The sequence below is a fragment of the Cupressus sempervirens genome, chromosome 7, assembly GCF_028749045.1.
Source record: "Cupressus sempervirens isolate cs-2001-9-10 chromosome 7, ASM2874904v1, whole genome shotgun sequence".
NCBI classification, from domain to species: domain Eukaryota; kingdom Viridiplantae; phylum Streptophyta; class Pinopsida; order Cupressales; family Cupressaceae; genus Cupressus; species Cupressus sempervirens.
The window spans coordinates 215,835,846-215,907,934 of record NC_143124.1 but is presented as its reverse complement, the minus strand read 5'-3'; positions in this window follow the sequence as shown (position 1 = coordinate 215,907,934).

The window sequence follows — 72,089 nt, the reverse complement described above, 5'->3', positions numbered from 1 at the left end:
ACATGTTTCCTATTTTGTTGTTGATTTTTTCACTTACATTATTTTTTTAATAGCAATTATGTTTAAAAATAATAAATGTATTCTTAACAAAGTCATTTTACTATTTATAAGAAATTTATATTTATGTTTGATAATATGTTCTAAAATAAATAAAAGTTTTATTATATAAAGGTTCATATAAAGTTTGTAGTTTTAAGATATTAGTGCTTTATAATATGTTTTAAAATAAATCAAAGTTTATAATATATTAAGCTAGTTGCGTTTTAATATAATTTTGAAATTAATTTTTTTTTTAAATAATAATATTTTATCAAATTTTATGATGTCATAAAAAAAAAAAAATAAATAAATAAAAAATAAATAAATAAATAAATAAATAAATAAATAAATAAATAAATAAATATATATATATATATATATAAATATATAAAATATGATTGTGATGAACCACCACCTTCAGTTGGTACTACTCTAACAACCTCAGTGAGATGCTTAATTTTTTTTTTAACGAATATCTTTATTGTATTTGACTTCGGTTATGCGAACTCTCATGACGTGATCTTGTATCCCCATCCCCTTCTTTGTGCATTTGTTGTTAGTATATTAATTTAGTAATAGAAAGGGACTATTGATTAAAAAAAATTATTTGAAAAATATTAAACATGTTTTCCATTATAATTTTTATAAAATATAGTATACTTTTTAAAGATATTAAATAAATTCATATTTAAATTTATATATTCAATTGAAATGTTATTTATATATATATATATTATTTTATTTTTAATTAAAATTTAGGTAAATAATAATGATTATGATTATGTTAAAAATATTTTTTAATATTTGATATGATAAATCTAGAATTAAAATTAACTCATGTAAAATCATTTTAAGATAAATAATAAATATCCATATTTTCTATTTAAAATTTAAAAATAAATTAAATGTTAAAATTGATATTTACAAATCTATAAAAAATATTTTAAAATTTATTATTATATAATACTCAAAAATTATAATATTTAAAAAATAAATAAATTATAATTTATATATTAAATAAAAAATAAATAAAATTAAAAACATTTTTTGATAAAATATACTATAAATATTTCAAAAGTGTTATTTTTATATATTAGAAAACTTTAATATAATTAACATAATATAAAATAAAGCTTTGATTTATTTTGAAATTAGATTAATATCTAACTAATCTAATATATAATAAAACTTTTATTTATTTTAGAACATATTATCAAACATAAATTTCTTATGACTTAATTTTCAAGAATATATTTATTATTTTTAAATCGAAAAGTTAACAAAATTTTATAAGTGAAAAATACAACCAGGTACCATAAGTAAAAATTAATAGATTTATTGTTTTTAAATAATAGACAGCAATGAGATGCCTAGAGTAAAGTAGTGACAAGAAATAAAAACATGATGACATGGTATGTGTATCAGCATGTCATCAGGGAAAACAAGATGCCAACTTGCATTTGCTTATTATTTCTTATTTCTTTTCAAATGTTGTAATTGATTGAAACAAGTGTTGCGTTGAAATTATTGTAAATTGCCCAAGACCATTGTAAATTAATATGGGAGCATCTAAAGAGGAGAAAACTTTGGTCCTTTGTGTTTGGGATGCATCTAGGTGGAATGGTTTGTGGAGGTGGGAAAGGTTTGTCAATAAATGTCTTGTTGAACTCAATGATGATGGTGAGCAAATACAAATGCATGATCATGGAAGAGATTTGGGAAGAGAAATAACAAATCAATAGTTGCCATATCGACTATGGTATTCACATCAGACTATTAAAGTTTTAATCAGATATAGGTGAGATTAATAATTTATTTGATTGTCTTATTAATCAATGACATGACAACAACTTAGTGTATCTATTTATTTGCTTCCTTCAAGGATCCATACTAATTTTGATTTGATGTATTTTCCAGTTTGATTTGATTTATTTATATTTTGTAAATTGACAAGAGAATTCTCATTTGAGGAATAGCATCTACAACAGTTGGATCCAAAATTGGGTTTGAGGAATTTCCTTGATGCTCGCTAGGAGGCTGGAAGGTCGTGGTTTACAAAATTTGTGAGCTCACAGCATTTGCACTTGGAATAAGGGTTTTTCAAGTGGTAGGAAGTTACTACAATGAAATAATTGGTGATATATCAAGGGACTTGTTATGGCTTTGGTGCATTTTTTTTGGGCATAGAACTCCATGAAAAAGGTGATAGTCAATCAGGAGAACTATGGTAGACAGACAATGATGTAAGTATCTCAATTTTAGGCTATTTTAAAGCTTTATTCCCATATTCTTGTAATAATATTGAAAACATCATAAGTAGTACCAATTAGTTGCAAGTCATCTGCTTCTAAAGTCTCATTTCTCTTATATATTATAACATATAAAGAACTGTTCAATTATATTTGTTTGCTTACACAGATTGAAATGAATTTGATATCTACTCTTTCGCATTAGCAGATTTCAATTTAAATTATTTCAATTTGGACAGTTTGCAATTTAACAAATTTTTTGCCTAGTTTCTTATTGGACTCATGAGATTTGTTGCCTAATTTTCTCATTGGACATATGCAGCTCATGATATTAGTGGAGGAGGTTGGTCAGATTGTACTACACTTGCAAACTTTGTGATGACAAATTTCTTTTCATTGTTGGTGTTTCTCTTGGCCTTTTGCGTATAAGGTTATTTTTATTATTTATATAATTTTCAATTACAAGATGAGTTATTAAATTCTATAATTAAATTTTAAATTGGGAGTGAATGAGGCCAATGTCTATGCCGACATCAAAACGACATTTTATTGCTTTAAAAAATTAAATTAAAAATCATTTTAAAACTATTTTATAAATTTAAATTTAATTAAAAAATGTCATTTTGATGCCTTGCATAGACATAGCCGCAAATGAGTATGCTCCATATATATGATTAGAAACATAAGAACTTGTGTTATGTTGTGATGATTTTTCATAGAGGTTGAAAGAGTAAAAATATATAGCTTCAAATGCAAGATTATAGGACACAATTTCTAGAGGGAAATTTTTTATTGTAGATTTATATTAGTTTGATTTAAAGAATTATAGAAAGTGAAATATTAAAATTGGCTTTTCAAATAGTTTTTGTCTTCTTGCTTGTTTTCACTATGGAGTTTTATTTTTTACCATTTTAATCAATAGGTAGGTAAATTATAATACCATTATAAATATTAGTATGTCTACTTTTAGAAAATTTTACCTCACAATTGAAAGTTATAATATATTGTTGAAATTCTTTACAAGAAAATTAAAAATTTACAAATATATTCATTTAATGTATAATTTACTATGGGAAAAATCGCTTTGTCTTCATATATTTATATTCATTCAAATTTAAGATTTAATATTCACTTATGGATAATGTTGATCTTTAAGATCATTATTTTTCATATTTTATCCTATTTTTATCTATGAAATTATTTATTAGACAATCACACTATAAAGAGAGGAGGGGGGGGCGGGGGGAGAATCCTAAATTATTGATTTGAAATGGCTAGAATTTACTATGGGAAAAATCATTTTGTCTTCATATATTTATATTGATTCAAAGTTAAGATTTAATATTCAGATTTTTTTAGGTCATTATTTGTCATATTTAATCCTATTTTTATCCATGAAATTAGTTATCAAAGAATCATGGTGTAAGAATGAGGGGAAGAGAATCTTGAATTATTCATTTGAAATGGCTAGGGAATAATAGTCAGAGGGCTAGATAATTATAATGAGAAATAAGGAGAGAGTGAGGGAGGGGGAGTGAGTAAAATAAATAATATAACCAAAATAGAGTAGAAAGATCATGGAAAGATTGCTAGAGATAAAAATGGATTGGGAAACATAGGGATAAATAGTAGATAGATAGATGGATTAAAATTGAATATCAAATGGCGAGGCATTACTTATTGGAGGAGTTAATCTAATTATTCTAGATTATAAAAAGAAAAATACAATAATAATAATTTGTAATGATAAAAATTTTCAATTTTCAATTTTTAATTATACCTTATTTTGTAAATATTCACTCGACCAAAAGATTAGTGTCAACTTCCCTTTCTAATAAATCAACAAAAATAAAATATCTTTTTTTTTTTACAGAATTTGAGAGATCCCAATTTAACCATCTCAAAATTCCAAAAATAAGCCATGTTTAAATCTTTGAATATTTTTGGTTACAGTGCCCACGAAGAATACCACATCCAAATTTAACATTCATGGCAAAAAAAAATTCTGTTTGTAGAATGGAGTACAACTACAACATAAGAATGACAATTTAAGTTAAATTTTGAGGCCAAGTGAAAAAATATCTATTGAAAAAATTGCATGTGTGGCTCTATTTATATTCTAAATTTGAAGCATATGAATACATTCATTTCTAGATTATCTATTTTTCTATTTTATTTTATTTATGTAAAAATTATTGATAATTTATCTACATTGCGATAGGTTTGATACATTTCAATAGTGCTATGGCCAGTGTTATATTAATAATGTTTTGAGATTTAAAAATATTAACATTCAATTGAGTTAATGTATTAATAGAAAAATAAAATAATAATAAGAGATGACCAAGAGAAAGGAAGCAAGAGGGAAAGGAGCACTAAGACAAGAGACATAAGTGGGAAGATGAAGAGATAGAATACAAATGTATTTGGGGTAATTGATAATATAATGGTTATATAGGTAAATCAATAAGAGTCATGTAGTTATTTAGTGAAAATTAAATGACTATTAATAAAAGTGGTCAAATTCTCTCTCCAAAATTCTTTCAATGGTGGCATCTATCTAAATTTGGCCTCAATAATGGCAAGTTAATTTTATTTATGATTTAAAAAAAAAACATTCTTTTTCACTCAATATTAGTAGGAGATTTTTTCTACGTAACAAACTAAATTGTGATATTTCTATCGTGAATAAGTTTGTTGATTCAAAATTACATACTAATATTTCATGAGGAGTTAGTTGTTCACAAGATCCTTTAATGGAAATAAATAAAACACTTAGTACTCATTCCATGAATGTTATTTTTATAGAGGTCAAGTGTGTAGAATTTTGTTTTATACATTCACTATTAGATTGTTGAAGATTTTACATTATTTTCCATTATTTCTCCTATTTTATCCATGAAAGTATTTATAGAAAAAGATAACAGACAAAAGAACAATGAGATAGAGAGAATTGGATATATGGAAGAGGAAAAATATATAGATAATAGAGATAGAGATGCAAAAAAAAATATGCACATAGGTGTAGGGATGGATAGATAAGATCATAGATAAATAGTGGAAATGGAAAAGCAATAAAGAGAGGTGAAAGGCAAAGTGAAGGATAAGATAAGATAGAGAGAGGAATAGAGAAATGATTGAATACATGTGTGTGAATAAAAAAGAGTTTACATTGGAATACATGTGACATTATTAATGATTGATTGTTATCTTATTTATGAATAGTAGCCAAAAATCATACTTTCAAAGTTTATTCCCGTAGAAGAAAAAAATCAATTGTTTAATGCCAATTTTTCTAAATAAAATAATAAAAATGGCCCTACTATGTAATCAAACTTAACCTTTTTCTCTTTAAATCATTACTCAAATTTGAAAAATTAGATAGAGAGGGGGAAGGAAGACCATGATAAATGGAAGAATTAAAATTAGGACCTATGTTTTCAAATAAAAATATATGATGAAATTATTTAATATATATAAAACTATCGGCTTAACCCTTGCACCCTTCAAAGGTGCAAGTGCTAATTATTATCTTTGGTTTGTTGTAGTGTGTCTAATGTTGATATGAAAGGGATTTGTAGAAATGGCTAGGAGAAATATCCATATGTACACGTACTATTGGTGATGCTGCCATGCTTGTAAGATCCTTTGTCTTTCCAACTCCTTTTTTTGTTGACTCTTTTAGCAATCAGGAAATTTCCTCCAAACCAAAATTGGTACCGAAACTATTGCTCAATGTTGGCATTGTTATTCTGTATTTTGTTGTCAATTGTATGACTCCATGTATGCAGTTGCAAATATCTTCCATAAATGATGATGTATTTTCAATCAAAGTGGAGGAGGGTAAATGGGTTTGGTTATGTCTCTTCACACAATGTTCCAGGTCTCATGCAAAAAAGGAGTACAAAATTGAGATATTTTTAGGCAAAGTTCAAGTGGAAAAAGGATTTCTTGTCATTAGAGAAGAGCAGAGACTTTTGGAGGCTTTTCGCAGTTTATGGGCGCTTTTAGCAAATTGATATATCGTAGAAGAAAAATGAATTGATTTTATTTATCATTTGCATTCTTCTCTTGTAGTTAATTTTAAATGTTGTATGTCTCTCACTCTCATTAGTGTGACCATTTCCATATAGTCAAGTCGGTCCATAAAAAGTGTTGGACAACATTCTCATTCCTATGATAGTTTTGAGTTTTTGGTTTTGGATTATAAATCTTCTTTGGTGTTTTGTATTGTTGGTATAATAAAAGATATTTCTGTTGGGAACAAGTCAATGTTTATTTGAGGTGGACTGATTCTAAATGGGCTAGATAGTTTAGTGATATCATATTTTAGCAATAAAAAAGGTGACCTAACTAATTTAAAATAAAAATAGTAAACTAGATTTTATAGTCAAGCTAAATCAGCAGCTCCAAACATTCTAAGTAGCTTTAATAAGTTTTTAAATGGGAGATGGATTGCTCTTAAAAGAGTTAAAGGTAAGGGTATTACAAGAATAAATGTAAAATTTAGGGTTGATTTGCATCTTAGTTGATCCATAAAAAACATAATATTAGAGCTAAGCTAAGATTTAAAAGCATTCTATAGAGTGAGGGGATGATAGAAATAAGGTAAACCTAGTGTAGGGATACTAATCTTAAATGAAAATTGTTAGATTTCAAAGGTTCATTGGCAGAGCAATCCAGCGCTAAATGAAAATTCTTAGTTTTTTATTCTCACTGGTATATGAAAAAGTCAAATTTCATAATTGTTTATCTAAACCAGAACAGGTAAAAATTGTTGATGTTGATTCAAATTACTTTTTGAAACAAATAAAATTTGAAAATTAAAATTGACTGATTCTATATCGAAGGAAGTAATCTACACTATAGATCTGATACTACATTTGTTGGAATTTGAAACAAAATCATATTGTCTGAAGCCTCTGTATGATTCTATTGTTGAACAACTCATTTACTTTCCAAAAGCTTGATGGAGCTTGCTGCTGAACTATGTCAGTAGGCCAATATTAATTGATGCTCATAAATCTTATCCCCTATTTCACTATAACTTAGCAACTAAGTTTTTGAAGCAACTTTGTCAATAACTTAGCAGTGAAGTTTCCTGACTTATAAATAAGGGAGAAGGCAACGTTCCAAGGAGAGCAAAGAGGAGTAGAAGAATATAACAGAGAAACCTTCCTTTGTTTCTTATTGATTTTTATAGTAGCAGTTGTAGCTTAATATTTTGTCTATTTGTAGAGCAATGATTTCTCTAGATTATTGTAAAGCTCATAGAAGCTTGATTAAACCAGCCATTGAGTGCTAGAGATTTTGTATTTTGTATCAGCACTAGTTTTTTTTTGTAGAAGTGTATTTCCATATTACTAGTTGTAATCCATTTTGAATGTACATGCAAGAAAGAAATTGCACATCTCCTCTTATGATTTGATTGTCTCTATTTAAATCTTTATTTCATTGTGCATTTGTTTGTTGGAAAAGATAGAGCAACAATCTCTATCCTTGTTCTATGATTTGAGGTTTTATTTTCATAGTTTATGCAGTGGGATAACAAGACTACTTCACAGTGTTAAAATTTCTTAACATTAATTGTTTTAGCTTGTTCTTATACTGAGCAACTTAGTTTCCTTTTATTGCCCAGTAGCTCGACTATGCTTTTTTTTTATAGAAAGATAACCCCTTATCCATTCATATCTTCTTATTAAGAACATTGTGTATATGGTCATGACCCATTTTCTTTCTGACTTTAATTGGAATGATCGCTTGGTAAGGATGTACTTTCAAATTTTATAATAGGAAAAATGACTTATGGCTGGAAATTGCAGACAAAGTGACCATTTATCTTAGAGAGTTCAGATCGAAGTCTTAATACTAGAATTTAGTACGAAGAGGCGATTTGAGGTACAACTAAATAAATTATTTCCTTAGCCATCGAAAACATGTGATACAATTTTCTTATTTTTGGACTTCAAATGATCTTTATACATTAATTAAATTCCCTATACCAAATATATCATTGTCGACATTGCAACTAGCCGTGTAGCCATAGATGAGAAACTGTCATTGATGGCAACACAAAAAAACTTTGAGAAGAAGTATAATATCCACCTCATTTTTCAATGTTGAATTTATTTTCAAAGTGGAGTTTCTAATTCTCTTCACCACCATCTACTGACCATAAAAAAGAGTTCCCTTGTGATGAACTATCAATAACGAAGAGAACATAAAGAAAACAACAAAACAGAGAGAGGCAAGGCAATAAGAACATGATTGAAAAGAGTAGATTAGTACATTGAAAAATATGTATTAACAAATTTTTTATTACATTCAATTTTAAGAGGGCAGCTCTATTTTAATATTTATGAAGCCCTTTAGAAGTTTATGGTGGAAGTGAAAAAAAAATCTGGAGTCATCCTTGCAGCACAGTTAAGAGAATTCCAGAATTACGTATTAAGTGCCCACTTACAGTACTATGTTGATTTGACTTTGAAATAAATATTATTCTATCACTTTCTGTAATGTTTATTTGGAGAGTAAAAACTTCTCTAAGTTGTAATAGATCTCTAAGCTAGGAAAACTTGACAATAGACAATACTTTTGTACATACATCAACAACTTGATCTTCTATTCCACAAAATTGTAGCTCAAAGTCTTCAATTTCAATTAGATATTTAACAAAATGATGATTCACTTCTATATGTTTTGACCTAGCATGATATACGAGATCATTTGCAAGCTTAATATCACTTTGATTGCCAAAAAACATTGTAGTTCGCGAGTTTTTTGGATAGTGTAATTCTTCAAGTAATTGTCTAAGTCACAACACTTTTTGGGATGTTTTTGATGAGCCAATATATTCAGCCCCTATAAATGAAAACAACACTATTGATTTCTTCTTGTTGCTCCAAGAGATTGGTCCTGATCCAAGATGAAAGATGCACTAGGAAGTTTATTTTCTATCATCAATATCAACTACATAATTAGAATATGTATATCCAACTAGAGTAGGCTCTCCTCCATATTTGTATTCAATGTCAAGTGAGCAAGTACTTTTAATATATATCTTAATATTCTTTTTGCTTCTTTCCAATGTTAATGTGCGAATCCACCATGTACCTGGATACAATATCATGTATGCAATATCTAGTCTAGTTATAGTATATACAAAAGATTTTTGAAAAGCTTCCTATACAATTTTCTATCCACCTTCTTTTGAATAAAGTTGGCACTCAACTTTAATCCTACTTCACAAGGTGTATTAGATGGTTTACACTCACTCATATTAAATTTCTTTAGTACATCAAGAGCATATTAATTTTGAGAAAGCAAGATTCTTCCTTCTTGTCATACTTGTATACCCAAAAAATAATGCATTAACCCTAAATTAGTTATTTCAAAAACTTATTTTAGTTGATCCTTAGTTATCTCAATGTTATGTGTGTGATCTCTTGTAATAACCAAGTCATCTACATATAAGACAATGATAACAACTTTGTCATCACTACATTTTATATACCCATCTAGATCAACTTTACTTCTTTTAAACCCCACATCTAGAAAGTACTTGTTTATTTTTTAGTACCATGCCTTTACTGCTTGCTTAAAACCTATAGTGATTTTCTTAATCTATACAACAAATTTTCTTCACCATATTTGATAAATCTTGGTGGTTGTTGCATGTGAAATTATTCTTTTAAGTCGCCACATAAGAATGCAATTTTTACATCCATTTGAAAATTCTTCCAACCAAACTTTGTAGCTAAAGAAACTATTGTATGAATGGAAGTCTTTTTAGCTACTAAAGCAAATGATTCAATATAGTCTATACCTTCTATTTGTAAGAAACCTTTAGCCACTAACCTTTCTTTGTAACTTTCAATAGCTCCATCTATTGTGAACTTGGTTCTATAGGTCTACTTTCAACCAACCACATTTCCCCCTTTTGGAAGCGTTGCTAATTCCCGTACATTCCATTTTTTATTATCAAAGAGTTGTATTCTTCTTGCATATCTGCTTCCCATTCAACTTTTCCTTTTCCTTATTCATACGTGCTTGGAGTGTCAAAATACATCACTTTAGTTATAAGATCATAGTTAGCAAATATGTTTCTAACACCTTCTTGATAGATTTCTTTGAGACTTCTAGTTTTTCATGGATTATCATTGTCACTTTCACTTGATTCTTCAACTTGTTTTTCTTCTCTTGTAGAAGATTGCACACATTGACTTTGACCATTGGTAGAAGTAGATTTTTTTTCTTCAATCAAAATTGGAAAGAAAGATAATGTTGGGAGTTATCATTCTTAATATCTTCATCAAACCATACATTTATTTTGATATAAATTTCACTTATTTTTGTATTGTGTAACCTATATCTTTTCGATTCCTTACTATATCTAGCCATTATGCACTTCTCAGTTTTCCTTTCAAGTTTGCTTCTTCTCTCATCAAGAATGTGAGCATATGCATTACATCCAAAAAATTTAAAATGAGATATTGTAGCCTTTCTTCTACTCCATGCCTCTTCTGGTCTTATGTTCAAAACTACCTTAGTACGTGTTTTGTTCAAGATATATACCAGCATGAACTACTTCTAACCAAAATTTTGTGTCTAGATTTCTAGAGTGAAGCATACATCTAGCCATTTCTATTTTACTTCTATTTTTTGTTTTCAGAAACCCCATTTTGTTGGCATGAATATGAGATAATTTATTATTTCTTTATGCTGGCCACATTCTTTACAAAAGTCTTAAAAGACCTTATTCATGTATTTAGTCCCCCTATTGGCTCTAATTATCTTTAAATATCAATCTACTTTATTTTTTAGTCGAAGCTTTAAACTCTTTAAACTTTTGTAACACTTCATCTTTATTTTGTTAAAAATAAACCCAAATTCTTCTACTATAATCATCTAAAAGGTAAGAGCATACCTTGATCCTCAAATTAAAGGTATTTTAAAAGGACCCATTACATCACTATGAACTAAATGTAAAAGAGTTTTTGCTCTCCATGATTCACCTTGTGGGAAAATTTCCACATGTTATTTTCCCATTGCACTTCTTCACATATCTTTGGATTTGATAATATCTTTGGAAGCCCATGTACCATTTGTCATTTCTCCATAAGCTTAAGGCTCTTAAAATTGACATGCCCCAAACACTCATGTAGTAAGCTTCTTATATCATCATATTGAGGAATAACACACATATATTTATCATCACATTTAGAAGTACATTATTGAAACTTATATAATCCATTCACCATGTTAACAATTATAGCAACTCTATAATTATCATTGTAGAATTTTATTTTATAGCCATGACTTGTAATTTGAGATACTGAAAGTGGATTTTTTTAAAAATTCAAGGACTAATGTCACATTTTTGACAAACCATTATTAACCTTGACATTTACTAGTCCCTTTAACTTCTAAAGAAATGTTATTTCCCAAATATATTTTATCTATATTATTTTCACTTATTGATTCAATTTGTTTCTCATTATGTGACGTGTTGTGAAGCACCAAATCAATAACCTAATCATCTTTGAAAGTATTATTTTCTTTAAGTGAAACACAAAATGTATTTCTTTTAGAATCAACAAATTTTGGAGAACTATTTATCTTCCTCTTTGTATCTCTTTCCTTCTTTAAACATTCATTTTCCTCATGACCCATCTTGCCACAATAATTACATTTCTATTTACTTTAATTATGATCTATGGATGAAGCACTTCTATTTTCATACTTCGAGTTTCTTTCTTTAGATTGATTTTCTTATGACTTTTTATAATATGATTTTTCTTTCCTTACAAATGCTTGAGATTCACCATCAAATGATTCTTTTTCTTTAACTTGTATTTTCTTTTCTTGAATTGGCTTGGCACACAATTCTTTAGATTTAGTACTTTTTAGTTTATCTATCGTATCTAATCCCCTTATTAATGATTTATAAGATCTCAAAAAACATTGTAATATAATTTACACAAAATCTCTATCATCTATATCTTTTCCAAGAGAAGCAAGCTTATTTTCCTTTTCCTTTACTTTTCTTGGATGTTGGACTATGTCTTGTGAGCTTGATAATTTTATATTATATAAATAAATAGTGAGAGATAAAATCCAAACAATACCTAAATTTTGATATAGATCCTTCAAAGTTTCCAATACTTTGAATCCACTTCTCTCATTACAAACTTTTGGAAAAACCTCCTCTGAGAGTGTAAGCTTGATTAGTGTTTCTTCCTTCTTGTCCCTTCTATCCTAATTATCTTGATCCTTTCATAGACTTGCAGGCCTTTGTTCACTACCAATCACAATTTCATAACAATTTTGAAGAGTTAGAGTGATTTCAATATGAGATACCCAACCACAGTATATTTTCCCATTTAATTCAACTATAGGCAAAGTGACACCAAGTAAGTCCATTGTAAATTTCTCTCCTTTTTGGATGAGGATGAAAGAGATCTTAAAAGAAAATTAATACCCAAACCAAGTTTGAAGTTTTCTCCCAAATTGTTAAAAGAAATTATGTTTCTCTTTCTATAATATTGTTCTTTTGTCAAAAGACATGTTGGTGCTTCTCACTCCAAGATTAGAACTTGCAAACATTACTTGATTCATACCAAAAAAAACATGTATGTACAACCCAAAAATCTGAACATGCTTTGATACCATGATGAACTATCAATAAAGAACATAACTCAAACAATAACAACAAAAAAAAAATAGACAGATTGAAAAAAAAAATATTAGTAAACTAAAAAATATATCTTTATTCGCAAAGTACTACAACCTTTTTATTACATTCAACTTTAAGAGGGCAACTCTATTGATAATCTTTCCGGAGCCCACTAGAAAAAATAAATTGGAGTCTTCTTTGTAACACTGCTAAGGGAATTCTAAAATTACATATTACATGCCCACCTACAATACTGTTGATTTGATAAAATAAACATTATTCTATTACCCTATACACCATCCCATAACATGTAAGGTCCAACATGCCTCAAAGGATTTAAAACTTGAAGCATGTACAAATTATTAGATTAATTTATTTAATTATGTTGAGGACATCAGAGAATATGCATGCAAACTATTAACTTCATCATGTGTGTGCCACATGCAAGGGAAGTTCAAGATTGAAATAAACTTAAAGGCATGAAAGAAGTGGAACTAATTTTTTAGGGATATAATTATCCTTCCAACATATTGCATTGGCTTTAGATTTTTATGAAAATTTTAAGATGAATTCTTTATGATTTCAATGGTTTATAGTAGAAAGTAACAAGAAATCTTTTTTTTGAATGTTGTGTTTTTTCATATTTGAGGAAACAACTAAAAAATGATATTTTTTCCTTTTGGTGCATTCTATTGAGAGGATATCCCATGCCATTTAATAGTTGAGATATTTGCATAGCTAAGGTAAGGAGAATTAACCACATGAAACTCCACATTAATTCTTATGCCAAGTTGTTAATAATAAAATAAAGTGCCAATTACCATTTACATTAGTTAATATTGCAATTATGAGTTTAACTTAGCTTACTATATTAGTTTGAATATTATATAGTCCTTACTAATAAAAGGAGATGTAATGTAATTTTAGAAGAACAAGTAGTGAAACAAATTTTGTTTCTTATTCTTCATTGTAGTAGCTCTGTTTTGTATAATTTAATTTTTTGAGTCTTTCGCAATACACTCCAAATAATAAATAGATCAAACATCATATTTTTGAGTCACTTTCAACATAGGAAATAGTACAAGGGCCTATAACTAGACTACTATGAGAATACACGCATGTTTACATAAACTACTTAGTCAAATACATAGAATAGATACATTGAAAAATATAACAACCATCTTGATTGGAATTGTTAACACCTATATCACTCAAGTAGATAGAGGTAAAATAATATCATAGGAGTGAATTTCCACCCTACCACAATGAAGTTACACCTTCCTAGAGTCTTTCCTAATACGAACAATTCCCAACATAACCTCAGGAAGTCTAACAAGGTGAGATAGTCAGGAATAATGGATTTGTGTAATATATTACCTTTGTATGGAAATTATCATAATTAAATATAACTATATTTTTGACACTCATAAAGAATATATCAAATTTATAATGATAGAACAATAATCCTTATTATTTTCTACCATTTCATTGAATATGATTTTTTATCAAATGCATGGATAACACAGTGACGATAAAAGACATCTCAATGCCATCACACCATAATATAATAATACTTTGCTTTGTGAAGTCAAGAATTATTAAGTCACATTATAAGCAATATGAAAATGCCTTTATCCATTAAGGTGTTCTAAGAATGAGAAAATATTTGCATAAGAAAATACCAAATACAATATTAAAAAGAATAATCAATGCGTATATAACACAATTAAATCTTATGGAAAGAGTATACAACACAATGATAACTTGTGAGCCTCTCATGTGGGAGATCTTAGCTTCAAGCCTACTCGAACTTAACATATAATAATAACTAATTACAAAAAATAATAATAATTATTCTAGGATTGCTCTAATTATTGATAAAAATACATAATTAAATCTCAAAAGTTCTAAATTTTCTACATGTAATTTATCAACTTGCATTGTTTACAAACAATTTACTCACTACTCTTGAATACTACCAAGAAGTCAATTATCAAATTACAATAATTAGAATCATAAAAAATAAGTGATATTTAATATTATTAATCATGTATATCCACAAAATTCTAACAATACAATAACTAGGGAAACAAGCAAATACGCTCAAGCTCCTTTTTGAAGTAATAAAAAAATTCTTGATATCAACTTACAATATTGAATTGTAGCACTATTTAATATTTAACAATTTATACATATAGCTATGCATAGATGAGGACTCACACAATCATGTGATCTATAAGGTGTAATATGAAATAGTTGAGCTAACCATAATACTTATTGTCTAACTTTTGTGGGTTAATGACAAGATTCTCATACCCTGATGCGTTGTGACTTGAGTAACATCTAATAATTTGCTTAAATTTGAATAAATAAATACACATATGCTAGGTCATGTAATCCTCGCCTGAAGAAGAAAAATAATAGAAAACTCAATTATTTGATCCTTTCCTAAAATAATAGTAGAAATCCTTTCTTGCTTTACTCATTAAAATTTCCAATCCATATTAAATTACACAATTCCAATAAAGATCACTTATAGGGATGTACTTAATATTATAGTGATAAAATTATTTATTAAGATGCCTTAGTAGTTTGAAACCTCAACAACTGACTAAAAATAACTATTCACAAGTTGGTGAGGTTCCTAAATAACATATCCATTCAAAAAAACCAAAATTGGCATTTGCATATAGCTCACATCATGGTATTTATCAATGGTTTGACAATAGTGTAATTTACAATAAAATACTTCTCATTAGCTCTAGACACTAAGTAATTATAAGTAATGACTGAACATCAATGGTAGTGCTTCAAAAATAATATCTAATGGTCATAAATGTGCTCTAGATAGTCATCAAAGGTGTGCATAAAATAGGGAATATTTTTAGAGCTCATTCATCTAGTGTTAAAAATAAATTACAATTCTATTGGTCATAAATGTGCTCTATAAATGAAGGATTTGAGAAATTACACAAATCAAATCCATGAAGCCCTCGAATACCTGCATGTAGAAAACCTGTCATAGAGAAGAAAAAGACAAGAAGAGGCAAGGGTTTGCTTTGAAAACATGCAAATTGTATTCTTAGATAAAGAAAAGATGTAGATTATTACAAAAGATCAATCATTATAAAAGGAGATTGAAACCCGAAAGGGTAACATAAAAAGTTACAAAGGGTAACCTAAAAGGCAAAAGATATTTAATAATTACTAATTAATTATTAAATAGAGAATGCAAAAAGTTCATAAAGTGAAATCTTAAGAAGGGAGAAAAGTTAATTTAATTAATTAAGTTAAATTAACCTTTTTCTCTAACACCCCCCCCTTAAGATGAGCCATAATGCAGTCGCAAACAGTGTAGAAAGAGAAAGGAACCTACAATGCAATGCTGCAAGAAAACTTGGGTCCTGGGATAAGGTACCCAATCACAATAAAATCTCTATGAAATAGAGAAATAAAAAAAATCCAGTGGGAAAAACTCTACCGCAAAAAGAGATAGCTAAAAACCTAGTGAAGAACTGTAGAAGCCTCCAACAAGAGGAATGTTTCTAGAAAATAGGAATAAAGAGTGATCATGAATAAAAATTAGTGAAGCATGAAGAAGTCAAAAAATTTGTTAAAAAGAAAATGTTGATATGTAGAACTTCCTCTCAAATAGAACCTAGCTAGGTAGAGAAGACTATAATCTGCATCGAATTAGGAGGCAAACAAAGGCAAACAACTAAACTTGAAAATACAGATGGCATGAAACACCAAAGCCTAAAGAGCTGATCAAGTGAACTAAGGAATCATGAGAAACAATAGAAGAACCCCCATTAATGACGACAAGGGTAAGGTGATAGGAAACCAAGAAAGTGGGCCACTTACTCTTGCAAAAAGAAAGAACCAAGAAAATTCAGAGTGAGGAAGAGGTAAAGACACCTATAAAGGAAAACGTATCAACACATCATGGGGCTAATGTCATGAAAGATTTTGGCCTATATTTTTACCCTTTGTGGAAAGTTCTCCCTCACAATAAAAAACCCTAAGGGTTGTACTTAAAAAATTTATGTTATTATTAAAACCCTAGATGAAATTTCCTAAAAACTTCCATAAACCCTTGTTTGTGTGCCTTAGTCCTCAAAAGTAATTAAATATAATTTTCAAATAAAATGTGTAGGACACACTTATCCTAAGTTTTATTTTCATCAAGGCCTTTTTATTTGGTTCCACAATTTACACCTTTTGTTAAGCATTCCCTAACTATAGTTACTTTTTTTTATGCCTTTTGTGTAACATCTTAACTGTGCTATTTTGTTTTAATCAATCGTTTATCTTTCTAAGATCAATAGAAGGTGCATCCCCACAAGATAAATTTGTTTGAACTTCAAGCTAAGTGGGCAAGTGCCTTTGAGACATGTAGCACTTGCTGACGTGGGTTATGACTGCGTCACATAGACCAAAATTTGTCAGAGCTTGTTAGTACCTTTTTAGAACTTTTGCAAAGTTGCCAATGCACATTTTAAATTCTTAGCAATATTATTGGTTAGCCCATGCAGTGAAGTTGTTTTGCTATTATGTCACTAGAGTCGTTGATCTTTGGAAGATTGATGGCGAGTGCATTATCGCAATCTGAAAGTGAAAGGATTTTAACCAAAGTGGGGAAGTCCCTTGGTGACACCTGTCTAGAATGACATCATGGAGGATGTTTCACATAGTGCAAAGGACATAGATTGTACACCATTGGATCTTGGTAAGATCAACGAGTAGCACTTTCTTGAAATTTGAACATGAAATAATTTTAACTAAAGTGGGCAAGCACTTTTGTGACATCTGATATTTGATGATGTCATGGACACTGACTTTCAAAAGGTATTAATAATGTAATCTATACTGGTGGCAATTGTCAAACACACTGGTGCAAAAAGAAAGAATTATTTTGGTTGGTCTGACTAACTGGGTCTCAAAAGGATACAATTTTATAACATTGTTGATCTTTGTAAGATGAACATGAGGCACTTACCTACATTATTAAAAATTTTAAAAATTAAGCAAAGGAAGGAAGTGCCTACATACAATGTGGCAAGGTGGGACCTATTGTAAAAAGGAATGTCAAGTCACAACAAGGTGGAAAAGGTAATTAGGTGGAATGAAGTAATTGGCTAGATAATACAAATGCTTGCCAGGTTGGAAATGAGTATGCTAGTAGGGTCACATTTTAAAAGGCTTATTTGCAAGGTTATAGTGATTTTTGGTGATTGTCGATCTTTAGTAGATCGACAAATAGTGCTTCACCGCATTATGAAAGTGCTCAAAGTTTATGTAAAGTGGGAAAGGGCCTACTTGATGCATGACAAGGTTTTAAAAACTTTAAAGAAACTTTTCTATTTTTAAATAAGGTCATCTGTTGTTTTGTGATCAATGGAAGAAATTTAAATTTAAGGCACGTCATGAAAATTAGCTATTAGAGACACTAACATCATTCAGGGCCACTTTGTGCAACCTTAATGCTATAGTATAACCTAAAAATTCATCATTACTTAGCTAGACAATTGAAAAATTCTCAGAGCACAAGGGTTTCTAAAGCTAGGGTACAAGATTTTACAAGGTTTTTAGCAATTTATAGAGCAATTCACATAAAAAGAAAGCAAGAATCAGCAGATAAGTGGTCTGTAACCATTAAGAAATTGAAAAATTATAGTTGTGCCAAGTCAAATTGAGAAGATGCCTCCTTGAAAGAAATTTTCTGGCATGATAGATTACCTAAAAGGATCCATTCATGATGATTTTCTTGAACAAATGCCTCTATCTATAAATGAGTTAATAGAAGGTAGAGAATTCATCCCCAAAAACCCTAGGTTGGTGGTGAGGGTTTTTATGACAAGGCCAATTATTTAAGAGATTGACAAGTTTTAGTGGGGGTTTGGAACTGTTCAAAAAATGGTTTGTAGAATATAAATTGGACACCCCATTAAGCAATGTGTGGGAGTTTGACATTGGGAAATTGGTCATTCTTAGGGTATTTTTTGATAGTGACCTATTAACTGACATGGCCAAGAAAGATGACCCAATTACTAGAATTGTGAAAAAGCATGTAGGGTACAACCTCTTTAGAGTTTCACCTACATTAATCAGAGAGGTATTCAAGTTCAACCCCAACTATGTAGTCCATGAAAAAATTGACATGGAAGAATTCCAGGAAAGATACAATGCACATAGGGTATACTTGAGAGCAGGACCATTGCAACAACATATTGTCAAGATTGGATCAATGCCTCTAGTTACAGTGAATACCCCAAAGCCCCTAATGAAGAAATATTTCAATCCTAGGGCACAGGCCTTATATTTTTCTTTATGCAAAATATTTGGAATGGATGAACATGATTATATTAAAGGCTCTATTTTCCTCACCATAGCTTAGACCCTTCAGTTTGGAATGAGCTTAATTCTTGATTTTTCCACCTACCTAGCCGAGGAAATTCACAATGGTTTGATTGGGGTAGCTCAAGGAAAGGTAAATAGGAATTTCTATTGGTATTCTCATTTGATGTATATTCTTCTCTAAAGAAATGAAATTGGAATTAGAGAGTGATGGAGAGAAACTCCTAGTTGAGTTGTGAAGCACTAACATGACATGGGAAGTCATAGATGCCAGTTATATTAGATTTGATAGGTATTTCATCTCAAGGCCTAGACTGCTTTTGAAAGGAGATAGTCCTAGAATCCCATAGCCTTTGTTGGAATTGATAAGACCCAAGGACCATGCCAAGGGGTTATTGGTTAGTCATAATTGGGGGGGGGGGGGGTATCTTCTTGTACCCTATTTCCATTGTGATCAGAGCTTATGGTTTTATGGGAAAACCCCATGTACTACCCTATCATGTGCCTTTAAAGATATAAATTGTAGAGTTATTATGGCAGATTGGGTCAGTTGAGGAAAGGGATCTGGAAAAGGTAAAGGCATGTTTTTCCCTATTGTCATTATGGTACATGATTTTGTTTTTGTTAAGAAAAGGATGGAGAAATTTGGGCATATTTTTGGATAAGTATCAAATGGCCCAATCACATGCCCACTACATTGATCTAGAAGGATTCAATGGCCTCCTTAGGGAGAGGTGTAAAGCTAAATCTCATACATAAACTATGTATTCCCTAGAGGATGTTTTTAGATATGTATTTTCATTATAAGAACAAGAGATTAGAAAAGAAAAATGGGTAGTTTATAGCAAGGTTTTAGAATTCATCAATTCTTTTGAGCCCAACTATAACCTCCTAGTAGACAAGAAATATTGGGGAGCCAAAATGGAAGTTCTAATGAACAATTTTCCTAGAATAATGTAAACTTTGAATGAGAAGAATGGTATCCTAACAAATTCATATCCAAATAAATCTGTTGAGGTGGAAAGACGAATAAGTAGCAGAATGGTTGTGAATCTAGGGCAATATACATTGTAGAGAAGGGTTGGATATTTTGTAGCTCAAAGTGTGCAGAATGTCCCTCCTTACAATAGGCCAAGATAAGGAAGCCCATCTAAAACAAGTGCCCCCCAGAGATAGAGGCTAGAACAAGGATCTTCCTCTCAAGAAAAAGAATATTCACCATCCCAGACCCCACTCAGAGTAGATGATGAAGCATCTCTAAGAGAACAATTGAGAAAAATTAGAGGGGAGAGAGACATAATTATCACTACCACTGATATTAAAGGGGGAATACTTGAGGAGCCACCCATACCATCTCTTGATCTTACTATTGCTGGTTATAGAGGTAAGGAAATAGATCCAATAATTGCACAAGCATTCCAAAAATTTATAGATAATGAAATTTTGTAAAGTCTAGGGATTTTAAATTATTTTTATGGAGGAGAAATATAGGCAATTTTGAGGCAAAGTGTAAAGCAATAAAAGGAGAGCAACCAAATAAATTGGACTTTGAAATTGAGGAGGAGGTCAAAACTAAATTTGTGGAGGACTTTGCCCAATTAACACCTAAGGCTGGGAGATAGTTAGTCAAAGAGTTAGGAGTTTTGGTTCTACCTAAGTGGGACATAGCTAATGCTATGATTTTTTATTCCATCAAAAAGGAAAAGGATGTGCAATATAAAATTGAGGAAGAAATATTATAAGCACATAGAGGAATGAAATTTAGCAATGACCACCACACTCTAGTAATCTAGTCTATTGAGAAAAGAAATAAAACAAGGATGCAAGAAATTTTAGAGGTTGAGCATACAAGCACCCTCATAGTTTACAAAGTAGACAAAGTTGATAGTGAGCGGATTAGTAAGCTGACTCAAGAGATGGTAGCCTTTGGGATGGTGGTAGCTGGGAAATAAAAGAATAGATTCCTAGAGCTCAATGCCAAGTTTGAAGAAATACTAAAGGCATATGAGGAAAGAGGAAAGAAGATACAACTTTTGGAAATCAAGTCTCTGAGATGGATAAATAGTTAGGAAAGAGGAAAATGGGAGAATCTAGAAAACCTGGGATTGTATATTGCTGCCCCCCAATTGAACCATTCAAGTCCACTCCAATTGTTGAGTTTCTTGACACCCCACATAGACTTGAATTTTACATTGTAGAAGAATTTGAAGAAGAAAAGACTAATTTATGGGAATTGTAGGTTGAGCTGGTTGAGCTGAATAACCAATATGAAGAAAAGCTTAGAAAAACAATCTTATACTTAGTAGATAAGATTGACTAGCCTACATTCTATGACCAGTTGGTGGGGATCCTTAACATGCGGAATGAAATAAAAGATGTTGAAGACACTTTGAAGCCCATAGTTCAAAAATGGAGTGAGACAGATAAAGATATTACTCTCATGTGTATCTCAGTCATCCAATTATCTTGTGAGCAAATAGAGAAGACCTTTGATATTACAAATAATTTGATAGAATTTGATGATCAAAGGGTTTCTATCCAAAAAAGAATAATAATTTGTTTCTCAAAGTATATAGGAGAAAAATTTGATCTTTTCCCTAGTGCACTCAAAAGGGTCAATAAGGTAAAAGAAAAGGAAGAGTGTGGGAACCAATTAGATGACTTACTTTGTCATAGAATGAACGAAGTTATTAATGAAAAAGGACATGTGTTTCAGGCCATGACTAATGAAGAGTATGTCAAAGTACAACTATTCTACAATGCCATCAGAAAAGAATATTTTGAAATAGACAAATTAGGAGACTTTGTAATAAAAAAGTAGCATGAAATCCTTAATTTAGATTGCTTGATGACACTATTTTTAACAAATGGAGGGAAGACCTTGTGTCTTTAGAACAAATGGAGACAAAAGAAGAGGGTGTGGGCTAGGAAGAGGATCAAATAAATGACACCTCACTAGAAGAAAGTAAAATAGAACAATTTATCTCAATAATGCAAACTAAACAACCAATCACAACTACTAGCATAGGGGACCAAACTGATGTTGTGGTATCCTAGGACTTAGAAATAACTATTGCCTTAATAGTTCATGATGATGAAATTAGAGAACCTTGTGTTGAAGTGAAGATGCACAAATCAAAGCTAGATACATCATTAGCAAACCTGATGACTATATATTTCAAGGAGTCAGAATAATAAAAAAGCCAATCCTAGAGTTTGTAGCATTTTAAAATGTAATAGAAAATGGGCCCACTAGAAGAATATTTTGCTATAAAGTTTTTCTTTTCTATTGCACAAAATTTTGTCTCTTATGATAGTAACAATTGTAAAAAAAATCTTTGTTTAAAGGATAGGTATTATTTCTCTATGCCTAAAGCTTGTTGCATCTCACACTATATAATTGAGATTCCCCGGCTGGAGAAAAGGGTCAGAGGTATCACATTTTTTACTTTTACTAATCTTGTTCGGTCCAGTTTTCTTGGTGTAAACTTTTTGATATGTTTTCTCTGCAAGTATCTGAGAATACATTAATTTGGTAGGATTTAGATGTTTTATCTTGAATCATTCTGAATTTTGTTCAATTGTTTACAATTTTCAAAAGAAATTAAGACAAAGATGAACTATCCCCATATATGTTTTTGCTAAATCTTGTCTCCATTTTTATTACCTAGTTATTTTGAAATTGTATGAGCAAGGCTTGTTCAATTCAATGTAATTAAATCAAAGTTGTATGTCAATTTACTATTGCTTTTAATTCAAGAAATTAAGTAAATTCTTCAGTGAGATTGATAGGGTTTCCATGGCAATAGAAAGGATGTCTGTAAGAATGATTTTTAGTGAGAATTATCGATAGTGTTGATTGTAATGCAATCAATTAGATCTAGAAATTGAATGAACTTTGAATCACAATGGATGAGGCACTAATTTAGTGATTTAGTCTGGATATGAAAAATCATGAACAAGCATCAAGCCTAAATTCAAAATCAATTTTACTTTACTATTTGAAGAATATCAATGTTGGTCAGCACTTGTTTACATTTAATCTTTGAGTCCTAGTTAGCTACTATTGTTAGAAGTACTTGTAGACCTAAGAAGAATTGTGACCAAATCTGCTTTAAGGGATGTGTGTTGTTGTAAAGTGTCATGGAATGAACAAAATATGTACATGGTATTAGGTTGAAAATCTTCCATCCCTTAGGTATACCCGCCTTGGTTCTAAAAATCCTAAAGAGTAGAAAATCTATTTGATTTTGTTGAAGTTGGGTCCAAATATAAAACAAATATAATTGTTTATGGGAAGTAGTTGATCCTTAGATTGTTGTGATCTTTTATTATCTTGGTATTAAGTATTTTGTTTTTTAATAGTTGAAAAACACCAACAAAATGGTAACTCTACTGGGGATTTTCTCAACACATGTTTGTGTATAAAAAGTACTATAGTTTCTTTGGTCATTGGTGTATATGTGTTTGTCAAATTATTCCAGCACTACCTCATGGTTATAGTGGACCTTTTAGTGGCAAACCTTGAGAATTTAAGGAAGAAAACAAAGACCTAGTACCATAGACGTACACTGACGTAAGCAACCCTTCTAAAGTGTCTTATTTGTTGAAAGATTTGCAATCATATGTTCTTTGTGATTGGTCCCTCTATGTTTCAAGTTATTTCATGTTTTCTTGTGTCTTACCCTTAAGGTCAAAAGCTATTTTATTGTTATATTTTCCCTAAAATAGGGTGACATATCAGTCAAGGTTTTGAAGCTAGTACTTATTATAAGTAATCCCTTTTTAATGGTTGACAAAAGGAAACATACAAGAGCTTACACAAGGGCCAATCCTGATATACCATTATACACTAATTTACCCTAGGGTGGTAGGAAGAATAAAACCAAAAAGAAAGCAGATCCAAATCCTGCCTAGAAACCAAGGGGTAATACATCAGTAAACTCTCAATACCAACCAGTGGTAGGGAGAGAGTCCTCTTCACTCAGCTTTGAGTTAGAAACCACCAGGCTCTTAGGAGGGATATTTAGTACTCCATTACAAGAAGACCAAGTTTACAATGACAAGATTATTTCCTCAATGGGAGATATGTTACACATAGATCAGAAATGAACCATAGGCTTGGATATAAAAATGTAATGGATGAGCCTTTCAATCCTAGAGCGATTCCATATATGGAGACCAATCTTATAGATCTTAATGATCCTATAGATTTAGAAGCAACTTCTACAGATCCTAAAGAAGTTTGATCAGAATAGAACTCTTGAAGAAATGGGTTGCAGAAGAGGAAGCCAAATGTGTTCATTTGGAGAAAGAAAGGGAGCAGCACCTTGAACACCATTATTGAAAGAGATAAATTGTTTAGAAGGATGGTTTCTTTAAAGGATCAAAACAAAAAGTTATAAATAAGAACTTTAGTCCTTCATGCTGATGTCTTTGGAGATATAGATGGTCTAAGATCTAAGGTTCTAGATCAAGAAAAGCTCATAAGCCAAAGGTAAGAACCTATCATTTCTCAAGTCCAACCCTACAAGCTTGCCCAAGAAGATCCTGTGGAACCTACTATGAAAACCATAGATGAAGGAAAGGGAAAAGCTATAGGAATCCAAATAAATGAACCCAAAGCTATACCAAGTAGAAATTTAAATCCTCCCGTGTCTAAATTGAATCTTGATCTAGAAAAGGCCCAAAAGGAGAAGGAAGATCTGGCAAAAGAGCTTGAGAAGGTTGAGAATAAAATCAAGCAACAAAAACTAGGAGAAAGATTCAATTTATTAAGACCAACTTTGCCTTAGCTTCATGGCCTAATTTGTCCACTCAAGTTGCAATTTTTACACCTGTTTGTAGACTAGTGATTTCTAGTCAGATTATGTCTCAACCTACCCCTACATCATCATCAACTACTAGTACCTAGATTCCTAATGTTCAAGTACAACATTCCAAAAATGTTGCTCATAATCAAGCTAATATAATAGGCACATTCAATGCTACTAGTTTTTAGAAGAAGCCTATATATATATATATATATATATATATATATATATATATATATATATATATATATATATATATATATATATATATGGAAAAATATCGACAAATATCATTTGTAGGAATTTATGGCTTTCCAAATCCCATATCATTTGATTTAAGAAAAAAATTTGTCAAGTTTTCAAGAAATAATGCTGTTATTGGCTAGGAACACTTGAGGGTCTTTAATGATATGTTGAATGATTTTGAAGTTGAACATGAAGATGTAGTGATAAAATTGTTTGTACATTCATTGATTGAGGTTGCTAGGGATTGGTTTAGAATATTACTAGATGATTGTATTAGTTCCTAGAATGATTTGGAGAAGTTGTTCAAAGTATACTATGGAGACAATACTAGTGCTGGTTTTATACTGAATTATCAATAATATCAAGAAAAATCCTAATGAATCTACATTTGATTTTAATGTAAGGTTCCAAAAGGGAATGCACAAATTGTTTCAAGTCATGAAACTAAATGAGGATGTATGCCTTACAATATACTTCAATGCTTTTGATAGCAAGATGGCTTATCAATTAAGGGATAAAGAAACTAAAAATTTAAGAGATGCTTTCAAGTTTGTAGTAAATATTGAGAATAACAAAAAAGCATTTGGTAAGCTCTAGAAAAGATGTGCCAAAGTTGTTCAATCCCAAGAACAACAAGAAAGAAAATAATAAAGCTCCTATAGGTAAGAATCTTGAAGAACACACAATAGGTCAAGTATTAGACTTATTGAAGAAGATGAATCTACCAACCTTCAGTTTACACAAATCTAATGTTGGTGAAAAGGGTTCATAAAATAACAATCATTTCAATAGACAACCAAGAATGAAAAATTACCCCTATACCAATCAGTGGAAGGATGGTAAACCAATTCTTAACCAAACCTAGAATGTAAAAGATAAAGGTACCCCAAATCCTTTGGAAAGAAACTCTATTAATATGAATGATGATGTACCATGGTGCATCATATGTCAATCACCTCATTCTTTAGATTATTGTGAGGTTGCTCAGTCATTTTCTTCAGATTAGAATGCACAAAATGAGGTTAAGAAGAAGAAAAAAACCATGATGGTGTAAGTCATAATATGGAAAGCATGTTTGATAATTGTATAGATTATGATTTGGAAGAACCTGAAAAGGATATTGCAGATTAGAGAATTGCCTACTTGTTACACCATCAACAAGTGTTCTCAGATGATGAAGATTATGATGAAGATAAGGTATGTGTTATGTCTTTTGACGTTGGCCATATAAATTTGAGAATTCCTTCTAAGAAGGAGTTTGATAGGATCACTACAAAGATGATTTATCAAGTTCACAGTAATTACAATTTGAGAAATAGGACAGTAAATACTAATGTTGGCAATCCTTTTGGTATATTTATAAAAAATATGAAGGATGACAACAAGAAAACTTGTTTAGAGACAGTAAAAGCTAAAGATAACAAGACCAATAAATGGGAGCCTAAAAAGAAGGTGCAATTTCAAACTAGTGATTCCCCTAGGGCAATTGTACAAGAGAAGAAATTAGGGTTTGATATTGTCAAACAAATGATAGTACCTACTATTCAAAAGACTCCCACTCCAGGTATGATTGCAAAGCCCAATGCATCTAAACCTATTGATATGATATCTATGGTGTCACAAATTACTATTAAAGTACCTCTATCTGAGTTGTTTAGAATTGATGAGCACAAGAGTAAAGCCTTGTCATGCTTAGGTGGAATAGGAAATAATAGTATTATTGAATAGCAAAGTGTCATTCAACAAACCCCAATGATAAGTGAAGATAATGGTATTGTATCCCAAATCCCTCAATTTTTTTTAGATGATTTAGATTAGTGGCTTATATAGAAGATATTGACCCATTTTTTCTTAGTTTGATCATAAAAGGAAAAACCCTAAAAAATTGCATGGTAGACTTAGGAGCCTCTAATACCATCATACCCTTTAAAGTGATAGAAGCCCTAGGATTGAAGGTAGATAATAAGAAAGGAAAATAATGAGGCATGGATGCTAGAGAAGTCTCTATCATAGGTACTATCAATGCATTTCCTTTCAAGCTAGTTGCATACCCTAAGGTAGAATTGACTATGTTGATCCTTCTAGTTGATATTCCTCCACATTATGGGATGTTGCTCTCTAGAAAATGGAGTGCTACTATGGGGGGTAGCCTACAATGTGACTTGTCTTATATGCAACATTCCATATAGGTGATAAGGCTATCAAGGTAGATAGGGAGCCAAGGGTCAACCATATTATGGGAGAAGGAATTGACAAGGATTCAACTTGTTTCTTAGACACTGGTGTGAATGCTTTGAGGGTAGAACTAATTATTCAAGAAGTTGAGAAATTACCTCCTGTGATTGAACATGAAGTTGAATGTTGTATGGATTCACCAATTTTGTTGACCATGTAATTTCATGTGGTTAGTTCCAAAGAAGGTTTAGGTAGGAGTAGTCTGAGTTTCTCGTGAAAAGAATACTTTTAGATATTCATTTACCTTGAAATTTTCTTGTACCAACAATATAGCAGAGTATGAAGCTCTTCTGTTAGGATTGAAAGTTGCCACCCACCATGGAATAAGGAAGTTGCATGTCATAGGTGATTTTGAATTGGTTATTTGACAAATAAAGGAAACTTATGCTTCATAAAACAAAAGGTTGAAAAAATATAGAAATTTAGTATGGGACCAAATTGAGTTTTTTGATGCATTTGGTATTTCATGGGGGGATAGAAGTCAGAATAAAATGGTGACCTATTGGAAAATGTAGCAATCAAGCCTAAAGAAATACCATTCATAGGAATTTTATAGATTGAGGTTCAAAACAAGCCTTCAATACCTAACAACATTGAGCATTAGTAGGTCTTTGAATATGACAAAGATATCTTGAATTTCATGTTAAGTGAGGACAAATACCATGGTCAAGAATTAGATTGTAGTGATTTAATTGAAACCATTAATGGTAAGGAAAAAAATTTTGGCTAAAAGATTATGTAGTTGAAAACCAACAAGGTATCTAAGGGGTTAGTGGTCCTAGAGAACATTTTTGACAACCAAGATAGAGTAAAACCTAGAATTATGGATCATAAACCTCAAGAACTAGAAGAGATAAATTTTGGAACTACTGAAGCCCCCAAGAAAGTTTAAATTGGTCAAAATTTACCTACTGAAATCAAAAAGCCTCTGATTGACTTGCTGAGAAAATGTAGACATGTCTTTGCATGGTCATATGATGACCCTAAGGCCTATAGAGAGGATCTATTTTAGCATGTCATACCTCTCAAAGAGAATGTCAAACCTTTTAGGTAGAAACAAAGACCAGTAAATCCAACTTTGGGACCTAAAATGTAGGAAGAATTAATGAAGCTAAGGGATGGAGGGATAATCAAAATAATTGGACATTCCTCTTGGGTTTCAAATTTGGTACCTATCTGAAAGAAGAATGGGATATAAGATTATGTGTAGACTTTAGAAATTTAAATATTGCATCTCTAAAGGAAAATTATGGGTTACCAAACATGGAAGCTATGTTACAACAAGTAACTAGTTCTGAATCGATGTCCATGATGGATGGATTCTCAGGTTACAATTAGGTCCTTGTGAAAGAAAATGAACAATTTAAGACATCTTTTACAACTCCATGGGGAACTTATGTATATGTGATGATGCCATTTGGGTTGATTAATGCAGTTGCAACTTTTCAGAGAGCTATTCCATGCGTATATTAATTTTTTTTTGGTAGTATACCAAGATGACCTTATAGAATATTCCAAGAAAGTTGGTGACCATTGCAGACATTTGGAAAAGATTTCTATCAAAGCTTTGGAATACAAAGTGTCCTTAAACCCCAAGAAATATATATTTGGGGTGACAAAAGGTAGATTACTAGGACATATAGTATTAAAGGATGGTGTAAGGATAGATCCTAAAAGGGTGGCAACCATTGACAAGGTGCCTAAGCCAAAAAATGTGAAGGGAATGCAATCTTTCTTTGGGCAAGTTAATTTTTTGAGAATATTTGTCATGAATTTTGCTAAGATTAGTAGATCTATTTCCAAGATGATCAAGAAGGGAGCTACTATTAATTGGAATGGTGAACCCTCACAAACCTTTCAAGATATTAAAATTGGCATAAAAAATGCTCTAGTTCTTATAACCTCAGATTATACTACACTAATGCACATATCCTCTTTTGCATCCTTTCACATTGTGGCTACAGTCTTATTATAGAAGAATGAGGAAGGATATGAGCAGCCTATTGCATTTTTTAGCAAATCCTTGCAACCTACTAAATTGAAATATGAAATAATGAGAAACAAGGTTATGCTTTGGTGAAAGCTATTAAGGATTTTAGATGCTATCTAGTAGGTGCAACTTTCATTGCATTTGTACCTAATGCAACTGTCAAGGACATATTTTCTTAGCAGGAGGTACCAAGTAGGAGATGTAGATGGATCAATAGGATACGTCATTAGCAAAATTGATGGCTACATATTTTGAAGAGTCAAAATAATGAAAAGGCCAATCATGGAGCTTGTAGTATTTGAAAATGTAATAGAAAATGGGCGCACTAGAAGAATATTTTACTATAAAGTTTTTCTTTTTTGTTGTACAAAATTTTGTCAAATATGATAGTAACAATTGTAAAAAAAATATTTGTCTAAAGGATAACTGTCAGTTCTCTATGCCTGAAACTTGTTACATCTAACACTATATAAGTGAGATTCTGGGACTAGAGAAAAGGGTTCAAGTTATTGCATTTTTGAGTTTTACTAATCTTGTTTCGTCTAGTTTTCTTGGTGTAAACTTTGTGATAAGTTTTCTCTGTAAGTATCTAAGAATACAATAATTTGGTAGGATCTAGATATTTTATCTTGAGTCATTCTAAGTTTTGTTCAATTTTTTACAATTTTTAAAAGAAATTAATACAAAGATGAATTGTCTCCATTTTTATTACCTAATTATTTTGAAATTGTATGAGCAAGGCTTGTTCAATTGAATGCAATTAGATCAAAGTTGTATGTCAATTCACTATTGCTTTTAATTCAAGGAATTAAGTAAATGCTTTAGTGAGATTGATAGTGTTTCCATGGTAATAGGAAGGATGCCTATAAGAATGATTTTTAGTGAGAATTGTTGATAGTGTTGATTGTAATGAAATCAATTAGATCTAGAAATTGAATGAACCCTGAATCCCAATGGATGAGGCATTGATCTATTGATTTAGTTTGTAGATGAAAAATCATGAACAAGCATCAAGCCTAAATTTAAAATCAATTTTACTTTACTATTTGAAGAATATCACTATTGGTCAACACTTGTTTGCATTTAATCTTTAAGTCTTAGTTAGCTATTATTGCCAGAAGTACTTGTAAACCTAAGAAGAATTGTAACCAAATCTACTTTGAAGGATGTGTATTTTTGTGAAGTCTCATGGAATGAAAAAAATATGTACATGTTATTAGGTTGAAAATCTTCCATCCCTCAAGTATACCTACCTTGGTTCTATAGAGCTTAAAGAGTAGAAAATCTATTTGATTTTGTTGAAGTTGGGTCTAGATATAAAACACATATAACTATTTATGGGAAATAGCTGATCCTTAGATTGTTGTGATCTTTTATTATCTTGATATTAATTATTTTGTTGCTTAATATTTGAAAAACACCAATAGAAGGGACACTCATTTGATAAAGGAAGAGGGCCCTAAAAGGAAAACAGCTAACCCCCCATGGTAGTTTATAATGTAGTGCAAGTACAATAAGTCACAATGATGAGAAAGATTTCAAAAATGCAAGGAGTGACACTTTATCTCAATGTGTTTGCATAAACATACTTACAAATGATATCAAGAACGATTAGAAAGGGCAAAGAGCTATTATAACAAATAGTACAACCCAAAAGAAGAAATCCTGTGCCACGAAAAATTATCCTTGGACCTAAAACACCCAAGATATCCACCATAGTGCAATAAAAAAAAAAACATAATAGAAAGAGCTTGGAGCAAAATATAGACGAAAAACTTGCATTTCTAGAAAGAGAAGTGAACTAGCTTTCCAAGAATATAAAATTTTCAAAAAATAGAGATGGGATGCTCAAGATATGCCCTCTAGAGTGAAAAATAGAATATCTAGATTTGACTACCCAATCAAGAAATGAAACTACATCAAAACCAAAAAAATCATGATCCATCATCTCCATCTTGGAACTAGCTTTCTGGCACTTTTTTTAGATCGAAAAAAGATACTCATATGCTCAAGAGGTGACGAAAAAACCAACAGGGAAAATGTATGAGCAAGAAAAAGGTGTATATATATATAAATAAATAATGATTTTTTTTTTGAAGAAAAACCCATCGCTCAAAGTAGTGGCAATAAGGTGGAGGGTGGGAGGCGCTGTAGCAGAGTTGCTAAGTGGTGACTGCTAGCGGTGAGCACAATGGTAACTACATCAATGCCACTATGGTTAGTTGACTGCAATGGCTAAAAAACTTCTTTTAAAAAAAGTTCTTGTAATTTTTGATGAAAAACATGCCTCAGAGTGCATGTAGATGTTGTATGACCCTACTGGGTAAAATTATTTTTCCTCCCAAATCAATGTTCTCCAAAATAGATGAACTTTATATGGAAACAAGGATTTTGATGCCTTCTAAATCCATCCATGAGGTCTGTTTGGCCTCAAGTTGCTCTGAAAATTAGTGACCCCCTATTTCTCAAGAAATACCCAAAAAAACTCCAAATCTAATTTGTCAAACCCTTGTTCTCCTTTTTCTCCAAATACTGAAAGAGCTATAATAGATCTAGCTCTGATACCATGAAATATTCGAGCAATTACACAAATCAAATCCACAAAGCCCTCAAATACATGCATGCATAAAACTTGTCATAGAGAAGAAAAAGACAAGAAGAGGCAAGAAGGGTTTCCTCTAAAAACATGCAAATTGTATTCTCAAATAAATCAAAGATGTAGATTATTACAAAAGATCAATCCTTATAAAAGGAGATTGAAACTTGAAGGAGTAACTTAAAAAGTTACAAAAGGTAACCTGAAAGGTAAAAGCTATTTAATAATTACTAATTAATTATTAAATAGAGAATGCAAAAAGAACATAAAGAAAAATCTTAAGAAGGGAGAAAAGGTAATTTAATTAATGAAATTAAATTAACCTTTTTCTCTAAAAATAAAGTCATCAAAGGTGTGGGTAAAATAGGGAATGTTTCTAGAGCGCATTCATCTATAAGTAAGGATGGTCCAAGTGATGCAAAAATAGAATGCCTTTCTTTCTTTACTAGTTAAAATTTCAAATCCATATTAGATCACACATTTCCAATAAAGATTACTTATTATATGTACTCAAGATTGTAGTGGTAACATCATTTATCAAGATGCCTTAGAGTTTTGAATGTAAACAACTAATTGCAAATGATTATTCACATGTTGGTGCTCAAAGTTCTAAAGAACATATCTATTCCAGACAACCACAATAGGAATTTGTAGATATCTTCCATCATAGTATTTATGAGTAGTTTTACAATAGCATAAATTCCATTAAACCACTTCTCACTAGAGATAAACATTGGGGACTAATTTTCTATAAGTAATGACTAAACAAAAATGGTAGATTTTCCAAAATAAAGATATTAGAATCCTAATGATGATAAATGTGCCCCATAGTCATCAAAGGTGTGCATAAAATAGGGAATGTTTCAAGAGCTCATTCATCCATAAATGAAGATGTTCCAAGTGAATAAAATTACTAGATGCATGGCACAATGTACAAAAATGCTAAAATGAATCAAAAGACATAAGAATAGAACATTCATTTTATTAGTCTTGTTTCTACAAACTAGTTGTGCTCATTTTTAAATCTATAATTGGATATCATTCCTTATAATTTAAGCCTTATTATTTAAAAAATTTGTGAAAGCCCTCACTTCTCCCTAGATCCATTTTAATTTTGTATCTCCCATGATCTCATATTAAAGTCATCTTACATCTCTCATTGATTGTGGGATCACACCTTGTCCTCATCCATACGTTTTTGGTCAATCCAACATCCTCTATTTTCAACTTTGTTAAAGGATTTGGTTATCCATTATCCTACTAAATGGTTTATCTTATAGCAAGTGTTCATTATCAATGATGATCAACATTTGTGCAGAAAATTCAATGTGATTTTTATTTTCATGTTAGCACTCAAGAAGATTCAACTTTGGTTTAAATCGATCAACACCCATGATCCCATATTGAAAATTAATTGATCTTTATTTATTGTAGTACCATGAGATCTTGCCAGATGTATATGGTGGAATAAGGTATTATGTAGGTCCATAAGTGTATCAAACTCAGCAATAGTTGTTTACTATATGATTGGTTAGGGTAGTTTTTGAAGCATTGAGGTGTTTTATGCCACATTTGGCTATGTGCTTAGATCACACCACATGTCCCAAATGAATGAAGATTTCAAAAGTTGGTAGTGTGATTAGACCTTTATTTTATGTCAACTTTAAGATAAAACTTTAGTAGTGATCTAACATTTCCCATGATCCTGTGCTAGAACATGCACAATCTTTAATAATCATGGTATCACAGGATTATGCCACATCTCCAAGGTTGTTAGAGGACCATGATATGGAACCTACTTAATACAATTAGGTCATATTTATTGATTGGATAATTTGTGTGGTATGGAACTACTATGTAGTAAAATACACTATGCTAAATATAAACAATGATATACGAATGTTTAACATTTTATGCACATGGATATTTTCAATAGAGATGTTTTAACTTGACAATGATGTTGTTGACAATTGTGTCTCAACCTTGCAAGATTTTTTTGAAAAACTCTAGAAAATTTTAAGAAAATTTTAGAATTTGTTTGTGGTATTTTTCCACATGTTTATGAGTTGGAAAAAGGTGTATGAGTTGTTAAAAATGTGTCTAGCCTTTCAAACAATGTATAAGGGCTATTTTTAGAGTGTAAACAACTCATTATATGACTTTTATGGGGGTCTAAACTAGAGGAAAAAATTATGGCGAAAATGCTATTCTTGGAGTTACAAATGACAAGTGGGTAACATGTGGCATGGTTGTTTTGCCCATGGTTTTGTAAAACCAAAAATGGTTTCTAAGTGGAAAATCACTATAAAAGGAGGGCTTGGGAAAGTGTTTAAATCATCAATTTCAATTTGCAAGACCAGTGTTAGAAGGAGCCTCTCTAAGTCTGAGTTCAAGCTTGAGTTGTGGTGATACACTCTTGTAAGAACTTGTATTGCAAGTGTATTGTAATATTCTTTATTTGATAATAATTTTTTTGGGTTTTAGAGGGTAGGATTTTTCTCCCATAAGGGTTTTCCCATGGTAATCATCGTGTTCTATGTTCATTTTTATTTTGATTATATTATTATGCATTTCTTGAGATCTCTGCAATAGTTAGTTGAATTTACATAATCATCCTCTCAAAGATTAGTGTAGGGAACAATTCCATGCATCTTTTCTCACTTACAAGTGGTATCAAAGTCTAGCCAATATTGGTTCTATTTGTTGGATATAGGGTTTTTTGAGCTAATCAAGGTTTGAGTAGGAGCTTGTGTAGGGGTTTGTTATTTATGTGTTACAAGAATGCAAAGATGGCAAGCACATTAGGGAGGATTGATGTAGAGATTTTTTCTAGCACAAACTTTGAAATGTGGAAGTTGAAGATGGAAGATCTATTGATTGATCGAGATTTATGTGATGTAGTTGATGAAAAGAAGTTGAGGCCCATAGATCCAACTTCAATTGTAGAATATGATGTTGTTAGTCCTTAGATAGTTTTGACATTTGAGTGTCAACACAATCACTTTTTGTATTGAAGCTGAGTATACCATGTATGCTAAGCCACAATGTGCACTGAGCTAGCATTTCAATAGGTGCTGAGTAGTATATATGTACTGAGTGATATAAAGCTGCTAAGTTACAGTTGATGTTGAGCAAGTCAGAATGATTCATATGCTAAGTGAGCTAGAATCATATATGTGCCAAGGAAGACAGAGTGTAATAGGTGTCGAGCATTAGTAGTCCAATATGTGTTGAGTAACATAGAATCAACATATGAGTTTGTGCCCTCACAAACTCATATGTAAACTATTTTTGGAATTGACATAGAGAGATTTTGAAAAAGAAAAAGGATAAGGATGAATCATTTACATTCCCTATACGATCTTCATGCAACCAATCAGAAAAATGGAGAAGGCATGCAACCAATTAAAAATTGCAAGGTATGAGCGAGAATTTGAGATTCAATGTGGATCGTAGATCCAAACCTAACCCTAAGTCTTTGCATTCTTTAAAAGGAGGTCAAATACTCCATTGCATATGTGAATGATAATAGTGTATGGGGAGATTATAGAAAAATTTAAGTGAGAAGAAGGAAAGACTTAGAGGAACAGAGAAATATTTTCATATCTAGTTGATTAGAACAACACAAGGAAAAAGGGACAAGATCTGTTGGATACAATTGTTAATTGTGTATTGTCTTTGATGTTACACAAATGTCATATTAGTCATCAGACATAGTCTACCGAGCTCAGATGATCAAAAAAGCAATTTATAGTGTCTATCGAATGTTCTTGAACATTACTCAGCAAAGTCAGTTCTTACCGAGCTCACTCGGGCATCAAAGGATTTTGTAGCAAAAAGTTAGTGTTAATTGAGCTCCCAAGGTTAACAAAGAAAAGTTAATATCTACTAAGCTCACTCGGGCATCAAAGGATTTTGTAGCAGAAAGTTAGTGTTAACCAAGCTCCCAAGATTAACAAAGAAAATTTAATGTCTACCAAGCTCACTCGGTCATCAAAGGAAATGTGGCAGAAAGTTAGCTTCTATCGACCTCACAAGGTCAGCAAAAGAAGGTCAGTGCTAACCGAGTTCACTTGGTCTCCAAAGAAATTTTGCATGGTTTGCAGTATTTACCAAGCTTCACTTGGTTAACACTAGAAAGCCATTTATAGAGCAGTGATTACTAAGCTGGGTCAGCCAGTAAAGGATTTTATTGTTTTGATATTAAGTTCAATTATTTCATGCAATAAGTATAGCCGACTAATTTTTTAGTTGTTGTAACTTATATTTGAGCTGACTTGATAATCTGAAAGGTATATATATAGATGATTCAAGTTGTGAATTGAAGTGTGAGTGAGTGAGTGCAAATATATGGATGAGGACAAAATAAGCGAATATTGAGTGAATTCTGATGAAGGATTAGATATCTTGGAGGAGCTGCAAGGTTGTATTCGATCAGTAAGGATCCAGTAAAGCAGAACATAGATCTATAATCATCAAAAGATAAGTTGCATATCATTTAGGTCACTTCATTATTGCTTTCTAATCATTATAATAGTGAATCCATAATATCTTTATAGAGTTGGTTTAATAGCCATTTTGTAAATCCTCTAACAAGGTGACAATTTAGTTAAATTGTTGTAAAGACCTCTAACCAGGCCACTCCTAATAGGGTGATTAAATCCTCTAACAAAGTCACACCTAACAGTGTGTATTGTAACCTTTAATAGGGCTGGCTCCTAATAGGGCTCACTTTAGAAGAGTGTAAATTGGTGACTAATTAGTTGGTGGTTTTTTCCATATTGAGTTTCCACGTTAAATCTGGTGTCTCTTGTGTTCATTTATTTAACCTTTGCATGCATATTAATAACTATGAATGCTAGATGATCTGTAACTAGTTAACCTATTGAGTTACAGTATTCTTGCAATATTTACAAAGTATCAACAATAAGTAGGCATTATAGACATCTAAGGGATTTTTAGAATTGTTTTTGTGGTAACTGATTCACCCCTTCCCTCTTAGTTACTTCATCTATATTTCCAACAATTGGTATTAGAGCTTTTGGTGCTTACAGGATAAGATTTCAAGGATCTAAGCCAAATATCAGGATGTCTTATAAGAGGGAAATTCCAAGACTTAATAGGGACAACTTCTCAGCATGGAAAGGATTGATGAGACTTCATCTAGCTTCTATTGGAGATACAGGACTAAAATACCTTGATAAAAAATATGCAAAACCAGCTGGTAGGCTATCTATTAATGATATTTCTGAAAAGAAGATCCACAACATTATGATGACAGATATAGCATCTCCTCTAAGTTATGAAGAATTTGATGATATCAAGGACTGCAAATCTGCCTTTGAAATGTGGAAAAAGCTAAAAGAAATCTATGGAGGAGATGATAATGTAAGAAGAGCCAAAGTAGAAAGTCTAAGAGGATAGTTTGATCAAATGAAAATGAGAGAGGATGAAAACATTGCCAAATATGTTGAAAGAGTCAAAGCATGTGTTAGTGCAATCAAAGAATCTGGAGGAGATATCAAGGATGAGATAGTTATAAGTAAAGTTCTAAGAAAATTACTACCCATTTATGCAATTAGAGTCTTTGTAATTCAAGAAAGAAGATGTGAAGAAAATCATAAGACAAATCTAGAGGCCATAGTTGGAAGATTAATTGCATTTGAACTAGACAACTTTGACAACTATGTTCTAGCTTCCAAGAACATTGAATCAACATTTGAAGCCAAGTTTTCACTCAAGGAGAAAAAGAAAAAGAAAAAGGAATCTCAGTTAGAAAGTGAAGATGAATTAGACCAAAGTTCAGACAGTGATCTTGAGGTGATTGAAGCTCTACTAGCAAGGAAATATTCTAGAGGTAGAGGAAAATATAAAGGTAAAGTTTCTCTAATATATTTTTCATGTGAAGAAGTTGGTCATATTGCTGCTAGGTGCTCAAACAAGTAGAAAAAAGATGAGAAGAAAGGTTACAAGTACAATGGCAAGAAAGACTTCAAATCATTCAAGGATAAAGGTAAGAAAATATTTTTTATGGCTAAAGACTCTAATGATTCTAATGAAGAAGAAGAAGATGAAATTGTCTACATTGCTATGAAAGATGAGTCTGATAATGATGAGGAAATAGCACTCATTTCTCATATGAAAAAAAATGATACATGGATCATAGATAGTGGTTGTTCTCATCACATGACTAGTGAAAAAACTAAGTTTGAATACTTTGAAGACTATGATGGTGGTAGTGTAAGATTTGGTAACAATGAACCTTGTTGTATAAAAGGAAGAGGAAGAATTTCTCTAACCAAAGAACTTGTATGTGATAATGCCTATTGGGTAGAAGGACTAAATTATAATTTGTTGAGTGTCACACAACTACTCAATAATGGATTCAAAGTAGAATTCATGCATGGAAAAGCAAGACTGCTAGATGGCAAAGGAAAATTGATTGGATCAGGCACTCAAACAAAAGGTAAATTATTTTATCTTGAACTTGATGAATGTTCATGTTTTATTGTTCAAGTTGAAGAAAGTTGGTTATGGCATAAAAGGTTGTGTCATGTCAATTTTGATAATTTGGTGAAGATAAGAAAATTCAAGAAAGTAAGAGGCATTCCTAACATAAAGAAACTTGAGGTCAGTTTATGCAAGAACTATTAGATTGGTAAAATGGGAAAGACTAGTTTTAAAAGTAAAAACTATCAGTCTAAAGATATATTAGAAATTGTGCATACTAATTTATGTGGACCCATTGAAATTGAAAGCTATACTAGAGAAAAGTTCTTCATTCTTTTTGTTGATGATTACTCAAGAATGATGACTGTCATGTATCTAAGGAACAAATTAGAAGCATTTGAGAAATTCAAATGGTATTTGGCCAAAGTAGAAAAGGAAATAGGGAAAAGATTGAAATGCTTGAGGTCAGATAGAGGTGGAGAATTCATTTCACATGAGTTCAATAACTTTTGCATTGAAAGAGGAATCAAAAGACAGGTATCAGTCCCTGGAACTCCTAAGCAAAATGGAATAGCTAAAAGGAGGAATAGATCTATCATGGATTGTGCAAGAACCTTAATGATTGAAAAGAGAATTGCTATCAAATACTGGAAGGAAGCTATCATCACTATAGTTCATACCTTGAATCGAGTACAGCTAAAAAATGACTCATTCAAAACTCCCTATGAGCTATGGTATGGCTATAAACCTAATGTAAGTTATCTAAAAGTATTTGGAAGTAAATGTTACATTTTGAAAGAATCTAGAAAAGGAAAATTTGATGTGAAAAGTGATGAGGGAATATTTTTGGGATACTCTTGCAAAAGAAAAGCATATAGATGTTTGAACTTGTCTACTTACAAAGGCATAGAAAGTGTACATGTGAAAGTTGATGAGCTTGCAGAAAGGACTGAAGAAGAAAGAAAAAGGGAACCAGAAGATTATAGAAGGTTTGTTTTCATTGAACCTGATATAGTACCAGTCAATTAGGAATCTTCTACTCCTGAGTCATTAGTAACTGAGTTATAGGAAGTTTAAACCAGGCTACAACAACACAAGTTACATTCAGATGCTACCGAGCAACTGCCTACCGAGTCTGAAGGACCCGAGCCAATATCTACCGAGCCAAAACAACTAGAACTTGAAGTTGAAGTGCAAGAGGATAACAATGAAATTCATTCAAAAGGCAAGGAACTTGTATTAGAAAAATATGTCAGGAGACATTATTTAGCAGATCAGATCATTAGAGACAAATCTAAAGGAACCATGAAAAGAAGTAAGTTTAAAGGTACTTGTTTACTTGCTGATTTTGAACTTAGAAATATCAAAGATGCATTGGGAAATGATAGTTGGATTGAGGCCATGAATGAAGAAATAGAGCAGATAGAGAAAAACAAGACATGGACTCTTGTACCCAGGCCTAAAGATAAAAATGTGATTGGAACTAAGTGGATATTCAAAAACAAGTTGACTAAAGATGGTAAGGTATCAAGAAAAAAAGCTAGACTAGTATGCAAAGGATATGCTCAAGAAGAAGGAATAGACTATGGAGAAATTTTTTCTCCTGTTGCAATATTGGAAGGAGTCAGAATCTTACTTGCATATGCTGCTCAGAAAGGATTCAAAGTTTATCAGATGGATGTCAGGTCAGTATTCCTCAATGGTATACTAGATGAAGAGGTTTACATTGAACAACCTAAAGGTTTTTTTGATCCAGATAAGAAGAAAATGGTTTGCAAATTACACAAAGCATCGTATGGTCTAAAACAAGCTCCTAAAGCATGGTATAAAAGATTGCATAACTATCTTATTCAGATTGGTTTTCAAAGAACTAATGATAATAGTAGCTTGTATATAAAGGAAGGACCAGATAATAAGATTGTCTTGGCAAAAATATTTGTAGATGATACTATTTTCACAGGGAATGATGATCTTTGCAAAGAATTTTTAGAGCAAATGAACAAGGAATTTGAAATGTCTATGCTTGGTGAGATCAAATTCTTTGTTGGTCTTCAAATTTAGCAAAATAAAAATGGTATCTACATCACTCAATCAAAATACATCAAGGAGATATTGAAAATTTTTGGTATGGAAGATTGTAAACCAGTTGGGACTCCTATGTGTACCAAATTAAAACTTACCAAGGAAGACGAATCAAAAGAAGTAGATCAAACATTGTATAGATCTATGATTGGAAAGTTGCAGTATGTAGTTCATACTAGGCTAGATATTGCCCTTGTAGTTGGTATTGTAGTAAGATTTTCAGCAAAACCAAGAGAAAATCACATGATGGAAATCAAAAGAATAATGATATATTTGAAAGGAACTAAAGATTATGGTTTATGGTACAAATTTGAGGTAATATGGATTTGAAAGTGTTTACTGATGCTGATTGGGCAGAAAATCTTGATGATAGAAAAAGTACAAGTGGAGGAGCATTCTTTCTTGGAAAGAGGTTGGTTTCTTGGACAAGGAAAAAGCAGAATTGTACATCCCAATCTACAGTAGAGGCAGAGTATGTTGCTATAGTAATAAATTGTTCTAATATTGTTTGGTTTAAACAGTTGTTGGAAGGCATGAAGGTGGAAATCAAAGAACTAGTTGTTATGTTCTGTGATAATACAAGTGCAATCAACATATCTAAGAATCTAGTGATGCATTCCAAAACCAAGCACATTGCAATAAAATATCATTTTGTCAAAGAATTGGTGCAAGATAAGGAGATCAGATTGAAATATGTCCATACAAAGGAACAAATTGCTGACATATTCACAAAGCCATTACCTAAGGATGCATTCTTGTATCTAAGAGGTAAGTTATGGGTCACTCCCCTATCTGAAGTTCACTAAAATAAAGTTTTAGTGATGCATCAACACATACCAAGATGAAGATCTATCAGTTGATGTAGCATAATCAAGAAATATTGCATATGAATCAGTACTAAAGGTACATTAAAATTTATTTTAGTTGTGTTGTCTTTGGCATGTATTGTCAAAGAGGGAGAGTTTTACTGTCATATCTTTTTTAAATTTTTTTGAGAGGAAGAGTTTGCTATGTAATTCCTTCACAGAGGGAGATTACTGAAAGAGGGAGAGTTTGCTATCTAATAGAGAAAGTTGTTCTGATAGAAAAAGACTTGTTAGACTTGTTTTCAAATTTCATTCTGCTATGACATGTTGTGTTGCCATCAATGCCAAAGAGGGAGATTGTTGGATATAATATTTAATTGTGTATTGTCTTTGATGTTACACAAATGTCATATTAGTCATCAGATCGAGTTTACCAAGCTTAGATGATTAGCAAAGCAATTTACAGTGTCTATCAAATGTTCCTAAACATTACTCAGTAAAGTCAGTTCTTATCGAGCTCACTCGGGCATCAAAGGATTTTGTAGCAAAAAGTTAGTGTTAACTAAGCTCCCAAGGTTAACAAAGAAAAGTTAATATCTATCAAGCTCACTCAGGCATCAAAAGATTTTGTAGCAGAAAGTTAGTGTTAACCGAGCTCCCAAGATTAACAAAGAAAAGTTAATGTCTATCGAGCTCACTTGATCATCAAAGGAAATGTGGCAGAAAGTTAGCTTCTACCGAACTCACAAGGTTAGCAAAGGAAGGTCAGTGCTAACCAAGTTCACTCGGTCTCCAAAGGATTTTTGTAGGTTTTGTAGTGTTTACCAAGCTTCACTTGGTTAAAACTAGAAAGCCATTTTTGGAGCCGTGGTTACCGAGCTGGGTCAGCCAGTGAAGGATTTTATTGTTTTGATATTAAGTTCATTTGTTTCGTGCAATAAGTATAGCTGACTAATTTTTTCAGTTTTTGTAACTTATATTTGAGCCGACTTGATAATCTGAAAGGCATATATATAGATGATTCAAGTTGTGAATTGAAGTGTGAGTGAGTGAGTGTGAATATATGGATGAGGATGAAATAAGTGAATATTGAGCAAATTCTGATGAAAGATTAGATATCTTGGAGGAGCTACAAAGTTGTATTCGATCAGTAAGGATCTAGGAAAGTAGAACAGAGATCTGTAATCATCAAAAGATAAGTTGCATATTATTTAGGTCACTTCATTGTTTCTTTCTAATCATTGTAATAGTGAATCCAAAATCTCTTCACAGAGTTGGTTTAATAGCCATTTTGTAAATCCTCTAACAAGGTCACACCTAACAGTGTGTATTGTAACCTTTAACAGGGTTGGCTCCTAACAAGGCTCACTTCAGAAGAGTGAAAATTGGTGACTAGTTACTTGGTGGTTTTTCTCATATTGGGTTTCCACGTTAAATTTGGTGTCACTTGTGTTCATTTATTTAACCTTTGCATGCATATTAATAATTATGAATGCTAGATGATCTGTAACTAGTTAACCTACCGAGTTACATTATTCTTGCAATATTTATAGAATATCAGTAGTAAGTAAGCATTATAGACATCTAAGTGATTTTTGGAATTGTTTTTGTGGTAACTGATTTACCCCTCCCCTCTCGGTTACTTCATCTATATTTCCAACAAAGATCATATATTAGATCTCAAAGGATCAAGATTAGAAGAGAGTACATCAAGTGCCTGAATCCAACAATTAGAGATTGCATACTATCAGGCCAAATGTTCTAATACTTTCTTACCATTGTATTAGATGCTGAAATCCTATACTAATAGGTTATCTTAATAGTCGGGTGGGAAAACCTTTGGAGAAGGTGATGAAAATCCTATGTATTAGGTGGGTTGAACAACCTATTGTAAATCCTTTAACAAGGTGACACTTCATGTAAGTGTTTGTAAATCCTCTTACCAGGTCATTATTGACATAGTGTAAAGCCTTTAAGAGGGTAGGCTTTTAATAAGGAAAACCATCAGAAGTGGTTGAACATATTGTTGCAGTAATTTTTGTGGGTATCATCCCCACCCCATTTTTACCTTCTTATTCCTGGAGGGTTTCTGGGTTATCAATTCTGGTGTTATGTGTTTATGCATGTGATTTACTTTATGTTCCTTTATATGTTTACATGCATGCAATTTGTTTTTCAATTATATGTTTAAAGGAATGAAAAAGGTTAGAAGTGTTGTACTTTTGATTTGCCCAACCTCGCACCCGCACCCCCCCCCCCCCCCCCCAAAAAAAAAAGTACTCTTCCCATTTTGAACATTCCAACAATTGGTATCAGAGCTTTGGTTCTCACAAGGAAAAGCCTAATAGCTTAGAGAAAAAATCTAAAGATGGAAGTCTTCAAACTTGAGAAGATCATAGACAATCAAGTGATTGATGTGCACCTAGCTCTACATAAAGTGGAAGAAGCCAGAGAAGAATTGAGAAAATCCTTAAAAAGAAGAAAGGAGATAGCCACAATTAAAAATGACATACACTACAAGGAGATTGATACTACACAAGTGTTCTCAAATGGAGATTCCAAGGAATTTGATGTAGCAATAGTAGAACTAATGGAGAAAAATAGAGCACAAGCTAAAGAAATTAGATTACTCAAGCTTGAACAAGAATCACAAGCCATAATGCTTTGTGAAGTGATTGAACAAAAGAAAAGAGCTATTGAAGACAAGGCCATGATAGAAGATAGAAAAAGAAGTCTCACCAATAGACTGGAGGAGAAGAAAATTGAATTTGAAAAGATGTCAAATATGCAGCTAGACACCTTAAGCCAGATGATGAATGCTCATCATGAGCTAAACATGAAGGACATTGAGATTTCCACTTTGAAGTTGTAGAATGAACAAATGCAGAATGAATTGAAGAGAGAAAAGGAGATAGCAGAAAGTTAGAACAAATCCAATGAGGCCATTAAGTACTTTGAGAAATTTCTGAAATCACCAAGGGCTAGTAATGACACTTCAAGACTTGGCTACATCAGTACTGAATAAGGAGAATCATCCAAGATTGCAGAAGAAAGAAGCACTAAAGGTAAGAACACTAAACCTACTTGTCATTTTTGTGGTAAAAAGGGACATACCTCTAATGTGTGCAGGAGCAAGAATAGTCATCAACATGATAAGCCTACTAATGCAAGCTTTTGTCACAAGTGCAAAAAGTAAGGACATCAAGCACATGAATGTAGAACCAAGACCATGAGGACAACAAGATTTGAAGGTCACTACTACAATTACAAAAAGTATGGACATAGAGCATTTGAGAGCAAATCAAAGCCTATGTGGACACCTAATCAACCTCCAAGAGGAACCAACCATGCACATTACTACAATTGGGATTACTATACCAAGTATAGCTATCACTATTGTCAAGAGTATGGACACATTCCTAAAAATTGCATAAGAACACATTTTAGAGGAAGTTACAAAAAGTGGCTAAACCAAACTACATGTTTTAATTGCTTGAAGACTGGTCATATCAATAGGAACTGCCCTACAAAGTCAAAAGCACCAAAGACAAAAGTCAACAAAGGATAAGAGAAGGTTGATGTTGAACAAATAAGAGGGAAAATGAACAAGACTTGGAAGAAGAAAGGTGAATGTAGCACATCAAATGGAGAGATCATTTCACCTAAGAGTTCAAGTGATCACACTTCATCCAACTAAGCAAAAGAAGAGAGTATGGGACTAAGATACAAAGTCAAATCATACATTAGTTCCAAAGAATAAAGAAGTACTACAAAGAACAAATTTGCATGAGAAAATATGCCAAGAAAATTTTTGAAGAAGTGGTCAAGCTACTCTTAGATGTCGAGTGAAGCTCCAATGGATATCGAGTTTCCAATAGCTACTAAGTTGATAGTTGAAGCCAAGTGAAAAAGAAGTCTAGTGGAGGCCGAGTAAATAAAATATAATGGAAGCTGAGTGATGGTGAATCCTTCAACTACTAAGTTTATAGTTGTATGCATGAAGCATTTAATGCTACGTCATTGAAAAGTATAAGGTTGATTTTTATTCATTTTCATGCCATTCAAATGCAGAGAAAAGACAAGAAGAGAAAAGAGTTGATTAAGCAGCTACCTTACAATCATTTACATCGATTCCAATAGTAATTCAAAAAAAGCTCATCGATCTAAAGGTATTTATCAAGAGTCGAGATACCCAGAGTTAAAATTATTAATACACTTGAAACCATAGTTTAGTAAAATGGCCTCTAGCTTAAGAAATCCCAAGGCTAAAGAAGATCATGATATACAACTTGTTAGCAATGAAGTTAAATAGCCCAAATTTAGGCCAATAGTCAAGGTTGCCTATAGAAATGACCTAGCTGGCACATTATCTATCATTCCACCCAAAGTTGTCATGGTTCAAGATGTAAGGAAGTGATACAACTATAAAATTGGTGCCATAGGTGACCTAGAAATCTTTCATGTCTATGATAAGTATCACAATGGAATACTAAAGGATGAGTTTCAAATTATTGAGAAGAAGGGTCTGACCAAAACTCTAGTTTTCCCTACAGTGTTTAAGATAGAATGGATATGTATTGTTTTGAGCCAAATTCATGATGGATGTCTGTGGCTAGAGATAGGACCTATCAAGATTACTAAGAGGATAATGCATAGGGTTACTGGTCTCCCAACCCTAGATCGGCCAAAGACTTTAAGAAGTGATAGAAAGGAAGTTATTGAAAAGAATACTAGTGCAAAATGAAACAATAGGGGAATGACCATTGACATTGTGACTGAACCCCTATTTGAGTTTGCTGTGAGGATAATTTCACATAAATTCTATTAATCCGATAGACTAAATAGCATACCTTGCATAGCCATTGATGTGGCTTACAAGTTGGTGAAGAAAGATCATACCTATGATCTAGATAAACTCATGTTGTAGCAAATCAATGAGAACCTAGGAGCTATAAGGAGATCCAAAGATGCTTAATGCAAATTTGGCTCAGTTTTCATGTGCATATTCTTTTATGTGATGGAAGAATTCCCTTTAATTGGGAAGGTGAACTAGATTTCTAATAAGTCAGCAGCCATCCAAAATAATGAATTCATTGATCAAATGGAAGATAATTTTGAAGCTTAGATGATAAGTTATTTTGAAGACTTTAAGAAGTCTATGAAGCAAAGAATGAGATGCTAGTCTCATTAGTTGAGAAACATGTCAACAACATATGTTTCTTGGTTGATATTGATTTCATCTACATTCAAGCAACAATACCAAGGGTAAGATGGGTAAGGCCATTAGGTTATGAGCTTGCTATAGATGAAGCCTCAACAACAATCACAACATTGCTAGCAAAAAAAATTGATAAGGAAACTCCTCACTTTGGGACTTATGATGTTGTTAAGTCCAAAGTTGAGACAATTAAAAACTGCTTCAGTTATCAAGAAAAAAGGATAAAATGGTAAGAAAAATAAAGAAGACATTTGGAGAAAATATTGAAGGTGAAGTAAGAGAAGAAGAAGTAGATGAAGTAGAAGGTGACAGTGAAGAAGAAGATGAGCAAGTGCAAGAGCCAAAAGAGCTGATACAAGTCCAAGGAGAAGAGAAAGAGGAATGTGCCAAGGGAGAAGAAGCTAAGGAAGCACCTACACCTATCGAGAAAAAGAAGAGGAAGGCAAAAACTCAACCTACAGCTCAGTCCAAGCCCAAAAAGGTAACTAAACTAGCTCAAACCAAGCTAACTCTAGCTAAGCTAGCAACAACAAGGGCCACAACAAGAGCTTCAACTCAAAAGGACAAAGAGGCAGTAAAGGAAAAGAAGAAAGCTATTGCACAGCTAGCTAAAGAGCCCAACAAAAGAAGAAGGTATGTGGCTCAACTAGATATAGATGATGAAAGGATAGAATCTGAGGACATAAGCCAATTTAAAGTGGTAAGCCATCCTCCAAAATTTGCAACTGATAAACTTTGCAATAAAATTAAAAATGCAGATTTAAATTATTTAAAGTCTTTAAATTTCAAAAGCTTAGTAGGGAAAAGTAGAATAAAATAGAGGAGTCTGTGTATGCCATGATGGCAGAATTCAAAAACACACCTCTAGAGCTTGATAACACTATGCCAAAGGAACTATATGAGATAGTGGAGCGTAAATGGCATTACTATTTGAAAATGGAAAGGGAGATTAGAGAGTCTACCCTAGCACAAGTGAATCTTGACATGACAAAGGCTCAAATAACCAAGGCAAACAACAAACATAGTAGGAAATTTGCACCCAAATACAAAGCCTTTTGCATCCTTCAAAACAAAGTTGAAGATGTTGTAAATAAATCCATACACATATGAAAAATAGTTTACATGATATCTGATGATAAGGTAGAAGAAAAAAATAAGATAGAATCTAGTGCCAAAGAATAGGTGGAAGAAAAGAAGGCAGAAGAACAAAAAGGAGAGGAGGAAGCAAAAGAAACATAAAAGAAAGGTAAGGAAGAGAAAAGAAAAGAAGAGAATAAAGAAAAAGAAGAGGAGGAATCAACAAAGGAAGAGGAAACTATGACAACAGCTAACTAGCAACAGGAAGAAGAACAAAGTTGCAAGACACACAACTGCCACCTCCCTGCCCTCCTCACACAACCACTACACTTGTAGAGATAGTAATAAAAAAGGATGTTACTAACAAGACAACTCAAAACATCTATCCACTTACTCTAGAGGAACTCTCAAAGATCCTTCAACAATCTACTTTATAGGAACAATTATGCACAAGCCCTATATTGGTGAGTGTAGATGAACTAAAAAGAGTAGTAGTAGCACCACAAAGAGAAAAGGTGAAGCCAAAGGAACAAACTTTTACATACACTACTACTAGAACTAAAGTTTTGATGCTGCCACCACCACCTCCACCAAGTGCAACAAGTGATAATGTTCAGATGCTAAGTGCAGAGGAGAGGAAATCAGATGAAAAAGAAGATGTAGGAAAAGAAAAGGAGTAGGCCACCATCCAGACATTGGTAGAACTACCAAAGACTAGCACTCCTACTAAGACCATTTAGAAGATGAGCACTGAAGCTATTCCCCTGCAATTTTCAACACCAGGCTTGAGTTCAACAAGAGTGGCTATGGTACTTCACTATGGACACCCTAAACTAGATGAAGAGATTGGGATACCCTCCTATGACATCAAAGACATCTTTATGGATGCCTTTAGCTTGTAGTCACCAGATGAAGGAAAGCCAATAATTCAACAACTATTAGACAAAGTTGACTAGGTGACAAATGAGGACAAAGACACCGATGTTAAACTCATGGAATGGTCAGAAAGGAAGTTTCAAGGAAAGGTTAATGAAAAGATATCAAGTGGCATTGCACTTGAACAGGTGGAGTTGGCCAAGATAATAGATAAGGCCAAAATTGTTCTTGAAAACATTTTTTCATTGCATAGGAAGTTGTGTGATTTTTCAAATTTCACACAAGAAACTAATCAATGAATAATGAGCTTGGAAAGAAACTTGAAAATCTCTAGCATGCAATTACCTACAGATCCAACTCAGTGTGAGAAGTAATTTGCACAATCACTTCACACACAAAGGGAGTTAGCTAAACTAACAGCAGAGGAAGCAAATATTAAGGCAAAATTAATGTAGATCTAGTCCTCCATAACCCCTCATTTAGAAGTCCTCCACAAGGAACAAGTTTATGCTATGATAGTTTTAAATAAAGATCCAAATCTTTCTACTCTTGATGGACTTGTACACCTTGTTGCAGAGATTTCCATCTAGCACAAGTCATTGGACATTGCTTTGGAGAATTGGGATGTAGCTCTACAAACAATAATGGAGGTAAATAGTAATTTTTTGTCTAAATATGGTATTACTCCTTTGAACCCTTTGACATTAGTGTCAAAAAGGGGGAGAATTAATAAAGGGGGATTTATATATTTAAGGGAAATATAAGGAAGATATAAGATAGGGGGAGAATACCTATAAATTTTGATAGCCAAGAGGGAGAGATACACAATTTTGAAATTTTGGCACTCATATGGAAAATAGTTCTGATGCAAACACAAAAATTCCATAAGCTCTAATAAAATAGATACAAAGACACAGGTACAAAATATAGGTACAGGGTAGAAGAAAAAGAGTATTAGGCACAGTCAACACAAAATTTTGATTGCAAAAATGACAAGGCACAAATCAACTCAATTTTTTTAAAAAAGGGGAGTTAAGGTATTTTGAACAATTTTGAAATTTTGTGGATAAGGCACTCATAAGGACAGAATAGCAATGATTAGTTAAGTGTTTTTGACACTCAAGTCAAAGGGGGAGATTGTTAGTCCTTAGATAGTTTTGACATTTGAGTGTCAACACACTTAATCACTTTTTGTATTGAAGCCAAGTACACCATGTATGGAAAGTCATAGTGTGTGCCAAGCTAGCATTTCAACAAGTGTCGAGTGACCTCAGGTGCCAAGTAGTATATAAGTGTTGAGTGATATACAAGTGTCGAGTCATAGTTGATGTTGAGCAAGTCAGAATGATTCATATGCTGAGTGAGCCATAATCATATATGTGTTGAGCAAGATAGAGTGTAATAGGCGCCGAGAAATCCATGATAGTATGTGCCGAGCATTAGAGTCCAATATGTGCCGAGTAACACAAAATCAACATATGAGTTTGTGCCCTCACAAACTCAGATGTAAATCATTTTTGGAGTTGACATAGAGAGATTTTGAAAAGGAAAAAGGATAAGGATGAATCATTTACATTCCCTATATGATCTGCATATAGCCAATCAGAAAAATGGAGAAGGCATGCAACCAATGAAAAAATGCAAGGTATGAGCTATAATTTGAGATTCAATGTGGATCATAGATCCATACCTAACCCTAGTTCTTCACATTCTCTAAAAGGAGGTTGAATACTCTATTGCATATGTGAATGAGAACATTGTATGGGGAGATTATAGCAAAATTTTAGTGAGAAAAAAGAAAGACTTAGAGGAGCAGAGCAACATTTTCATATCTAGTTGATTAGAATAGCACAAGGGATAAGGGACAAGATTAGAAATCAGATCTTAGAGGATCAAGATCAGAAGAGAGTAGATCAAGTGACTAAATCCAACAATTAGAGATTGCATACTATCAGGTTAAATGTTCTAATACTTTCTTACCATTGTATTAGATGCTGAAATCCTATACTGATAGGTTAGCTTAACAACTAGGTGGGAAAACCTTTGGAGAAGATGATGAAAATCCTATGTATTAGGTGGGTTTAACAACCTATTGTAAATCCTTTAATAGGGTGACACTTCATGTAAATGTTTGTAAATCCTCTTACTAGGTCACTATTGACACAGTGTAAAGCCTTTAATAGGGAAAACCATTAGAAGTGGTTGAACATATTATTGCAATAATTTTTGTGGGTATCATCCCCACCCTAGTTTTTCCTTTTTATTCCTAGAGGGTTTTTGGGTTATCAATTCTGGTGTTATGTGTCTTTGCATGTGATTTACTTTATGTTCCTTTATATGTTTACATGCATGCAATTTTTTTTTTCCAGTTATATATTTAAAGGATTGAAAAAGATTAGAAGTGTTGTACTTATGATTCACCACCCTCTCAGAAGTACTCTTCCCATTTTGAACATTCCAACAGATGTGAGAGACAAAAAAGCTTAAAGTCTCATCAGATTGTGTCTTGCAGACTCTATATTGATTAATGTCCATGAAGAACAAACCGCAAAGAAGCTTTAGAAGAAGCTAAGTGAGATCTATCAAGAAAAATCACTTGTGAACAAGATTTTTGAGGAAGAAGTTATATTCCTTGAGAATGGAAGAAGGTGGATAGATTTCTAAGCATGTTGAACTTAGTTTGAGTGTGGATGGATGAAAAAAAAGGTACCAAATATTGCTATGTTCATTGGAAAACTCATGAGACGGCCTTGTCATGGCCATAGGGAGCACTTCAGTTGTCTTGAATATGGAGGGCATTATTGGTTCTCTACTTTCTGAGGAGATGAGAAAGAGGTCTCTCTAAATGCCAAAGAGGCTTTGAGTGTTTGAGGAAGACCAAAGGAAAGAGGCAAGAATGAGAAGCAACATGGCTATTCTAAGTTTAAGAATAAGGGGAGATCAAAATCTTGTGGTAAGTCCAAGGTAATCTGCTGGAATTGTGGAAAACTTGGACACTTTCGAAAGGATTGCAAAGAAAAAAAGAAAGAGAAGAAGAAGAAAGATTTTGATTCTATGTTTGAGAAGGAAGATGGAGATGCTTTCATCACAACCTTGGCCACTCATGCAGGTGACAATGCATGGTTGATAGACTCAAGTGCATCTTTTTACATGACTCCTAATAGAAATTAATTTAATAAATATGAAATGTTTGATGGTGGTAAGGTGTATTTGGGTGATAACTTAGTTCTTGATTTGTTGGCCATGGAAGTATTCATGTGAAATTTTTTGATGGTAGAATTAGAAGATTTGATGGTGTCTTGCATATCCTAGGACTAGCAAGGAACCTTTTATCTATTAGCTAACTAATAGATGCAGGTGTACAGGCATAGTTTTCTAAAGAAATTGTGAAAATGGTGAGAGGTGCTATGGTAATAGAAAAATAAAGTAGACTGGGTACATTATACTAGTTTGATACATGCATAGTTTAGTGCAATAGTACTTTCGATAAGACTGTAAAGATGACTACTTTGTTGGAGAAGGAGAGAGTTTCTCTTTCAACAGATGGTCATGGTTTCTATGTACCCAAGGGCACTCTATCTATGGAATCAAAGTTACCTATAGAGAAGACTATTGTATGGCATTGGAGACTTGACCACATAGGTGAGAAAGGTCTACAAACCTTAAAGAATAAAAACCTTGTTGATGGGTTGAATGACTGCAATCTTGAGTTTGATTTTTGTGAGCATTGTACTATGGTAAAAAAAAGCATGTTCATTTTTACTCAAGTTCTCATAAGTCCTCATGTATTTTGGATCTAATATATTTGGACATTTTTGGTCCACCTGATGTTCCTTCTAGTGGTAGATCAGTTAATTATGTTTCTTTCATTGATGATTTCAGTAGAAGAACATGATTTTATTTTCTTAGAAGTAAAGCTGAAGTTTTCAATCATTTCAAAGAATTTAAAGCATTCGTTGAGTTGTATACTAGAAAGAAGATAAAGTGTTTGAGAACTGATAATGGTGGGGAATATTGCTCCAATGATTTTGACACATTTTGTAAATATTGTGGTATTAAAAGAGAGAAAACAATTCTATATTCTCCACAGTAGAATGAAGTTGCAGAAAGAATGAATAGGACCTTGATGGAGAAGGCTAGGAGTATGTTGAGTGGAGCTAGACTGGAACAAAATTTTTGGGCCAAAGCTATAGCCATTGCTTGCTACCTGATAAATAGGTCTCCTATGTTAGCTTTTTTTGATAAGACACTGATGGAAGCATGGTTGAGCTACAAGTCTTCATGTAGACATCTGAGAGTTTTTGGTTGTGAGGCATATGCTCATGTGCCAAAGGAGAAGTGGAAAAAATTGGACAAAAAATCTATCAAATGTATCTTCATCACATATAGTTATGTTGTGAAAGGATACAACTTTTGGGATCTTGTTGCACAAAAGGTATTTTACTCCAAAAGTGTTATTTTTAGAGAAACTGAGCCTTCTTCTATTATAATGTAGCTAGTATGGATAAAAGAAAAGAAAGATGTGATTCAACTTCCTGCTACTCCTAAGAAAGTTGAATTGAGGTCTTTAGAAAGACAAGTTTTTGAAGAGATCTCTATGAGTTCTGAATCATTAGAGGAAGAGGGAGAACCTGATCATGAACTTGAACTTGAACCTAAACCTGATCTTGTTCAAAGGTCTAGTAGATAGAGGAAAGCACCATAAAGGTATGGATATTTTCCTGATGATTGGAGGTGTATATTTTCTTTGAATTCTAATATTGATGAACTAAAATTTGTAGAAGAGACTCTTGGTATGAATGATTTCGAGTCCTGCAAGATAGAAGAGATGACAACTCTCAAGCAGAATGACATGTGGAACCTTGTATCATTACTTGAAGGATGGAAGCTTGTTGGTTGAAGATGGGTGTTCAAAAGGAAGATGGGTTCAAATGGAAGCATTGAGAAGTATAAAGCATGTTTTCTTGTAAAAGGTTACTCCCGGGTTGTAATAATCGATTATGGTGAAATTTTTTCTCTTGTAACAAAAATGACATCCATTTGATTTTTACTTTCTATTGCAATAGCTTATGATCTAGAAGTTGAGTAAATGGATGTGAAGACAGCTTTCCTTCATGAAGATTTGGAGGAAGAAATTGATATGACATAGCCAAAGCACTTTTTGGTGAAAGGTTAAAGTCATTTGGTCTATAAATTGAAGAAATTCTTGTATGGTCTAAAACAAAGTCCTAGGATGTGGTACCAGAAGTTTGATATATATGTACTAAGTTTAGAATTTGTGCAATCCAATTTGATCACTATATATATTACAAGTCTAATGGTGATTTATTTCCTAGTTATTGTCGTATATGTTGATGACATGTTGTTTATTGGCAAAGGAAAATGTTTGATTGTAGAATTAAAATCTCAGCTCTCAACAAAGTTTGAAGTGAAAGATCTTGGTGCAGCAAGGTACATTCTAGGAATGGAGATTATAAGAGATAGACAAAACAGAAAGCTTTGGCTAGGCCAGAGTAAGTATGTTGGTAATATTCTAAAAAGATTCAATATGTACAATTCCAGACCATTGAGTGTTCCTATTACTATGGGAACAAAGCTTTCTATCTCACAGTGTCCTTCATCCCCATTGGAGATGGAAGAGATGAGTCAAGTACCATATCTGAGTGTTGTTGGAAGTTTGATGTATGCTATGGCCTGTACAAGACCAAAAATTGCCCAAGTAGTGGGAGTTCTTTTTCGCTATATGTCTAATCCAGGAAGAGCACATTGGGATGCAGTAAAAAGAGTTTTTTAGATACTTGCAAGGTACCTCAGAGTACTCTATATGTTTTCATGGAATAGGAAACAAGCATTCCCTAGATATTCAAGGCTATGTGATTTTAGACTGGGCTAGTGATGTTGATAGAAGAAGATCCACCAGTGCATATGTGTTTACATTATTTGGTGTTACAATTAGTTGGATGAGCAAAAAACAAGCTATGGTTTCTTTCTCCACTACAGAGGTGAAGTATATGGCAGCTACTCATGCTTGCAAGGAAGTTGGATCTAGCTTAAGAGACTATGTTCAAATATAGAGTTCAAATAGGGTGTAGTGACAATTTATAGTGATAGTCAGAGTGCAATCTGCCTAGCAAAGAATGTGACATTTCATACCAAGACCAAGCACATTGATGTACAATATGATTTTGTGAGAGATATGGTCAAGGTCAGCAAGGTGAAGTTGGAAAAGGTGGAGACTTTGGTGAATGTTGCTGATGCATTAAGTTCATGACACTATGGATCCCCTGACTCTTGCAAGGTGTTCTACAAATGGGAGAATGTTGAGAATTGTGTCTCAACCTTGCAAGCTTTTTCTAAAAAACTCTAATTTTTTTTTAAGAAAATTCTAAAATTTGTTTGTGGTAGTTTTTCACATGTTTATGAGTTGGAAAAGGTGTATGAGTTGTTCAAAATGTGTCTAGTCTCTAGAACTATGTAGATGGGCTATTTTTAGAGTGTAAACAACTCATTATATGACTTTTAGGGAGGTCTAAACTAGAGGAAAAAATTATGGCCGAAAATTCTATTCTTGGAGTTACAAATGACAAGTGGGTAACATGTGGTATGGTTGTTTTTCCCATGATTTTGGCCCATGGTTTTGTAAAACCACAAATGGTTTCCAAGTGGCTAATCATTATAAAAGGAGGGCTTGGGAAGGTGTTTGAATCATCAAGTTCAGTTTGCAAGACTAGTGTTAGAAGGAGTCTCTCTGAGTCTAAGTCTTAGTTTGAGCTATGGTGATGTGCTCCTGTAAGAACTTGCATTGCAAGTGTATTTTAATCTTCTTGATTTGAGAATGCATTGTGTGGGTTTTGGAGGATGGGGTTTTTCTCCTAGAAGGGTTTCCCCATGGTAATCATTGTGTTATGTGTTAATTGTTATTTTGATCATATTATTATTCATTTCTGAAGATCTTTGTAATAGTTAGTTGAATTTTCATAATCGTCCTCTCAAAAATTAGTGGAGGAAGCAATTTTGTGCACCTTTACTTCCTTACAGATGTCTCTTGTAAGGTAATGTATCCTTTATTCATGCATTGGGATATTTTTGTGATGATGACCAACAACTCCCATATTTTCACACTAAAAGATGCCTCATAGTTATACATCACAAGATCACAGGATGCTTAAACATGTCTCAAATAGGGAGAAATCAAGGTGTTGTGAGTTAGATTGTTGACATGTATACTTTTGATGGATTCCTCATTTTCATCATGTTGAATAGAATAGATGAAGATTGATGACTGAATTCCAAAGTTGTAATTTGCATCATTATGACTATTTTCTCATACATATAAATTAGTAGTGGAAATGACTTGAAGTAATGAAGATAAAAGATGTATAAATAGTGAAATATTTTCATTCCATTCTTCTAAAAATTATTCTTGGTCCTTTGCAACTATTTGGTGATTTGAAGAAGTTCCTTAAAATGAAAATTTGAGTAAAAAAATATGTAAAAATTTTGTAAGGCCTTTTTTGCTAAATTAATGAGGGAATTCTATTATTGGTATAGAGTAAATTGATTGTTGTGATAATTTAAGTATAAAGGATGTTCAAACTTATTAGAGAATTTTAGTAGGAAAGACTGTGATTTAACAATTTTAGAGTTGAAAATCCTAGTTACAAAGATGTTGCATCCTAGAAGACAATCTAGGAAGAGTAAATTCTAGGATAGGAATGTATATTATGATTTCTTGGACCAATTAAAACCTTTTCAAATGAAAATTAATAATTGGAGATCTAACCAAGTAGGTAAGAAAATTGTTAATGAGTTGTGGAACAAATTTGGAAATAAAGAGGATGTTAGGTTACAAATCTTAGGATTGGATCTATTTAGGAAATGGTATGGTAAGGCCAACCTATAAAATCCTAAGTTAAATGCATGGAAGTTTGACCTTGGACAATTGGTTGTCCCTAATATCTATCTAGATGTAGATTTTCTTCTCAACCTAGTAGATAAATATGGCCTCATGAATAGTCTAATTAGGGATATTAGTGGTGAAGTTCTACTTAAAGTGAATGTTGATGAAATTAGGAAACTATTTAAGATAACTCAATTGTATTCAACCCTAGAGGATATAAATTTGGGAAGGATAAACGTCTTTCTACACATTTATCCAAAGTTGAGTGACTTAAGTTTTTTGTGGAAGACCATAGACAAGAGTAATTTCCTTTGAGATTCTTTACAAAAAAATTCTAAGATATATTCTACTCCTTGGCCCAACTATTAGGAAGATAGTCTAGAAATTGTATTCCATAAGCATATCTATACATGGCAATTCAGACTAAACTTCCTAGTTTTCTGAGAGTTTATGATCAACCAAGTTTTTTTTGCATAATAGATACATTTGAGTCTATCAAATTTGAAGAAGTATGTGAGAGGAGCATTTTTCTAGTATTCTTTCTTGATTCATATAATCCATTATAGCAATATTGAGTATTTTGGCATGTTCATAAAATTAAATAGATAAAAACAAGGCAAATCTATGTCAATTCAGACCTGGTCAACAATATTGTCTAAGAAATGTCTTTGTTCTATTTATATCATCTCTAAGTATTATTTTTCATCTATCCTTGGGGATAGGCTATTTATAAATCAACCAAGGATCCCTATATAATTTCTATATTTCTTAAGGCCAAGGGAGAGAAAGCCAAACTTGAGTGTACAAGATAAATTTTGGGATAGTGTCCTTACCCTATCACTACAATCATTAGGATATATGGTTTCCTTTGTTTTCCATTGGTTTTCCTTTGCAATGAGAATTAGCTCTCTTGAAGTTGTTAGGTGGATTGGGGTAATCAAAGAAAGGGAATTGGTAGGGAAGAACAAAGGCACCTTTTCACCTAATTATACTTTTCTTCATCACTTTGGACTTACTAAAGGGGGATGGATACACTTGGTTAAATTTATTGAACCTTACGGTATGGAGGTTAGTATGTCCATATGCAATAACCTTGGAGGTTTCTATAGAATATTTAGGAAAAGGGTTGGACTCCAAGTTCTTGATCATGTTTTCTATTTTCTTGAGGATTCTATATTAAATATTTATAATGAAGAGGCGAGGAAGGAAAATAAATGAAAGTGGATATAATACAAATATTTATTGGCTATGATACATACATTTGATCCCACTTACAATCCTCTTAAGTATTTATTTCCTTTTTCTATCAAAATATCTAATTTATATATTTTTAAATTATTGAGATTTACACTATCTTTAGATAAGAAATGGGAAGACTTAAATCTTTCAAATTCTATTTAGAGAATATGATATTAAGGCTAAGTTTTACACCAACTTAGAATCACAAGTTACATTATTGTAAATTAAAGTAAATAATTTTGAAGGAATGCTTCCATATGGTATTATTGTCTAAGAAGCACTAGTAGGGAGAACAAGATAGTTAGCAAGAAGGCAAATTTTGACAAATTAGGTCACATCCCCACCACCTTTTCCCAAAGATATAATAGAGGAAATAAATTATTCTATGGAAGAATCGAGAGCCTTATTATACCATTTAAATTAATGAGTTGGAGAGGCTTGCACTCAATGATAAGGAAGAACTTGAAAATAATAAAATAATTTTAGCATAGTTTATCATTTTCCACCTACATGAGAAATTAAATGTGAGGTTGTTTAGAAATCATACCTAATATATTATTCTTTTTGAAGAAATTTAAAAAAATAGATGGATAAAGAAGTGACAAAATCGCTTTGTGATAGATGGATTCAAAGGGTTCACAAGATTGGGTTGATCAATCTAGGATCAAGAATCCATTAGAAGTGACCCCTAAACATTCATCACAATGCTCATTTTGTTAAGACACTAATGTATTTCTGACTACTACTAGATCATATTGAGGCAATAATTAGGTAGTTATAGATAGTCTTTTCTAAAACAAAAGATACCCTCCTCCCTCCAATTTTAGATAGTAGTAGGAAGGTAAAACTTTTTCAATAGTGAACAGATGAATCGATGTCTAGTTTAGAGGTTTATATTGATTACATTTGTGATAGAATGGAAAAGGATTTCTTACAAAAGAGTATGGACAAAATTATCTTTTCATGGATTTATTTTGATAGTTTTGAAATGGAATTAAATCAATATGTAGCTAAGTACATTCCTTTAGAAAGGAGTCTGACGAGGTGATTGATTTTCATTGGCGCATAGAAGAGAAACATAACAAGTGGGTAAAAATATTAGTGGAAGAATAAAGTATAAAAATAAAATAATAATTTTCCCAGCATTGCATTATTTTTTCAAAAATGTACAGTTTCCTTTTTGTAGTGCAAATAGTCATGGGCCCACAAATAGGTCTACATAGGATGAACATGACTAAGAAAGTACAAGAGATATATTATATGTGGTTACAACCTCTTCCATGTCATTCTTTCACTTTTAAGAATTCTTAAATATTTTTACCCATGTGTTCCAAGCATAAGGGAAAGCTATAAGTATATGGTTGGCTAACTCTAACTGTGTTGCACAAAGAAAAGACCTAACTAGAAAACACTTACTCTCTTTCACTGAAACTGTCTAAGGTCAGAATTTTATCTTGGAGGGATATCCAAGAAAATTATTATTTTGGGAATAAGTTTTTTATTCCAAACTGAAGCCTAGATAGAAGGTGGACTATCTTCAACCATTGTACATGCATCCAAATAAATAGAGAAGATCCCAGAGGATTCTTTGTACCATATTAGAGAATTGTTAGAGTCAGGCCTGATGATAGCTAGATTTGAATAGAAAAAAGAACTAGGTTGATATCATAAATTCTAACCCACTGACCACCTCTCCAATAGTCAACCACCTCAGACCCAAGGAGTTGAGTACATGTCTCTTTAACTTGAATGTCATCCACAATTCAAGACAAAGGTTTTTCCATTAGCCAATAGTCTTTCCAAAAGTCAATAGTATGAGCATCTCCTAATTTCCATCTAGATTTAAGATTGGCCACCACTTTAGCTTGTAGGATGCCCTTCTAGAAAGCATTTCCCAATATCCCATTATGAATTTATCTAATGAAGGGATATCTTTAAGTATTTTCTTCTCATTATATTGTTCTAGTCTTTTTTCTCTCCAAAAATCTCCTAATTGCTTTATATTGAGAGTTACATTCACAAGTTTAATGGATTTGTGACCTAGAGCAACACTCTTTTTAGGCCTATGAGCTAGGTCCTAGTCAACTAAAGAAACTATTTTCTTTTCTTCCACTCTTGACTAGAGAAAGGTTTTCTGGATTCTTTTAATTGGTTCTTCAAACTTACCTAGAATTTTGAATGAACTTAAGGCATAAACATGAAGGTTTTGAAGAGAAGACTTGATAAATTGAAATTTTCCAAGTTGACTAAGAAGTGAGCCTTTCTAACCAACAAGTTTTCTATGAAATCTATTCACCAAGGAGGTCTAGAAGGACTCAGGTGGTTTAGTACCCAAGGGGTAGGCCTAAGTAGGTCACAAGCAATGTCCCAATATGGTAATTCAAAATTCTAGCTATTTTTCCCTATCTTTTGACTGAAGTATTGATGAAGAAGAAATAGTTTTATTTCCACTTAAAAAGTTAGCCCGAGGCTTGTTGAAAACATGAATAATGATGATACTTTATGGGGAAGTATTGTAGAAACATGATTAGATCATTATTGTGATTATATGTTATATTCATGACTGTGTTTGTCATTGATTTTAACATAGCAATTTTCTATGGTATTTGATAGAAGAACAATGGAAATGATGAAATTGGTACATAAAATTAGTTTAGCATTTTCACTAAGTGAAGTTAAAGGGAGATACTACTATGTTCCTAGTATATATAGCTAACATCAAAAGCATATAATATTAAGTCTAGAAGAAGTTATGCAAGTTTTGGTGAAGATTGTTCTGAGATAGAGTTTACAAAAGTTATTTTGGTAAACATGTTATATCTCTTAGCAGAGTTGTTATTCTAAGAAGATAAAATTAAAGATGTGAGGAAGACATTCTGGAGATGACATAGCTAAGCTCACTTGTCATAATATCACACTTACAAAAATTTATTCAAGTTACAAGCAAAAAAATTAATGTTATTGCTAAGAGTAACATGTTCTTAATGTGGTCCTATAATAATTAATTGAGTAGGTGTAATAACCGACTCAAGAAATTATTTTATAGATTCGATATAAAGGAAGGACATTTTCCTTTATCATGTGAGTAGTAAGGAATAATCAAAAGAAGCATGAAGAATGAAAATGAAAATAAGAAGAGCAGAGTGAAGTTGGAGAAAACTTCATTGTTGAGATTTTAATGTAGGATTTGAGGTTCAATATTTGGATTTGAGGTTCGTGACTTGATCTATAAGGTCTAAAAATGATTGGTTTGGTTGACAAGATAGAGAAAAGATGTTAAAGTACAAGGAAAGTTGTACGATCCATTGGATAGTGAGTTTTAGTGGCCTTCCCCCAGAAGTTGTTTGGTTAGTAGGTCCTTCTGCCTTCTACAACTCTTAATAGGGTTGGCACAACTCCTAATAGGGTTGGAATCTCCTAACAAGGATTCAAAGTATTCTAATAGGGACTCTATGTTCTAAATATTGTAATAGACTCCTAATAGGGTCCATCCTCTAACAAGGAATATTTATATTAGTAGATCATCTTGTGGGCATCATTCCCACCAAGGTTTTCCCTCTAACCAAGGGTTTCCCTAGTTAACATATATGGTGCAATTATGTATGTGCATCTTAGTATGTTTGTTGTTTACTTAAAAATGATTGAATGGTTAAGTTTATTTAAGGTTGATAATTATTAGATAACTGATTCACCCCACCCCCTCTTAGTGACTATTGTTTCTAATAATTAGTATCAGAGCATCAGGTCCTTGAAGATAAAGTTTAACAACTTTGGGAGATCCATGGCAAACATATTTAGAAAGGATAGTTTGAAGTTTGATGGACTAAATTATGATAGCTAGAAGGAAAAGCTAAAGACACATCTACTGTGTATGGGTCCAAGATATTGGATCTTAACAAAATAAAATAAGTTAATTGTTGTTGAAGCCAAGCTAGAAACTTGTACTGAGGATTAGAGAAAGATTTTCATGTGCAACATGAGAGCAAGCAAAGATTTATCATCTGCACTTCCTAAAATTGAGTACAATCAGGTAAAATAACTTGATACTTCTAATAAGATTTGGAAAGTTTTGGAAAACAATTTTGAAGGTGATGAACTTTCTAGGAGGTTGAGGTTAGAAAGCTGGATTTGTACATTTCAAGATGTTAAAATGATGGAACCTGAGTCTATAAGAACATATACAAGTAGTGTAATGCCTACCCTTGCTTGACTTTTATGTTATAGTGTTAGATTCTTTTAGGTTAGTTTTATGATTATGTTTTATGATTAGTGGTGCTAGATTATTGGAATTGATTAATTGTATTTTGTATTCAGTTAATATATGTGTTGAGTTACTTTAATACTAGCTATTCTAGTTATTTAATGATTTTTTCAATGATGATATATATGTTCATGTAGTGACTTTTAGTTATTGAATGATGTTAGTTAGATGAATGATTTATATGTGATTTCTATAGGTACTCACCCCATACTTGCATGTGTATGGTATGCGTGTATGTTTTCTTTATGTTTGATGTACCTGGTGTGGTTGAGGAAGGGATTTGTAGTCACTTGCTAGTTGGGATCTACATGATGAACCACTTCTTGTCATTGCCTATTTAGTTTAGAATATTGTGTTTGTACATGTGTGAATCTTATGTAGATTACAGGTATTGAGTATCAAATTCCTTGAATTGCCAGGATGAGTGTACCCTATCTTAGTATTTCCATGGTATAAGTGGAGAGATAACTCTTGAGTTCAAATCCTAAACCCTAGGCCAATTGTCCTATAAAATAGGACAAGTATTTGAGTTAGTCTCACCTTTCCAAATTTGTCAAGTGATGTGAATTTGTAATTTTAACCGTAGAGTTTGATTATGTTCTTTATCTTCAATTGAGTTGTCATTTTTGGTTTTGTGGGTTTGTGATGATTTTATGTTATAATTAAATCAAATTAAAAGATAATTCAATGACAATTTTATAAAGAAATTTGATATTTAATTATATTTAATTAATTAAATAAAAGAATTTAATTTAAGAGATTTTATTAAAGTTTTATTTTTGGTGTATTTATATTTATTTAATTTGATAACAATTTATTTAAGAGTTTTATTTTAATAATAAACTCTAAATAATATTATTAGTTGAATTAATAAATATATTATTAAAGAATCTCATGATTTAATAAGAGAGAGAGAGAGAGAGAGAGAGAGAGAGAGAGAGAGAGAGAGAGAGAGAGAGAGAGAGAGAGAACATAATTTAATAAAGTTTATTTTAATTAAATTGCATAAAGCTTATGCATGAAATTAAAATATAATAAATCAATTAAAGAGAGAAAGCAAATTAATTTAATAAAGATATTTTAATTGCAAAAAATGTGCATGAAAACATAAAAGATAATTAAATACTAAGAGATAATGATCATTTACTTCTCTCTAGTGATTAAAAATTAGAGCCCCAATTTTAGGGGAGAACTCTTTATCAGAAACTTAGAGTTCATTTTGCAATTAAACAGGTTTTTAGGAGGAGCAATTTCAAAGGGGAAGGATTTTAGAAAAGGGAATCATTGAATGTTCTGTGCAGTTATCATCTTAGCATCAAATCCAAGTAGGATCTCATGGTTTATTTGTACTATGGTTTTTGTTTTTTGTTCTTCTGTCTTCTCTGTGTCTATTGTGTTTTATGCTTTCAAAATTCTTTAGGGATTGAAACCCTTGTATGTGAGTTTATTGTTCTTGATTGAGAAATATCTGTTTACACTTTGAGAATTAGAAAACCCTCTTTTATGTTTTATCGCTCTTTGTTTTCTTGAAAATATCTATGAGTGGATTTAATTTGAAACCTATGTTTGATTGATTGAAAAAATAGAATGTGGGTTTTGAAAGGAAAATAAATTTTGTTGGTTCAGATTTCTATATTAGATCTATGTTAGAAAACTTTATCAAAAATAAAATAAAAATAAATAATGTAATGACATAGTAATTTGTAATTACTATGTAATTACATTATTAAATATTAATATGAATTGGTTGAGGGGGGTTTCTTGTTTGTGTTATAGAATAATAATAAAATTATTTAAAAAAATTAAATTAAATTGTGGTGGGCGAGGCCACCACTTGCCATCCACTTTCCTCCCATCTTTCCATTGTTGATGGTAGGCCTGCTACCAATGTAGCAGGTACTATTATTGTAGACCTACTAACGATAGCAATAGGGTTGTCGTGGTAGTATTCCCTTTAAAGCCAACAAGCTATAAATATTAGTTTGTTAAAAAATGTTCTTTTTGTTTTTTTAATTAAATTAAATTTATAATTTTAATATATGTTAAGTTATATTTTATGTTATTTAATTTATATTAAATATTATTAATTATGAACTATTAAGTATTAGTGATATTTTTATAATTTTTAATAGTTATTATTTTAGTATTAGATTAATAATTATGTTATTGATAATTTAATAAATGTTATTAATAAATAAATAATTATGATCTTTGATAATTTAATAATTATTACTTATTTTAATAATTTTCTTTTAAATTAAAGATTTAATTTTTAAAATGTATTTGGGAAGTAAAATTGATAATTGCAATTCAAAAAAATAGTAATTTTAGTAAAATGAGTTTTGCTTGACGAAACAATTTTATATGAAAATGAGTTTATTTCTAGGGAGATTTTATTATTTGAAAACCCTAGAAACATTGATACTTTGAAAAGATAAGAACTAAGAACCTAATTCTATATCGAAGCTTGTGTTTGTTTGATAATGAATTAAACTATGACACTACATGTTTAAACAACTTTATGTGAATTGTTGAATCATTTGAGATGCTAGTCAAATTGGGAGCCATAGTAAATCTGGTAACTAGAGAAATAGAAATTGAACCCCTATTCTTGTATATCTAAATCTTGTAATTGAAAGCGAAATTGAAAACTTGAAACCAATAAGTGAGAATTAAACTTGTATTTTCAAAACCTAATGTATCAAGAAATGACTTTTGTAAGTACTCTTTTTATGATGTGTGATTTACTAGTGTTGGGTTTTTGGGGTTTGACTTAGCTTTGACCAATAAGGTTGTATTACCATAGGCTTGGAAAGTTTTGTTTTGTGATGTCATGATGATGTTTTGACCACAATATTTTATACTAAACCATGGTAATGTTTCTAGTATGCTTTATGAGTTGTTTTCATCTATTGATTGTTATTGCTTTCCAGTGTTCTTGTGTGAAACTAAGGTGCATGTTGTGACCTATCTGATATAACCTTTGAGTCTTCGATTAGTCATATTTGGATTACTTTCCAATCACTTGTATAGGACTAATGTGTTTGTATGATTTTTTTTTAGCGTTGTCATTTTGTGACATGAAATTAGTTTGTGTGTACTTTCTTGGATCAGTCCTCTTAGGATGATTCTATTGGTGGAATCTATGATTATGATCAATAATTTTTAGTACTTGTCAGTTACTTTTTTAAGAACTGATGCATGACATGTGGTCTTTTGTGATCTTTTTTGTTATACTAAGCTTAGGGTAGGTTATATGTATGTCATGTTGGGAAGTGGCTTGCAATGGAGGTTAAGGCCCTAAAGAGGTTGATGAATAACCCAATGTAGGTTATTTAATAAGTGATAACATTTCATTAAATGGGTTTAAAATGAATTAATAAGATTCATTATTTTCCCCACCCATGCCTCAAGTGCTAGTACAAGCAAGGATGGGAGTAGAGAGGATGTTTGATTGTGACCATGCTTTGTTAGTATGCCTTTTCAATACAAAAGGATACTAGTGCCACATAGATTCACAAGGGGGGAAGAGGATTAACAGACTAGTTTAGTAACCTTAGAGTTTGTTTGTGCAATGACACTTTCCCACATGCATAATAGATTTCTTACGTGTTTGTGTTGCCTCTAGGATTAGTTGATACTTGTGTCTTGGTACCATTTGAGATAGTTTTCTTTTAGGTGGTTGCTTGAACCTAGATGTTTTTCTTTTGACTTTTGAGTTTTTTATCATGTTTGGGACTTGAGTTTATCTCCTTAGCATAGTGGGAGTGGGTCATTTAGGTTCCACAAGGTTAGGTGGTAGTGCATTTTCTTATACCATTGAGATCTAACTATCAGATGTTGTTGCTAGATGTTCATTTCTATCTATTCCTATATTCCTATGATGGATGGTTATACCTTTTGTATTGTATTTGATTTTGTGAATCTTATGAGATGTTGTTGTAATCTATTTCATGATACATGTATATTATTTTAGCCCTTCATAACCTGTGATCTATATAGTGGATGATGGTGCATTATGATTTTTGCCAAGTGGCATTCAAGATGATTGTATATAATTTAAATGGATTCATACTTGTACATTATTATTTGATGTGGATTTATATTATATTGGATTTAGTATTAATTAAAATTAAATGTGAATCATCATCATGGGATCCTTAAGAATTGTAACCTAATTATGTGTTATTAATATTTGAGTGTATGCTTTTGCTATATGTTACCTGTTGTTGTTTAATTATTATCTTTAAAAAAATAATGTTGGACAAACTTAGTGAAACTTTAGATTAACTTCTTTTGGGTTCCCTGGTGGGGCGTTATAGGCAGAATATCAAAAATTACTATATGTATCAAATCTCAAGGAGGAACCAAGGAAGATGATTAGGTGATCTAGACAATATTGAAGAGCTTAATGCCACCATTTAGGCTGGTAGTCCAAATGATATAGTTGTTGATCTCTTGTATCAAATATTTCATAAAGGAAACATTACTTGGGAGACTTGAAGCAATTGAAAATGAGCTTAGACAGACTAGAGAATTTTTAAAAATAGAAATAGCATTCAATGCCCTTAATATTTGACCTAGTTTATCAAGGAGCACAAGTTCTAGAGGAGACTTTGCTAGCAGTAGTAGATTTTATGAGGACAAAAAGATAGAAAAAGGAATAGCCCTTCTCGTAAGAAGAGAAAAAGATGGTAAAAAGAAAAATTCATGTTGGACTTGCAATGAGTTTGGTCATTATGCATCTAAGTGTCCTAAAAGAGAGAAAAAGTATAGAGGAATGTTCAAACCTAGAAAAAATAGAGTGTTTGTATGAAAATGAAGAAGATGATTTTGATGAACGAGTAGTAAGTGCTAGTGATGATGAAATAGGATTTGTAGCTATTAAAGATGAAAGTCCAAAGAAAATGGCTTTGGTATCATAGGTTGAAAAGAAATCTAATTGAATAATTAACAATGGTTATTTACATCATATGACTGGTGACATGAATAAGTTTCTTGACTTCAAAAGTAATGATGGAGGCATTGTCAAAGTTGGAAAAATGCAACTTGCCATGTTAAAGGTATTGGATCTATAACTCTTGATGGTAAGACTAATACTAAAGATGTATATTTTGTTGATGGTTTGAAACAAAATCTTTTAAGTGTTGGAAAATTAGTGGATTATCAATTATAGTTCACAGAGAAGACATGCATGATCATAGAAAATGATGAAAACTAATTGAAATAGAAACTAGATCTAGAGGTAATGTATTTTAGTTGAACCCTACTAGAATGGCATGTTTGGTTCCAAAGGTAGATGGTAGTTAGTTATGGCATAAGAGAATTTTTCATATAAGCTTTGACAACATTGTGAAAACTATTAGTATGGTTGTAGTTATTGATTTTCCGAAGATTGTTAAGCCTACTTACACAAATTGCAAGGAGTGTGTATTGACAAAGCATCCAAGAACTTATTTTCCTAGCAAGAAGTTTACTACTACAATGAAATTGGAGATTGTTCATATAGATCTTAGTGGTCCTACAAAGACTAAAGGATTCTATGGTGAAAGGTATTTCATGATTTCAATTGATGAATTTTCTAGAGTGATGTGGGTTGCATTTCTTAAAGAGAAATTTGAAGCATTTGATAAGTTCAAGATATTCAAGAATAGAGTTGAGAATGGATCAGGTATGAAGATTAAATTTCTAAGATCAGATAGAGGAGGAGAGTTTAATTCAAATGAGTTTAACATCTTTTGTGAAGCCCTTAACAAAATGGCATTGCAGAGAGAAGAAATAGGCTAGTAATAGAAGGAGCAAGAGCTATGCTAGTTGAGAATGATGTATCCAAGATTTTTTTGAGAGAACCTATGAATACAACAGTCTACAATATGAACAAAGTGCAAGTCAGAAAAGACAAAAAAGACCCTTATGAATTATGGTTTGGTCACTCACCTACAATTAAGTATTTTAGAATTTTTGGTAGCAAATGTTATAACAAAAGAGAGGGTGATATTGGTAAGTTTGATGCTAGAAGTGATGAAGCTATGTTTCTTGGTTATTCATTGAAAAGAAGAGCCTATAGATGTTATAGTTTGAGAACCAAGATCATTATTGAAAGTGAAAATGTGAGAGTTGATGAGAAATTTAGGATACAAGAAAGAATAGTTGATTAAAATTCTAATGATGATGTTGTTGTTACTAAAAAGAACAATGAAGTATTCTTTGAGACTAAGTGTAATTTGCAGAATGAAGGAGAGATAAGGTAGAAACAATGTTTAGAACCTAGAATAGAGCTAAGATTTGAGATAATAACTCCTACTTTTGGCAAGAATATGACAAAGAATCATCCACAAGAGTAGATCATCAGAAGAAGAGATAAAGGTGTGATGACAAGAAGAAAAATTAATGAAGAGCTATGTCTGATACCATAAGTTGAACCAAAGAATGTAGATAAAGAATGTAAAGATGACTATTGGAAGAAAGCTATGAAAGAAGAATTGGGTTGGATAGTGAATAACGAGACATTTTAATTGGTCCCCAGACCAATAGACAAGAATGTGATAGGAGCAAAATGGGATTCAGGAACAAGATGAATGAACAAGGTGAAGTTGTAAGGAACAAAGAAAGATTGGTGTGTAAAAGATACTAACAACAAGAAGGATTAGAATATTGTTAGCTAAGGTTTTGGAACCCTAAATATTTCCCCCTCCCCAAATTTAAAAAAAAAAAAAAAACTTTAAAAGTTAAAATATTATAAATTATTTTGCATAATATTTAATTATTTATATAATTAAATATTAATGAATCCAAAATAATTAAACATTAAACTTTTAAAGTAACATGTATGTCCCTCATAATTAATTCTATGAAGAATTAATTATTAATGTGATCAGGGAAATAAAATGGTAAGTGTGGGTAGGGTAAATTGGAAAGTTCAAAATAATTAATTCTTGAAGAGAATTAATTATCATTGTAATGGGAAAACTTGTATGAAGAGAAATTATTTGGGAATGGGCTAGATTGAAAAATAATAATAAATTCTTGAATAGAATTAATTATTGTAATGTGTTTTAAAAAGAAAAAAAGATATGTGAAAGGAAGTTATGGTAGTTTGGAAACTACTCAGGTAAGGTTTCTTTAAAAAAGAGAAATCCTATTGGAAAAGGGTTCCTCCCATTTTGAAGGAGTCTACACTTCTGAAGAAAAGGGAAGACAATTTGGTTTTTTTCAATCTTGTATCAGAAAGTTTCATCTCTCCATAAAATATTAAGTCAGAACTATTTTTGCCTAAGTATTCTATGCTTTAAAACTTTGAATATATATTTTTAAGTTGTGGAAAAGTATATACAATTCTATAGTTTTATGTTAAACTTTTTGGAGTAAATACTATTGTTTACGCTACTGTGATTCATGTTCTTGTGGATATTAATTGTATGTGAAAGTTTAGCTTTCCTTTGTTGCATATTGGAAACGTATTTTGGAGTTTAAAGGTTCTGAGGGAGGAAGTTAAAATTGTTCGTCTACTTTTATATTAATATCCAGTCATGTTGATGAATGGATGCTAGTATTCCTTTATTGCCTTATAGGTTAAAGGCATAACCAGAAAATCATTTATTGTAAATCAAAAGGAGGGAGCTGTATCTTCATTTCAAAATTCAAAGAGCACTTGACAAGATAATTACAAGTGACTCTATTGTTAGTTTTAGAGTTTGTCTCTCTTTTTGGGTATTCAAGAGTCATTTGTGAAGGTGTTTTTGAGAGGACAAACCTATTTACTAACATTTTTTGGTGACTCTTCTGGGGAATGAAAGCAAGTTCCAGTGCTTTTCTTTTCCTAGAAATCTGAAGGTTACCTCCCTGAGGATGGAGGTTGGCGGCTCCATTGAAGATGAAGACTAGAAGGTATTTCAAAGATATCCAAAAATCTTGAAGGATTGGATTCTTGCAAGAAATTAGGATGATGTCCATGCGTTTATTTTTATTCCTCCTTTCAGAGAAAATCCAATCCAAAAATTACAAAGGACATGGTAAAGCGAGTAGCATTTTTAAAATCTTTTTATGGTGCTATCCTCATCCAAAGAAGATTTCTTGTGAAAGAGCCAAAAAAAGTACAAGAGATGTGTGAAGAAAAAGAAATTGGTGAAGTGATGCATGAACAAGTAAAAGCTCTTGAAGAGGACTCAGGGGAGAATCAAGAGGAAGAAAAAGATTCACATATTTTTCAGCCTCCTGCAAATCTTTTACACTATCTTCCTTTGGAGGAATCAATGCAACAATTTTCAGTGGAAACATCTCATGAGCAATCAAAAGTTCAAGAAATTCAAGGTATGGAAACCTTTATTGGCATTCATCTACCTTTGTGAAAGATGCTGATTTGAAAAATGAAGGAGATTGTAATTCTTTATTTATTTTTCCTCCCATGCATATATCTTTCATAGATGAGATGAGCCTTAATTTGGTCATGTTTCTTTCCCTTCAGTGAAATATGCATTCATCTTTCCAAGAATTAATTCTGAAAGGCTCATACTTTTTCCAACCTGTAAATGGTTACATTTAGTTTTTAGGGTTTTTCCCTCCCCATTGTAAATAACCACCCTCTTTTTGCAAATTTTGGCTTGAGTTTGTTTCTTTTTTTGGTGTTTCCCTTCATTAAAGTTGCACCAACTTTGAGCCTTTCCCCTTTTCTTTGAGTCAATCTGTACTCAAAATTTTCTAGAAAGTAAAGGCCCTCCCATGGATTGGTCATATCCTGTGCTCATCCAGTTTCATTGTCCAAGTTGAAAGATTCAAATTCCTTATTTAAAATCCATTTTAAGTTTTTTGGGAGCCTTATGTAAAAATAGAATGATAACTTGAGAAGTATTCGATGACATGTGGAGCCAGAGTTGAGAGTGTTGTGGAAATAATATTGATACATGCAAGCTCTGGAATTTTTTGCATTTCTTGTTGTCAATAATTTAGGGTTTCTAGAAATATTTTGATGGGGGAATCTGTATAATGGAACTATGCTCTTCTTTGGTCATTGGTAAAATACATGGACCCGTTACTCATAATAATATTTGTGAGTTTTCTTCATACTTTCCCACTGGTGAAAGAATTATTTTCCCTAATGTTTTCATAAAGTCTATTAGGGTAGATAAGAAAGACATGTGAAAATTATGATGATAATTTCCCATTCGATGGATGATGGAAGATTTATTATGCTGGTGGAATCATTATTTATATTGTAAAAGCACCTGACTTTCTAGATCTAGGTAAAAAGTTGTTCAAATATATAGGGCAAAGCATAAGGTCCATGTTGCACCTTCAGAGCCTACGATGGAGATATAGGAAATAGTTGTGTGCCAAAAATTCTTCTTATTCAGGCAAAAACTAATGGAAAACTGACGTTTGGCTCATGAATATTTGCAACATTTCAAGACATGTTGCTAGGAAATGTCCAAAGGAGGGGGCATGCTTGATCACAGAAGTCCTCCAAGAAGTCCACCCAAATTCAATGACATCATATGCAGGTCATGTAACCAGCCAGAATGGTGGTCGTGGGCACTTGGCTTATGAATGCCCCTCTAGTTAGATGGTGTTGTGTGACATGTACAAGCATTGATGCTGAATTTCTCTTTTCATCTTATTTTCATTTAGAACATTCATGTTTTGGAATATATAAATAAGAGTATGTGGTAAACCTCCAAAATGGAATTCATTGAATTGGTGAATGGTACAACTATGCAAGCAATTTCTTGTGAGGGTATCTTAATGGACAAGTTCTTTTTAAATATGAGATTGAATATGGAGTGCGGTCTTTCTCCTTCAGCAAGAATAAAGAGAGAGTGATGAATAAGAAATTGTTCATTATTTTGGAATCTGGGGCTTCGGCTCATATTCAAATTTTATATGACCATAACCCAAATGTTCTGGTTGATATTACTTTCAAAGGAAATAATCCCCTCCATGAAGTACTAGGTGCAGCAATTCAGAAGTAGTAAGAATTTTCCTTC